We start from the raw sequence: 72,089 nt of genomic DNA, 5'->3' as shown, positions 1-72,089 counted from the left end.
TCAACTCTTTCCTCTTCAACCACTACCATCAACCCTTTCCTCTTCAACCACTACCATCAACTCTTTCCTCTGCAACCACTACCATCAACTCTTTTCTCTGCAACCACTAGTATCAACCCTTTCATCTTCAACCACTACCATCAACCCTTTCCTCTTCAACCACTACCATCAACTCTTTCCTCTGCAACCACTACCATCAACTCTTTCCTCTTCAACCACTACCACCAACCCTTTCCTCTTCAACCACTACCATCAACTCTTTCCTCTTCAACCACTACCATCAACCCTTTCCTCATCAACCACTACCATCAACTCTTTCCTCTTCAACCACTACCATCAATCCTTTCCTTTTCAACCACTACCTTCAATTATTTCTTCTTCAACCACTACCATCAACCCTTTCATCTTCAACCACTACCATCAACACTTTCCTCTTCAACCACTACCATCAACTCTTTCCTCTGCAACCACTACCATCAATTCTTTCCTCTTCAACCACTACCATCAACTCTTTCCTCTTCAACCACTACCATCAACTCTTTCACCTTCAACCACTACCTTCAATTATTTCCTCTTCAACCACTACCATCAACTCTTTCCTCTGTAACCACTACCATCAACTCTTTCCTCTTCAACCACTACCATCAACTCTTTCCTCTGCAACCACTACCATCAACTCTTTCCTCTTCAGCCACTACCATCAAGTCTTTCCTCTTCATCCACTACCATCAACTCTTTCCCCTGCAACCTTCAACCACTACCATCAACTCTTTCCTCTACAACCACTACCATCAACTCTTTCCTCTTCAACCACTACCATCAACGACTTCCTCTGCAACCACTACCATCAACGACTTCCTCTGCAACCACTACCATCAACGACTTCTTCTGCAACCACTTCAATTAACTTTTTTCGCTGCAACCACTACCATCAACTGTTTCTGCAGTAGATATTACCAACACGTTTCGTATGCTGTGCAGCTACAGTCCGTGACCGTGTGTGCTGTAACTACTGTGGTCAGCTACTGCAGCTACTATTGACAACATTTAGTTACATCTCCAACACTACCATGAGAGTGTTCTGTATGTCCATTATCTGCTAGTTGATGCTTGTGGTCGAGTATCGGCACACCCGTCGTTCAGTACTTTACCAAACTGTTTCTCTTCAACGGAGTTGACAACGAACTTCCGATTCTCTTTCAACACGTAATGTATGGCGCCATAAATTATCGCTCATGATTTACTGGGCTTGTCGTACATGTAACACGCATGCGCAATTACACATCATTTGCTTTGATAACACCTGCTGAACACCGCGGGCCGTGGATGGAAGAGGCCGAGCATGCGCATATCTTACGAAAGCCATGTTGTGCGTTTCCGGTCGATCCACTGACCGTGTCATTTTTTCCCTTGGGATGAAACGGTAACTTACTGCGGAAACACACCTCTTTGTGTGTGTTAGCGTGGGTTTGTAAGGAATAAAACACGTGTCCACAGGAACATGTGTTATCAACTTGATGATAATCGTATCCCTACCCTGCCTTTTGAGTTAGAAAAAACTCTTACGGGCAGCAACAGGCACGTTCGCAACTCCCCCGCTATAGCGAGTTTATCTGATGGTGTTGTTTATCAGCAAGTGTTCGAAAGCATGTTTAATGTCATTTTAGTGCGCATGCATTCAGGTGTATCAATTTCACTCAACCGGTAACATTTTAGCACTTCAGGAAGTTCTTTATAAACGTTCCTTTTTTGTTGACCCCCACCATCCATATTTTTTAAAAGTAAAGTTGATTTAAATTATTTTGTTCAAGAGGATAGCGTGGCATTTAATTCCTTCTTCTTATGAATGATACGATCCAGCGTGACACCCTCTGGCTTGATCTGACGCAAGGAGAAACAACATCGAGGCTGATCACGTCCAGAGATTAATGGACCCTCTAAGATCTTTCAGCATTTGGGATCTTTATACACTGTGTGATATTAATACTTTATATGGTATGCATATACTACATTATCTTTATACTTGATAAGGTCTTTATACTCTTTATGTTACTTATACTCTATATGATTTTTATACTCTATATGATTTGATACTCTATATGTTTTTTTATACTTTATATGAAGTTTATACTCTATATGATCTTTATACTTGATATGGTCTTTATACGCTATATTTTGGTTATACTCTATGTGATTTTTATGCTTTATAGGGTCTTTATACTCTTTATGATCTTTATATTTGATATGGCCTCTATACTCTATATGTTAGTGATACTCTATTTGATTTTTATACTTTATAGGGTCTTTATACTCTATATGATCTTTATACTCTATATAATCTTCGGGATGTTTATGCTCCATATCGTCTTTATATCCTATATGATGTTTATATCTTACGTGATGTTATACACTGTATCAACTATAGTCGTCGTTCAGTCAGTTCACATTGTCGGAGTCACTATTGTGTGAACTACTTTTGTGAAGCATAGTATATGGTTACAGTTTACAAGAGAAACGATTTAACAAACTGTATACCTTTCGAGAAAACCTCAACAATGATCTCAAGGGTGAGTCCTCAGCCCCCGGAGCAAGTACAGTGACAGTGGATGGGGAGACCTCCCACGTGCCTCGGCTAATGCTGCATCCATCGGTTGCCCATCAAAACACAAAGGCCCACTTTTTGCAGTTCAGAAGTCTAATGTGCATTGGTAATAAAACAGTGTGTAATACTGCGCGTTGTGGGGCGGAGGGCCCAGTCACAAGGAGGCTGAGGAAGACCCATAGGAGGCCAATTTGGGAGATGCAATTATTGCTAACAATGGATTATGCCTCGTCGTCCTGACTATACTAGTGGTGCTGGTTGTTGTAGTTGCCTCGCCCCTCGTAAAGCTTATGAACGATTATCTTTAATGGTACAAAATATTTCAGAAATTTGACAAAACCGTGTTCACATAAGCGAAGTGGTCTAGCCTTTAAAGATTTGTACTCAATTAGGACGCCCCCAGCTGGTAGCGCCTCGCCGCCACTGCCGAGAGTTGACATCTCCATAATAGCCCCCTGCAAGTGACAACGGGAAGACGACCACACATAGACCGCAGCCCTGTCGCAGCCCCACAGCAATATCCCCTCTCACCAGTTATTAATATGTCAGCTGATTGTTCTATTTTCCAACACCTTGCAAATATCCCATTAAGATGTTTCGCATTAGTAATAATTCGCGCCTGTACGGAGTTGATATCGGAGAGTCATTTGTTGTGAGACCGCACCGACTTACCAACGTCCCAACGCGATATACAATACATCTACCAATCTCATCAGCGCAGCCAAGCGTGCTTAAGGACCCAGGGAATGGGGACAAAACCGTGGCTGATCTGAAGTCTTGGGTCCCCTGGTCGGGATATTACTCGTAACAAATCGGTTATTTCTAGGAACAGGCGGATTTTGAACTGAATTTGTAAAGGAATGTCGGACACAGACAAGCGAATCTTCTTTATGAACAACTGAGGGTACCCCGCCACTCTCTTGTCACTCACTTCTGGTGGTGATCATCTCATCACGGTATAGTGAATACCTGTTGACTTAGTGGTCATCTCATCACGGTATAGTGAATACCTGTTGACTTAGTGGTCATCTCATCACGGTATAGTGAATACCTGTTAACTTTATTGTCATCATATCGCGGTATAGTGATTACCTGTTGACTTAGTGGTCATCTCATCACGGTATAGTGAATACCTGTTGACTTAGTGGTCATCTTATCACGGTATAGTGAATACCTGTTAACTTCATTGTCATCATATCGCGGTATAGTGATTACCTGTTGACTTAGTGGTCATCTCATCACGGTATAGTGAATACCTGTTGACTTAGTGGTCATCTCATCACGGTATAGTGAATACCTGTTAACTTTATTGTCATCATATCGCGGTATAGTGATTACCTGTTGACTTAGTGGTCATCTCATCACGGTATAGTGAATACCTGTTGACTTAGTGGTCATCTCATCACGGTATAGTGAATACCTGTTGACTTAGTGGTGATCTTATCACGGTATAGTGAATACCTGTTGACTTAGTGGTCATCTTATCACGGTATAGTGAATACCTGTTGACTTAGTGGTCATCTTATCACGGTACAGGGAATACCTGTTGACTTAGTGGTCATCTCATCACGGTATAGTGAATACCTGTTGACTTAGTGGTCATCTTATCACGGTATGGTGAATACCTGTTGACTTAGTGGTCATCATATGGCGGTATAGTGAATACCTGTTGACTTAGTTGTCATCGTATCACGGTATAGTGAATACCTGTTGACTTAGTGGTTATCTCATCACGGTATAGTAAATACATGTTGACTGAGTGGTCATCTTATCAGGGTATAGTGAATACCTGTTGACTTAGTGGTCATCTCATCACGGTATAGTGAATACCTGTTGACTTAGTGGTCATCTTATCACGGTATAGTGAATACCTGTTGACTTAGTGGTCATCTCATCACGGTATAGTGAATACCTGTTGACTTTATTGTCATCTTATCACGGTATAGTGAATACCTGTTGACTTTATTGTCATCATATCGCGGTATAGTGAATACCTGTTGACTTTATAGTCATCATATCGCGGTATAGTGAATACCTGTTGACTTAATAGTCATCATATCGCGGTATAGTGAATACCTGTTGACGTAAGGAAAGCCAACAGACCCGCGGATAACAAGGCTTAGTATGTTTTCTATGGTATGTGTTAATTGTATGGCGACCGCCTCCGTGGTCTAGTTGTAGAGCGTCTGCCCGGAGAGCGGAAGGTCGGGTTTCGATCCCTGGCCGCGTCACACCAAAATACGTTACGGTACTGATAATCGGCATTAGTCCGGAGTAGTGGAGTGAGTGAGTGAGTATGGTTTTACGCCGTTTTTAGCAATATTCAAGCAATATCAGGGCGGAGGACACCAGAAATGGGCTTCACACATTGTACCCATGTGGGTAATCGAACCCGGGTCTTCGGCGTGACGAGCAAACGCTTTAACCACTAGGTTACTCCACCGCTCCCCGGAGTAGGAGAAGCAACGACACACACGGACGCACACACGCACGCACACACGCACACACACGTCGCTATTTAATAATATAAAAATACATAACTAGACACGATGATAAACCTCATTTCAACTCGCCCCTCACCTGTATTTCAATGACTGTAACTCCAGGCTACTATATTGGCACTACTACTACCACTACTACTACCACTACTACTACCACTACTACTACCACTACTACTACCACTACTACTACTACTACTCCTACTCCTACTGCTACTACTGCTTCTGCTACTACTACTACTACTACTACTACTACAGCTATTACCACCACTCATGCAGTTACTTCTGCTACTAACATAAATACTACTGCTACTACGACTGTAAATGTGATCACTGACATTAACAACATATATCCCGATCTCCATGCTTGCACCGACAGCCACACACAAGATACAATCTCTACAGGGAGTGCCTACCGTCCATCCTACCACCTTCTGGTAGAAAGACGCCTTCTCACTTCAAAAGATATCTGTCATAATTTGTCGCACTTTGCCTCGCGTCAAGAAGAGAATACTATTTGATATCGCTTTTTGGAATATACAAAGCAGGCCCGCGAACACAGCCCGACTCGCTCCCCGAACTAGCCACACACTGGCATTCTGACATTGACAACGTTTTCTATGGAGGGAATTGGCACGTGAAACAGACATGTGAAATAGACCAGAATTATATTTGTACAGGAGAGGCGCACTCCCATCATCTGCACGGGACTGACCTCTGACCTCGATGTACTTTCCTTAAGAGGCGTGGCTGCTTGTTGCAGATAGGCGACGGGACAAGATATATTGTATCAAACATATTCATATCAAAGCAAGGAAGATTCAAAGTTAAAAATCATCTTACCCGCCGACGGGGTCCTGAAGAGTTACATGTGTAACCATATGGGACTTATATAGTCCTCGTCACTTGACATAGAATCACGGAACATCGCGATGTTTAATTTAAGAAGATAGTAGCGCGTGTGCTGACACTTATTTCAAGAGACGAGGACTACAGATGGTTGGATCTGTGAACGGACTCCTGTGTATTTTACCTGCAAGCTTATCCTATGCAGCCCTCACCACCTCCTACCTTTACACAGCAGATGAATTGGGTTTAACGCCGCTTTTAACGGTATTCCAGTTATATCACGGCGTGTCAGCTTAATGTGGGAGGAAAGTCCGAAGTGATGCAGGTTTCGGGCGTTTACCGCTTCGATGAAACCCAAGAGCACGGGTATGGTGCTGACAAACCTAGAAACATAATCGGGGCGAACCGGGAATTGAACTCACAATCATAGGTTTCTGGCATGCCCAAGGGACGCAACTCTACACAGCGAATCGCGGCGCCTTAGACAACTGGGCCACCCGTGCCCCCCACAGCAGATGAACGATATAGTTGTACACAGAAACAAAATGAATATACACGACCGCATTTTAACTATGAGGTGATTGATTATGAATTATCAATATACATTGGTCAAAATAATGTCCAATAGACATCCCGTTCTCTCTCCAATAACACAAACAGTTTCCAGTTACCACAAAGAACAGACGCAAGACAAATGTTTTAGTTGCATATTTCTCCCCTTTTTTATCTTTTATGATATTTTTAGCTAATCCATGAAACCACGGGTATAAAGGTGTTCCCCCTAATGACGTAAGTGAAGGTTCCTGCTTTGGTTGCCCTAGTAACCCTGTTGATGACTGCTTACATGGTAGTTAGACCAATGCCTAAAGACAAGTTTCAGTTGGAACTATATTGTCTGTTGTCATTGTCCGACTGACCAGCACTGATCTTTTGACGCAATATATTAATCGCACATTCCAAGAAAGGTTGCATTTTTAGGAACCATTTGAGACCATAGAATTCAGGAATAACATATGATAAAGAGGTTAGATCATTTATGAGCTTTTGGATGATAGCTATACTGTACTAGGAATAAACACAATAACATGTATTTAGCTCACCAATGTTCGCTTATTTCAACGTAAACGTTGACCTGATACGGGATAGAGTGGACGTTGACCTGATACGGGATAGAGTGGACGTTGACCTGATACGGGATAGAATTGACGTTGACCTGATACGGGATAGAATTGACGTTGACCTGATACGAGATAGAATTGACGTTGACTTGATACGAGATATAATTGACGTTGACCTGATACGAGATAGAGTAGACGTTGACCTGATACAGGATAGAGTAAACGTTGACTTGATACGAGATAGAAATGACGCTGACTTGATACGGGATAAAAATGACGTTGGCCTGATACAGGATAGAGTAGACGTTGACCTGATACAGGATAGAGTAGACGTTGACCTGATACAGGATAGAGTAGACGTTGACCTGATACAGGATAAAATTGACGTTGACCTGATACAGGTCTGGTCTATGTTTCTGTACAGTATTTAATACACTCGTTACATCTGGAACCTTGAGCTCATTTATTAAGTCACAGAGCATAATGTACGTAAGTAACAGAACATGATATACGGAGTCACAGAGCATAATGTACGTAAATAACAGAACATGATATACGGAGTCACAGAGCATAATGTACAGGTCACAGAGCATAATGTACGGGGTCACAGAGCATAATGTACGCAAGCCACAGAGCATAACGTACCTAAGCCACAGAGCCTAATGTGGGGGATTCACAGAGCATATGTACGGAGTCACAGATCATAATGTACGTAAGTAACAGAACATGATATACGGAGTCACATGGAATAATGTGCGTAAGTAACAGAACATGATATACGGAGTCACAGAGCATAACGTACGTAAGTAACAGAACATGATAAACGGAGTCACAGAGCATAATGTACAGGTCACAGAGCATAATGTACGGGGTCACAGAGCATAATGTACGGGGTCACAGAGCATAACGTACCTAAGCCACAGAGCCTAATGTGGGGGATTCACAGAGCATATGTACGGAGTCACAGATCATAATGTACGTAAGCCACACAACATTATGTAAGTAAGCCACTGAGCCTAGTGTGGAGGATTCACAGAGCATAATGTACGGGAAACAAACATGGTCATGTAGGAATCACCGATCCCATCCGCGACTCGGGAGTCACGACGTGACCGATGACTCTCCTCGATCAGCGATTTTCCGCGATGGGTGGACAAAGGGAGGTAACTGAATTAATTCTGTTGACGCGACCACGGGCAGCTGTCGTAAAGAAAGGACAAGACTCAGTGCTTATCAGATACGAGATCGACCCTCACAATTTCGGAACCTTTAATTGAGAAGTCGTGATTTCTGTTTGTATTTGCGTCATAAATACATGATCAATGACTATTCATAGATTACGTGAACATTGTTCTAGTTTGCGTTTCCCAGATGGTAACAATTGGTTTGACTGTCGTCTATTGAAACGTTTCACCAATGGTAACCTTTCCATCAAATCCATCACAGAGGAAAAGCCAATGTAATGTGACACGGCCGGACGGACACCTGTGTCCCGACCCTTGAGAATGTGTTTTAAGGTTTTCTTCCTGCAGTTTGCTCTGAATGTAGATGTCTAATTAGGAGATACATATCCTAAGCAGAAATCAGGTATCTACACCAATCAGACAGGTAAGTATTCAGACAAGCGAACACTCAGACAAATAGTATTCAGACAAGCGAACACTCAGCCAAGTAAGTAATCAGACAAACGAACACTAAGAGGAGTAAGCATTCAGACAAGCGAACACACAGACAAGTAAGTAATCAGACAAACGAACACTCAGTCAAGCGAACACTCAGGGGAGTAAGCATTCAGACAAACGAACACTTAGACAAGCGAACTCTCAAACAGGTAAGCATTCAGACAAGCGAACACTCAGACAAGTAAGTAATCAGACAAGCGAACACACACACAAGCGAACACTCAGGGGAGTAAGCATTCAGACAAACGAACACTTAGACAAGCGAACTCTCAAACAGGTAAGCATTCACACAAGCGAACACACAGACAAGTAAGTAATCAGACAAACGAACACTCAGACAAGTAAGTAATCAGACAAGCGATCACACACACAAGCAAACACTCAGGGGAGTAAGCATTCAGACAAACGAACACTTAGACAAGCGAACTCTCAGACAGGTGAGCATTCAGACAAGCGAACACTCAGACAAGTAAGTATTCAGACAAGCGAACACTCAGACAAGTAAGTATTTAGACAAGCGAATACTTCCACAAGCGGACACTCAGGCAAGCAGATATTCTGAGAAGCGAACAATCACACAAGTAAGTATTCAGATAAGCAAACACTCAGATGAGTAAGCATTCAGACAAGCGAACACTCAGACAAGCGAACACTCAGACAATTATGTATTCAGACACGCGAACACTCAGAAATGTAAACATTCAGACAAGCGAACACTCAGACAAGTAAGTAATCAGACAAACGAACACTCAGACAAGTAAGTATTCAGACAAGCGAACACGTCCACAAGGGGACACTCAGGCAAGCAGATATTCTGACAAGCGAACACAAGTAAGTTTTCAGACAAGTGAATACTCAAACAAGTAAGTATTCATACAAGCGAACACTCAGACAATTGAACATTCAGACAAGCAAACACTCAGACAAATAAGTATTCAGAAAAGCGAACACACAGACAAGCGAACACTCAGACGAGTAAGCTTTCAGAAAAACGAACACTGAGACAATTTAGCATTCATACAAGCGGACACTCAGACAAGTAATTATTCAGACAAGCGAAGACTCAGACGAGTAAGCTTTCAAAAAAGCGAACACTCAGACAATTAAGTATTCAGACAGGCGAACACTCCGATAAGTACAAGTAGACACACATACACACACACACGCACGCACGCACGCACTCACGCATGCACGCATGCACGCACGCACGCACGCACACAAAAATCTTGGACACGATGTTAAATCCGATTTGCAGATTGTTTTGCATGCAATTAAAATTATTAAAATGGCACTCTGGCAAGAAAGTATTCAGACAGGCGGATCGGATTTAACATCGTGTCCAAGATTTTTGTGTGCGTGCGTGCGTGCGTGCGTGCGTGAGTGTGTGATTGTGTGTCTACTTGTACTAGTCCGGACTGATGTCGATTTATAGTGCCAGCCCACTGAGATACCATTTAACATGAATACACCCCTTGACGGATGATGTACTCCCCAGCAACCCATCACAACATACCGGGGAGGCAGGAACACAATGCATGCATCTCAACACTCGCTGTACTATTGACACAATGCATACATCTCAACTATCGCTGTACTATTGACACAATGCATGCATCTCAACTATCGCTGTACTATTGACACAATGCATGCATCTCACCATTCGCTGTACTATTGACACAATGCATACATCTCAACTATCGCTGTACTATTGACACAATGCATACATCTCAACTATCGCTGTACTATTGACACAATGCATGCATCTCAACTATCGTTGTACTATTGACACAATGCATGCATCTCAACACTCGCTGTACTCTTGACACAATGCATGCATCTCAACACTCGCTGTACTATTGACACAATGCATACATCTCAACTATCGTTGTACTATTGACACAATGCATGCATCTCAACACTCGCTGTACTCTTGACACAATGCATGCATCTCAACACTCGCTGTACTATTGACACAATGCATACATCTCAACTATCGCTGTACTATTGACACAATGCATGCATCTCAACACTCGCTGTACTATTGACACAATGCATGCATCTCAACACTCGCTGTACTATTGACACAATGCATACATCTCAACTATCGCTGTACTATTGACACAATGCATGCATCTCAACTATCGCTGTACTCTTGACACAATGCATGCATCTCAACTATCGTTGTACTATTGACACAATGCATACATCTCACCATTCGCTGTACTATTGACACAATGCATGCATCTCAACTATCGCTGTACTATTGACACAATGCATGCATCTCAACACTCGCTGTACTATTGACACAATGCATGCATCTCAGCACTCGCTGTACTATTGACATATTGTACTTGAATTTGTCAAATCCTTGAGGTTATCGATGATCATTGGTTCACTTGGACCAAATGAGCAGCCATAAAAAATTTTGTACGTATCTTAACCAATGCAATCTCGTGTCATGAATCCTTGGTGGTGACACTTAAACATAATTACAACCACCTCAACATATAAAATAATCTGCATACAATCATCTGCATACAATCATTTGCAAGCAATCCTCTGCATACAATCATCTGCATGAAATCATTTGCATGCAACCATCTACATATAATCATCTGCATACAATCCTCTGCATACGATCATCCGCATGCAATCCTCTGCATACAATCATCTGTTTAAATCCTCTGCATACAATCCTCTGTATACAATCATCTACATACAATCATCTGTATACGATCATCTACATACGGTCATCTGCATACAATCATCTGCATACAATCATCTGCATACGATCATCTAAATACAATCATCTACACACAATATTCTGTATACGATCATCGACATACGATCATCTGCATACGATCATCTGTATACGATCATCTGCATACGATCATCTGCATACGATCATCTGCATACGATCATCTACATAAGATCATCTGCATACAATCCCCTGCATACAATCATCTGCATACAATCATCTACATACAATCCTCTGCATACGATCATATGCATGCAATCATCTGCATACAATCCTCTGCATACAATCCTCTGCGTACGATCATCTGCATGCAATCATCTGCATACAATATCTGCATAAATCCTCTGCATACAATCATCTGCATACAATCCTCTGCATACGATGATCTGCATGCAATCCTCTGCATACAATCATCTGCATAAATCCTCTGCATACAATCATCTGTATACAATCATCTACATACAATCATCTACATACAGTCATCTGCATACGATCATCTGCATACGATCCTCTGCATACAATCATCCAGATACAATCATCCAAATACAATCATCCAAATACAATCATCTACATACAATCATCTACATACAATCATCTACATACAATCATCTGCATACGATCACCTGCAGACGATCATCTACATACAATCATCTACATACTATCATCTACATACGATCATCTACATACAATCATCTGCATACAATCATCTACATACAATCCTCTGCATACGATCATCTGCATAAAATCATCTGCATAAAATCATCTGCATACTATCCTCTGCATACGATCATCTACATACAATCATCTGCCTACAATCACCCAAATACAATCATCTGCATACAATCACCCAAATACAACCATCTGCATACAATCATCTGCATACAATCATCTACATACAATCCTGTGCATACGATCATCTGCATGCAATCATCTGCATAAAATCATCTGCATACTATCCTCTGCATACGATCATCTACATACAATCATCTGCAAAGAATCATCTGCTTAAAATCATCTGCATACAATCATCTGTATACGATCATCTACATACAATCACCTACATTCAATCGTCTGCATACAATCATCTGAAAACAATCATCTCCAGACATTCATCTGAATGAGACCGGCTCTGTGGTCTAGTGGTAGAGCGTTCGCCCGGAGAGCGGAAGGTCCGGGGTTCGATCCCCGACCGCCTCATACCAAAAGACGTTAAAAGATGGTACTTGTTGTTACCCTGTCTGGCACTCGGCATTCAGGGGCTAAAACAAGGACTGATCGGCTCGGAGTCAGTATACTGTGCCGAGTTTGAAGCATTGGATGCAGATGTTTCTACCTTGGTGTTGTTTGTGTTTATGATGTTATTAACGTGTTTTCAGATGCCCATCTTATCGTTTCTTACAATCGATGCCGGAGAACGCTGCGCACTGCAATGCCAGGTTGAAAGTCTGTGGCCGAACTCCCAGCTACGAATGTTGGCTTCACATGCAATGTTTAAGTAAGTAATACGTGAACTACTTCACTCGACCCCGTCAGACAACGTTTCTATTACAAGTCTTGTATAGGAAATACACTCGTTAATGAAAACGGTATCTGACGGAACTCGTTTTGTAATCTATATATGTTTCACATTCTGGTACCAAGGGCGCCGCTGCACAAAGCGATCTTAGCGCTAAGACGATCTTGGTCCCATACTTTATCTGACCTGGCGCTAATAAGCACGTGAAGTCATCCCCTTCCTCATGCGTGTTTCAGTGAACATTTTGCCATGTCGAGAAAGTTTTATGTACTTTCAAATTGAGTATTCGATGTAGGAAATTCCCTTCGGAACCGATGGCCGTAGTAAATAAGCAGGAAGTGCGCGCAAATAGTTTCATTTTCGTGTTTCATCTGAGGCAGATGCCTCGATCATGCACAAACTGATGTCACAACACCAGTCTGGAAAGTCTAGGCTCCTCACAGCGATAACCCGTTAGCGGAGCTCTCTGCGGTATCGCTGCCACCTGCAGCTCCCCATTGTGTTTGGCGGCCACAAACATGCACGGAGCTGCAACTCTCTGCCTTGGTCTCGTCGCTATATGGCTGAAATAAAACCGATGCGACGCTAAATTTCAACTCACTCACACTCTTGTTTAAAACCACATGCGTTGATTCTGAAATCAGAGCACACTTGCCTAACTGCGGCCTTTCAGTGTGCTTTACATACTGTTATGCATAATTGTATAGATATGCTACAAAAACTGCATCAGTGAAGTGTCAGTACACATGTACGCATAAAAGTGACCGTATCATCAGGCTTGGGTACGTGGAGTCGTCAAGCCATGGACTCTCAATACAGATATCGTTAAGTGTCCATAGAAACATTGTCAATAAGCGATAAATACCCAAAAGAGAATTTTTTTCAAGTATTAGGATATTTTCTCACTGAAAGTTAACCATTTTATGATGTGTTTATTATTAACTCTTTCAACACCAGTCAACCAGAAGTGTTTACTGCTGGGACACCAAGTTCCCAGAGACTCTTGTGTGATAGATGAAGCCAACATTTATCAAAGAAAATATCTGCTTGTAAAATATATTTGCTACTACATGTTATACACCATTTGAAAGGTCTGATCCTATGGTTTATAGATATGAAAGTTATGTTTTTCACATTATTTAAAATAATGCATTTACAACTTAATTAAATTCGTTGTAAATAAAAAAGTAAGCTAACACGTTGTTTACATCCAGATTAAGGACCATGGAAGCGAAAACTTGACGATTATCGGCAAATATAAGATTTCATAAAATCCACTTACCTATTTCTGTTTTATTTTCATTGTTTACGTAATTGGAAAATCATTTTAAAAAGAATTATAAATAGTATCTGTCATCACCCATTACCCCATAACAGCAGCTGTCCGCTCAGTAATATGAAGAAATACCTCCGTTTTCGATACTTCGTATGAATAACACGTTCGTCGAAGAATGGCATATGACACATCGCTGGAATGCCTATTCCTTCATCTACACGCTCTAAACATCGCCTGGTTATTTTTCGTAGTTATAACAAGAGATTTCATTGGATTGAAATTGGTGTCTAATGATACTTTCTTGCCGAAATCTACTACAAGGTTCGTGATTGGTCAAATTTGAGCACGTGACCTAAGGCAGCCAATCAAATTACAGCTGTGATACCAAGTTCGTGTTTGATAATTTTCAGAAGTTGACGAAAGATTTTTGTTAAATCGTGTTATTCTGAACGTTTAAAGCAGGAAATCACGAAATATATTAAAAACATGGAACTTTGTGAATGTATCGTGCTAGGTTACGAGCTGTGACAAAGATTTTGCATGCATATATTTTTTGCATAAAACATCGTGTCCGAGCCGAGAATTCAAGGCGACGAAAGCCGAGATGTCATTTGACTTACATTACACGCAATCGCACGAAAAGATGGAAATACTAAATTTTATTTATTACTTTGTATAATATGTTTAAAGATTTCTTTAAAACGTTTTTATTTTGCTCTTTGACATGTTCGATGTGCACCCGTTGTCGAAAATTGTGTCCGAGAATTTTATTTTCAATAACATCGCGGGAAATAGTGAATAATTTTTTAATTTATCGATAAAAAATGATAAATTGAAATGGAATACGTATTTCAGACATTGTGAAATGTGATAGATTTAATAAATGAATGCTATTACAGGTAGGTCCATAAAAATATATACCATTTTGACGTGACTAAGGCTTGGCCGGTATACCGGCCTACCGTGTCTGGGGACTGAATGCTTCTTGGCCGGTATACCGGCCTACGGTGTTGAAAGAGTTAAAAAATGAAACAGGTCAAAACCATATATAATTTGTTGAATGGAAGATGTGTGTAAGATGTGCAGATTCATAACTCTGGGCATTTTCCCGGGGCAAGTGAGTTAACTGACTAAAAAAAGTCCAGTTTCCACCCTTGTCGAACTAGGCTGGTATTATGGAGTTAGATTTTGGCTGGACTAACGAATCTATGCATAGTCCAATCAAAATCGCGCACCGAAATCGAAATCCGGTTCGAAGAGTGTCATGCAGATTTCGGTCGACTGCAGGATTTACAAAGCATGTGCACCGCTCACTCGTTCTCAACAGATATTTTCTAAATATTTTCATGTTTTTAATCAAGATGCTCACGTGATTTGATGCACTTCGCGATGTAAGCCTCGTTTTATCACAATATAGATCTTGATTATCGATCAGACCGTCTTGACCGGGCGCAACAGTTTTGTTTGAAACCAATGCAAGTGATACGAGAGGTGGAATCTGATTGGTCAATAGGAGAGGCTTGGAAAGGACATAACTCGTAATAGCCACTGGTGGCGCTACGATCGAGCCCAGGAATTCCAGTCTAGTTCGGCAAGGGTGGAAACTGGACTTTTAAACTCAGTTAACTCCCTTGCCTCGGGAAGATGAACTCTGGGTTACAGTCGATGCTTTTCCGTTGTTAGTCTGCAGTCTGGTCCAGTCTGAACCAGTCTGATTAAACAAACAAACGTTAATTCACCTGGGAAATAGTAAATGGCATTACCAAAACATACACAAAAATAGAAATGTCACAGTATTTGGGGCAAATTACGAGAATATTGTACTAGCCGCTGGATTCTTGGTGCCAGAGATGATATTGGGAGGGGAACAAAGATGTTGCGCGCTCGAAACGAGCTGGAGATAAACCATAAAAAGGGAGATAACTCTGTAGATCCCAACCATAAAGCTAAGATTAATCAAAGAGTTGTTCGTTTGTTGTTTAACGCCGCACTCAGCAATATTCCAGCTACATGGCGGTGGTCAGTAAACAATCGAGTCTTGACCAGACAATCCAGTGATTAACATCATGAGCTTCTGTCCATGCAATTGGGACCGATGACATGCATCAACCAAGTCAGGGAGCCTGACCACCCGATCCCGCTAGTCTTACGACAAGCATAGTTGCCTTTTACGACAAGCATGGGTTGCTGAAGACCTTTTCTACCCCGGATCTTCAGAGATAAGATTTGATGCCAGTGAAGGACAGAAACATTTAAACTTACAAAGCGCCCATCACAATGAACATGTACCGGTGAGACAACATAGATAAACTATACACACGAGGATCTTGTATACACAAATTGCCACTTATGTGAGTATGTTATGCGTCATGTAGGACTATAGACAGAAGTGTATACGCCATAGATAACTTCAGGAGAATCAGATGTGCGACAGATGTTCTTCAGTGCAGAAACAACTTTAATAATTCTTGTGACCAGTGTCACTGTCATTTGTAACTGTCTGCTTGGACGAGATCACATTTTATCATATGGACACATTTTGTTGTGGTTGTCTCAAAGTTTGTACATATTAGCAGGATATACGTCACACAAAGCATGGTATAGCCGTCGCTCTCCACAAGAATATACCAAGAAGGGCATTGTATGTTGTTGAACCACTCTTCATCAAAAGTTGTTTGAACAAAGTTACAACATTCAAAGCCACAGTGAAGCTTTCAACAAGTGTTTTGGTAGATTTGCGGTGCACATTTCTGAATATGACGCATCAGAGACAAACATCATGTCCAGTTCAGTTCCCAATTTCGACTTGTACTATATGTTCCCACGTTTTCTTCAGCTATCGATTGACTTGCCTTTGCCTGTGTTTGTGACGGGTACCACCAGAGGGGCTCACCTTTTCGCAAAACCTGGCATCATTACTATTTGGTGATTCATAGACACGTGCTCATGATAACGTCGGAATTGTACAAACGACTCTGCTTTTAGCAGACATATTACGACTATGAAAAGGATTTTGTTTCTGTTATCCGCTTTTCATTAATTACAGGTCATTTATGATATGACATGAATAACTTTCAAATGTACTTTTCCATTATTGGAGGAGATTAGCAATGTCTATGGCAACAAAGGTGTTGTATACATCCTATATCACCATAGAAACAAGGGTGTTGTATACATCCTATATCACCATAGAAACAAGGGTGTTGTATACGTCCTATATCACCATAGAAACAAGGGTGTTGTATACATCCTATATAACCATAGAAACAAGGGTGCTGTATATATCCTATATAACCATAGAAACAAGGGTGTTGTATACTTCCTATATCACCATAGAAACAAGGGTGTTGTATACATCCTATATAACCAAAGAAACAAGGGTGTTGTATACATCCTATATAACCTTAGAAACAAGGGTGCTGTATATATCCTATATAACCATAGAAACAAGGGTGTTGTATACATCCTATATAACCTTAGAAACAAAGGTGTTGTATATATCCTATATAGCCATAGAAACAAGGGTGTTGTATACATCCTATATAACCATAGAAACAAAGGTGTTGTATACATCCTATATAACCATAGAAACAAGGGTGTTGTATACATCCTATATAACCATAGAAACAAGGGTGCTGTATATATCCTATATAACCATAGAAACAAGGGTGTTGTATACTTCCTATATAACCATAGAAACAAAGGTGCTGTATATATCCTATATAACCATAGAAACAAGGGTGTTGTATACTTCCTATATAACCATAGAAACAAAGGTGCTGTATATATCCTATATAACCTTAGAAACAAGGGTGCTGTATATATCCTATATAACCATAGAAACAAGGGTGTTGTATGTTTCCTATATAACCATAGAAACAAAGGTGCTGTATATATCCTATATAACCATAGAAACAAGGGTGTTGTATACTTCCTATATAACCATAGAAACAAAGGTGCTGTATATATCCTATATAACCTTAGAAACAAGGGTGCTGTATATATCCTATATAACCATAGAAACAAGGGTGTTGTATGTTTCCTATATAACCATAGAAACAAGGGTGCTGTATATATCCTATATAACCATAGAAACAAGGGTGTTGTATGTTTCCTATATAACCATAGAAACAAAGGTGCTGTATATATCCTATATAACCTTAGAAACAAGGGTGCTGTATATATCCTATATAACCATAGAAACAAGGGTGTTGTATGTTTCCTATATAACCATAGAAACAAAGGTGCTGTATATATCCTATATAACCATAGAAACAAGGGTGTTGTATACATCCAATATAACCATAGAAACAAAGATGTTGTATATATTCAATATAACCATAGAAACACTGGTGTTGTATATATCCTATATAACCATAGAAACAAAGGTGCTGTATATATCCTATATAACCTTAGAAACAAGGGTGCTGTATATATCCTATATAACCATAGAAACAAGGGTGTTGTATACTTCCTATATAACCATAGAAACAAAGGTGCTGTATATATCCTATATAACCTTAGAAACAAGGGTGCTGTATATATCCTATATAACCATAGAAACAAGGGTGTTGTATACATCCTATATAACCATAGAAACAAAGATGTTGTATATATTCAATATAACCATAGAAACACTTGTGTTGTATATATCCTATATAACTATAGAAGCAAAGGTGTTCTATACGTCCAAACAACGGCATGGCATACATCGTGTATAACGACAGAAGAAAGGGTCTTGAATACATCAAATATAATAATAGAAACAAGGGTGTTGTATACATCCTATATAACTGTAGAAATGGGTGTTGTATAAATATTATATAACTATAGAAACAAAGAACCTGTATACATCCTATATAACTATAGAAACAACGGTCTGGTATTCATCATATATTACTATAGAAAAATAGCGAGGAACACCGGGGATAACGGCTTTATCGCGTGAGACACCGAGACTGGATTTCAAGTAATGAACACGTGTGACACAACTGGAATACCCCATCAGTTAGTGGCAATTGAATTATAACCAACTTCATGACAGACAGGAATGCAGTCTGTTCACACACATATTTATCCTATGAGCCTATGACTTAAACACTAAAGCAATGTTAAGTAATGTATCTGAGAGCGGAACACGGGTTTTCCATCGAGTCAGGGCCCACGGTCGTGTACAGTGGCATGAATGTACGTGCAATTGCTGTGATGAATCTATTGTACGGTATTTGGGTCGCGGGATGGGTGACAACTTGAATTCATCAGTCTGTTGGGGGTAAAGCCAGTAATAGCACAAGTCGGGGGAAATAAAGGTCGTCAGCCCCGGGTTGACAGTTGTGATCTTTAGAAATCTCCAGGGTATGATATGGACAACCAGGGTGCTGGGCCTGTTATGTGGAATACGCAGTGTACATTTCAAATTATTTCCTTTAGTGTACCAACAGGTGCAAGTTGGGTAAAAAGGGTAGAAGTGTGCCTTGCAAGATCAAGATAATTCCCTTCCATCGTATCCTCCAAATCTATGCAGTGAATTCATTATATTAATCGGTATGATTCACATATATTCAACTAAGAAATCTGAAAAAGCAGCAATTCGCTTTATTAACGTGCGACTGGTAATACCGTTATGTAATACCGTTAGTTTTTCAGCCTTCGTATACATCCTATATAACCATAGAAACAAGGGTGTTGTATACATCCTATATAACCATAGAAACAAGGGTGTTGTATACATCCTATATAACCATAGAAACAAGGGTGTTGTATACTTCCTATATAACCATAGAAACAAGGGTGTTGTATACTTCCTATATAACCATAGAAACAAGGGTGTTGTATACTTCCTATATAACCATAGAAACAAGGGTGTTGTATACTTCCTATATAACCATAGAAACAAGGGTGTTGTATACTTCCTATATAACCATAGAAACAAGGGTGTTGTATACTTCCTATATAACCATAGAAACAAGGGTGTTGTAAACATCCTATATAACCATAGAAACAAGGGTGTTGTAAACATCCTATATAACCATAGAAACAAGGGTGTTGTATACATCCTATATAACCATAGAAACAAGGGTGTTGTATACTTCCTATATAGCCATAGAAACAAGGGTGTTGTATACATCCTATATAACCATTGTAACAAGGGTGTTGTATACATCCTATATAACCATAGAAACAAGGGTTTTGTATACATCCTATATAACTATAGAAACAAGGGTGTTGTATACATCCTATATAACCATAGAAACAAGGGTGTTGTATACTTCCTATATAACTATAGAAACAAGGGTGTTGTATACATCCTATATAACCATAGAAACAAGGGTGTTGTATACTTCCTATATAACCATAGAAACAAGGGTGTTGTATACATCCTGTATAACCATAGAAACAAGGGTGTTGTATACTTCCTATATAGCCATAGAAACAAGGGTGTTGTATACATCCTATATAACCATAGAAACAAGGGTGTTGTATACATCCTATATGACCATAGAAACAAGGGTTTTGTATACATCCTATATAACTATAGAAACAAGGGTTTTGTATACATCCTATATAACCATAGAAACAAGGGTGTTGTATACTTCCTATATAGCCATAGAAACAAGGGTGTTGTATACATCCTATATAACCATAGAAACAAGGGTTTTGTATACATCCTATATGACCATAGAAACAAGGGTGTTGTATACTTCCTATATAACCATAGAAACAAGGGTGTTGTATACATCCTATATAACCATAGAAACAAGGGTGTTGTATACATCCTATATAACCATAGAAACAAGGGTGTTGTATACATCCTATATAGCCATAGAAACAAGGGTGTTGTATACATCCTATATAACCATAGAAACAAGGGTGTTGTATACATCCTCTATAACCATAGAAACAAGATGTGTGTCATTTCAGATTGCATATGTATATTGGAACTTAGAAAGATGTTTTGTGATAAAGGCATCGATGCACACTACTTTCAATATTTACTTTATATCACCCCATGCTACATGTTGTCTTTAATACTATAGGTCTACACTGAAGAGACGCTGCTCCAGCAATGTATAGCATAGTGTCTCACGCTCAACACGACACACGCAACGTGACTAGTCCTACCAAATAATCTGCACACAGAGGATGCTTCACAATTTCTGTTAGTCTTTATGGGTTCAGTTAAAATAAAGAAATGCTGTTTGTTTAACTATAGTTTTCCGTCTTTCCGTCGGGGAACATAACGCAATGCGCATCAAACATATTTGAACAGCATTCAGCAAAACAACAATCGTCACCAAGACCATAAGATGATTAGCACGACGTGAAAAAAGAAAATGATAATATAATTCTCTACCCTGAATCTGATAGAACATGTCATTATTTAACTCTTCACAATGTAGCCTACCTCGGTGGACAGACGGTACGTCGTGGTGCGGGCTCCATCGTCGTACATCGCCGGAGTCTGGCACGGCGTGGCTTCATCACTTACTTCCCCTATCACTCCCCAGTTCGAAATGTCATCGTCACTTGATTCATAGACGTAATCCAACACAGTCGTGGTGCCTTGACGGGGAATGACAGGTGCCACCATGCTGCATGTGTGTGTGTGTGTGTGTGTGTGTGTGTGTGTGTGTGTGTGTGTGTGTGTGTGTGTGTGTGTTCGTGCGTGCGTGAGCGTGTGTGTATGTATGTGTGTGTGTATGTGCGTGAGCGTGTGAGTGTGTGTGTGTTCGTGCGTGCATGCGTGAGCGTGTGTGTGTGTATGTGTGTTCGTGCGTGCGTGAGCGTGTGTGTGTGTGTGTGTATGTGTGTGTATGTGCGTGTTCGTGCGTGCGTGAGCGTGTGTGTGTGTGTATGTGCGTGTTCGTGCGTGCGTGAGCGTGTGTGTGTGTATGTGTGTGTGTATGTGCGTGAGCGTGTGTGTGTGTGTTCGTGCGTGCGTGAGCGTGTGTGTACATGTACATATGCGTGTATGTGTATGTGTGTGATGTGCCTGAATGTGTGTGCCACCATGTTGCATGTGTGTGTGTGTGCGTGCGTGCGTGCGTGAGCGTGTGTGTGTACATGTACGTATGCGTGTATGTGTATGTGTGTATGTGTGTGATGTTCCAGTATGTGTGTGCCACCATGTTGCATGTGTATGTGTGTGTGTATTCGTGCGCGCGTGCGTGCGTGTGCATATGTACCTATGCGTGCATGTGTATGTGTGCGTGCGTATGTATGTGTGCATGTGTGTGTGATGTGTCTGTATGTGTGTGCCACCATGTTGCATGTGTGTGTGTGTTTGCGTGCGTGCGTGTGTGTGTACATGTACGTATGCGTGTATGTGTATGTGTGCGTGCGTGTGTATTTGTGTCTGTGCGTGCGTATGTATGTGTGTATGTGTGTGTGATGTGTCTGTATGTGTGCGTGCGTGGTGTGTCTGTATGGGTGCGTTTCTGTGTGGATATGTATATGCGTGTGTGTATGTGTATGTATGTCTATGTGTCAAAATAGATCAAAGATCAATAGAGAATGTTATTTTCACGTTTAGGATGTTTGGGCCACAAAACAGAGGTCAGGCACACTTCGAGTTTTCGAATGAGTTGTATCGGAACTGTTCACTTTGAGTGATCTGGTAGTGTATGCGCATTCATTAACGAACGCCTTCGGAAGCAATGTCACACAATCCTCTTCAAATGGGGACACTGATGGCACAACCGGGGCATCTAACGTAAGCCTAGATATCTGTCCAGATAGTTTAAACTGACATCATTTCACCACTCTTAACCATTTATGTTAAATCTGAAAGTCACGAAAGTGGTGGGTATTCTCATAGGGACCCTCGATCTATCGGTAGTCGTACATTGCATATGGGTATAGCAAGATTATATAATGTCTGTAGAAGCTCTATGCATTACTAATATAGAATGCAAAGTGATTGTAAAGGGTGTGTAAATGTCTCTCGCTTTTATGAGATTCATTCAGTTCTGCCTTGTAGTTGTAAAAGCGAATGACGTCTCGTGATTTTTTAATGAATGAAAAAAAGTAGTTCCGGTGTGACAGAGGTCACGGTTATCCGATCAAAACGAATAATACGAGGTCAACCTTGTACGACACACGTGTGACGTACGGATTTAGTATCTTACCACCTGTATCTTCACCACGTGGGAAATAATATGGTGTTTGTAACAACAGAGGGGAGGTGTACCCGCCATATCATATGACGTCACAGGGTGTTTGTATCAACAGAGCCCCACCTCCACACGCAGATTGAAACAGTAAGATCCCACCTAGAAGATGTCCTCATACCTGACCTGTACCACACGACCCAGTCCTAGCCCAGACCACCCGACACCAGCTCAACGAGGAAATCAAGACATCTCACATCAACAAGCTCAACTACAACGCCCACGCCAACACCATGTCGCAGAAGCCAGCCCCAGAACTACCAACAAGACTGTAGTTAGTTTGAGCAGCAAGACCCTCACATCTGCACAGGCCTCCCTCCTCGCCCAAGGCCTGAAGTATGTCCCAGTCAGCGCCAAGATCAACACAGACGCCTTCATCACCAGCATCGAGAGTGGACTCCAACAACTGGCCCCTAATGGCAACATGGACTACCTTAGCCATCAGAATATAGACACTATCAAGAAAAAAACAAGCCACGCCTAAACCACACCACCCAAGAAAGACATGCCATCATTGGACTTGGCAAGGATGAGACCATCACCATAGCGGAAGTTGACCAAAGCAAACAGCTGTCGTCATGAACACCCCAGACTTCCTGCAGGTCGTCAACAACACCCTCTCTGACACGACCACCTAGCTCACCATCAAGAAGGACCCCACTGCCAAACTAGAACGCCAACATGAAAAGACCCTAAAACACCTCCACCAGAACAGAGAGACAACTGATGGTTAGGTATGACGTTATCCACCTCTTCACCAACATCCATCTTCAAGGATTGACATCCTCCGCAACAAGCTACTTAATAGAATCAACGACCAAGACACCTAGACAAAGACAATCGACAGCATCATCAACCTTGCCTCCAGCTGCTTTGATACATCATACTTCACTGTCAACAACAAGATCTACAAGCAAATCCACGAACAACCTATGGGCTACCCTCTATGTCCACTCATCACTGAAATCTTAATGACATCCTTTGAAGAATCAGCCCTCCCCACCAACCCCTCTGCTATACCGAAAAGTAGACTACACATTCACCACCATAGACCTTCCGAACGACCCTACAGAGCTCCTCAAACATCGCAACACCCTGCACCATAGAATCCAGTTCACCATGGATACCGAAACCAACCAACACCTTCCTTTCGTAGTCCCTCCAAACTACAGATGGTGGACAAAGAACATCAGTGTACCGCAAGCCCCCCCACACACAGACCAGTACATCCACTACAACTCCTGCCACAATCCCAAGATAAAACAAGCTATCATCACTACCCTCACCCGACGTGCCAAATCCATTTGCCACCCTGATGTCCTCAGCAGTGAACTTGACCATCTCAAGGAAACCTTCACTTCCCTCAACAGCTATCCTGTCCTCCTCCATCCTGTCTCCAAAACCATCCGCAAGACCCTCAAGAACTCTAATCCCAGACCCAAACCAGCTCCATCGCCCATCAGAATCACCATACCCTGTCAAGGCCCTGTCACTGATCAGATTGCCCGCCTCATCAAGAACAAAGCCAACATAGATGTCACCTTCTCCAGCGGCAGGTCCATTAAGACCCATCTACAAGCCAATGGCAGAGGCACAAGTTGCGTAAGTCCCAACCCTCGAGGATGTATATACCAGATCCCCAGCAACTGCGGCCACCAGAACATTGGAGAAACCCTCAGACCCCTCAACACTTGACTCAAAGAACATCGGACTTCTGTTAACAAACAAGACCTGAAATCCGCTATTTCCGAACACATAGTGAAGAACCAAAACCATAACATCATGTGGGAAGCCACCAAAGTCCTGTCTACCAACAACATCAACTGGCAACAAAAGAAAACTACAAAAAACCATTGACATCAGGAGACACAGGCCAGCCATGGACCGTGACCAGGGAACCTTTCTGCTCTGTACTTGGGAATTATTGCTTTGATCTGTGTCGGTGCCTATTATCTAGCTGGCTTCCATGTGCCCAATGCTATTTCGATTCGTTGACCTATCGTTTAACCAAACCCCCGACCATTGCCCATTGCCTATTACTTATCTTTGATAACTTAAGTACTGGCTTCCATACTATCAGCGCTAATTACAGTAAAGTGTTGGCTTCCAGTGTCTATTGCTAGTCACCTATCAGCGTCTATCATCTGTTGGCTTCATTTGTTATTTCTACCCTTTGTTATTCTCCACCTTTTTTATCTTATTAATTATGTTGTCCTAACAGGTACATACATATACTCTCTGCCTCATGGCATTCATTCACCTGTTGAAGGAGTAAGCATTTACCTCGAAAGGTTGTGTTCCTCATAACAAAGAAGTTGACATCCACATATTCTATTCCTCGTGTGTATCACTTCGAAATGCCTTTCAAAGACCTAACAAAGAAAAGATTCCCCGCCATGTCGTATGACAGAGTAAAGACATTCCTGATATGTCGTGTGACGTAATCGTGTCTTTCTGACAAGGGAGTAGAGATATCCCCGCTATATCATGTAACGTCATCATGTGTTTCTGACTACAGAGTACAAACGTCCCCGCTATATCGTGTAACGTCATCGTGTCTTTCTGACATCAAAGTAGAGATATCCCCGCTATATCGTGTGACGTCATCGTGTTCTGACAACAGAGTAAAGACCTCCTCGCTATAATGTGTGACGTCATCGTGTGTTTCTGACAACAGAGTAAAGATATCCTCGCTATGTCGTGTGACGTCATCATGTTTCTGACAACAGAGTAAAGATCACCCGCTATATCGTGTGACGTGTGTCATGAACGTACGCTGGCTATATGACAGCCTGGTGTGCAATAAATCCACGTATCCCCTCTGTAGTGGATGGAAGTTGGGAAGTTGAGAGCGTGATGTCGCTGCATTAATTTACATAACGCTGTATTACAGGGCGGAGTTATGGCGGTTTAATTATGCTGTAGAAGGAAGTGAATATGTTCGAGAAAAGCAGTTAAATTGTAACAGTGTATGCTGCTGTTGCGTGTGTAGACCGGTGATGACAGTTTGCGTACGTCTACATAATTCGTGTAAAACACATCTACATCTTTAATACTTGGAAGAAGAGGTCCAGGGTGCCGTTGTACAAAACAACCTTAGCGCTAAGACTGTGTTAAGGCTGTGTTAAGGCGTGGTAGTTACGACCCCCTTAGCGCTAAGATCGCTTTGTACAACGGCACCCTGGTACTCAGACTTAGAAAGAAAGAATGGATTCAGCATTTTGGAACACGGAACGAATAACTAAAAGGACATACAGTGCATTTCATGATTCCAAATTCATTCTGGCACCACTATGTTCGTGACGCACCGTGTCACAAATGCTACAACAAATGCTATAGACTGTGACAGTCACGTCAAGTCTCCCACCTACCTGTGTTCAGTGCAGTTCGAGGTTGTCACGCTGACACCGAGCGTCCACATGGCCCTGCAAGTCTGTTGGCCGAGATATCGGTAGAGTTAGGGATGAAGTCTGTATTCATAACTCACAAAACACAGGTAAATGTCAGCCGGGGCGGCAGGTATCAATAACCAACCGTATTTCATGTCAACGCCACAGCTAGCGGCAACGTTGTCACGTTTGCCGGTGTCACATCACACCTGCTCCTCTGGTGAATTCGGTGACTGTTGTCTGTGGCTGAAACGGACATATAAAACCGGCTTTGTTGTCGTCTCCAGGAGACCCCGGGCCATCTGCCGGTGGGTGAGTCTGACAAGGCTCACCTCGCCGCCTGCAGCAAGTACAAGAATGTGTGTTCCGGTACATTTGTCGGTGGGAGAATGTGATACCTAACACCGGGTCACTATGTCGTCGATGTGTAGGTGTCGGGGAGTAATTACCACTATTACACTGTGCACGACATGCATTTGATACCGCTAAAACATGGAGGGGGAACATTAAGTGTGAGATCCCCGGATCAAGTTCACGTCAAGCACCCGCCACGTACTCGGGGTGCAGTGGTTGCATCGCTTGGTCATTGTCAGCTTGGGGTATTTTGTTCTCTGAAACAGTCAACGGTTAAAACAAGCCTTCTCTGCCTCCATCTCGTTCCGACATCACTCGGGCGTCTGAAACTATAGTTTGTTTGTTTGTTTGTTGCTTCACAGCGAGTTATCAACAGTGATAACTTGTATTCTGCAGAATGTTGGCATATTTACGCAAGTGATTATCAGTAGTCCACAGAATGTTGGCACATTTACGTAAGTGATTATCAGTAGTCCACAGAATGTTGGCACATTTACGCAAGTGATTATCAGTAGTCCACAGAATGTTGGCACATTTACGCAAGTGATTATCAGTAGTCTACAGAATGTTGGCACATTTACGTAAGTGAGTATCAGTAGTCCACAGAATGTTGGCGTATTTACGTAAGTGATTATCAGTAGTCCACAGAATGTTGGCACATTTACGCCAGTGATTATCAGTAGTCTATAGAATGTTGGCACATTTACGTAAGTGATTATCAGTAGTCTACATAATACAGGCAAATGTATACAACAGTGTCCTACAGAATCAACCGCCTCGGTGGTCTAGCGGAAGACTGAGTGAGTGAGTGAGTATGGTTTTACGCCGCTTTTAGCAATATTCCAGCAATATCACGGCGGGGGACACCAGAAATGGGCTTCATACATTGTACCCATCCAGTGGTAGAGCGTCATCCCAGACAGCGGAAGGTCCGCGGCTCGATCCCCGGCCGCGTCATACCAAAAGACGTTAAAAGATGATACTTGTTGTTACCCTGTCTGGCGCTCGGCATTCAGGGGCTTAAAGAAGGGCTGGTCGGCTCGGAGTCAGTATACTGTGTCTGACTGGGATATTCATGTCAAAACTGCGGCATGGTATCTCAGTGAGCTAGCACTATAAATCGGCATCAGTCCGGACAAGTACAAGCAGCCACACACACACACACACGCATGCACGTCGCTATAAAAACCGAATAATCTTGGACGCGACACTATATCCCATTTTACCTCAGATACAGAATGTTGCCACTTCTTTGCAACAGATAAACAGTATCCTGTCAGTATTGGCACTTTTACATCATTGAGACTATAGCTACTTCCCGACAGATACAAGATTGTGAGTACCCCTAGACCCGTGATGGGCCAACGCTACTGGATACAACAGTGCGATACAACACTGCGATACAACACTACAACAAGTACTTGTCATGTCGTTTCCGGTGTCCAAGGGAGCGCGAAATCATCAGTGGGTCATGGTTCGAATCCACCACGAAATTGCTTTTGTCTTTCGTTTCGGAAACACGGAATGTTGTTTGTGCCGCCTGAATCAACGTGTTAGACGGAGCGCCAGGCAGCGACAAAGACTGCAGTAAAGATGGGGACGGTTCAAGCCAGAGGCGAAGGCTAGCAGACAATGAACAACCGCCATTTCACAACGCTAACTCCGAGACATGGCTGAAATTTTACGCCATGTTAATTTTTTATGCCGCGCCGTCTGTAGTGGGGATTAAAGGATTTAGATGAGGCCCTGGCACAATGGGATGAACGCTCGGGTGGGTTACACAAAACAAACCAGATCCTGTTATGACCATGTAGAGCAGTATTGCGTGTCAAGTCACGCTCATCAATGACTAGCTTCAATACCACGACTGAGAGTTTTCACTGTTTGTCGAAAAAGAAAACCTACATCTCCGTTGTCAACAATGACTCAAATGTATCCAGCTTGACAATTGCGGGTTTTTTCTAAGATGGTCTACGTCGACGCTCATCGACATGAGTGACACGAGACGACGTTAACCTGAGAATGTCTGTCAACGAGGTGCTTTATGGTTTCCACATACCGCGGTATAACGGGACACATGCCTGAGTATGGTGTAAGAGGTATCAGAGGTGTCTCGTCACGATGAGGCAGTGCTGGGTGAAGACGTGCCGTGTTTGTCGGCGTCAGAGTAGTCCAGCAACATCAGCACGGGGACGACAATGATGACATTCACACAAGTGGGGAATCAACCACGGTGGTCTGCGCGACAAGCGAACCACACAGAAGGCGTGCAAAGGGCAAGATACAGTTGACTCATTCGTTACAAACATGCATTCGCAGTGGGTGAGTGAATTGTGTTTTACGCCGCCTTTGAACAGTATATTAGATATATTACGACGCGCACTTAACATTTGGAAGGTCTTAGACATTTACCGCTTGATGATGTTAAACAACCCTTCTTGGCACCAAGTATTGAACTGGGCGTGTAGACGAGTGAGAACCCGTCATATTCAACCCGTCATATTCAACTGGTCATGTCAAACTGGCCATGTTTAATAAGTCATGATCGACGGGTCATGTTAAACTCGTTTTTGTTCAACTTGTCAAACATCCTGTAGTATCCAGGATACTGTAGACACATACAGTGTAGTTCATGATTCTGTACACATATCCCGAGGAGTTCATGATTCTGTACACATATCCTGAAGAGTTCATGATTCTGTAAACATATCCTGAAGAGTTCATGATTCTGTACACACATCCTGAGGAGTTCATGATTCTGTACACATCTTGAGCAGCTCATAATTCTGTACGTACATCCTGTATAGTTCATGATTCTGTACGCACATCCCGTATAGTTCATGGTTCTGTACACACATCCTGAAGAGTTCATGATTCTGAACACATCCTGGATAGTTCATGATTCTGTACGTACATCCTGTATACTTCATGATTCTGTACACACATCCTGAGGAGTTCATGATTCTGTACACACATCCTGAGGAGTTCATGATTCTGTACGCACATCCTGAGATGTTCATTATTCTGTACACATACCCTGAAGAGTTCATGATTCTGTACACATATCCTGAGGAGTTCATGATTCTGTACACATATCCTGAGGAGCTCTTGATTCTGTACATACATCCTGTATAGTTCATGATTCTGTACGCACATCCTGTATAGTTCATGATTCTGTACGCACATCCTGTATAGTTCATGATTCTGTACGCACATCCTGTATAGTTCATGATTCTGTACACATATCCTTATAGTTCATGATTATGTACACATATTCTGTATAGTTCATGATTCTGTACACACATCCTGGAGAGTTCATGATTCTGTACACATATCCTGTATAGTTCATGATTCTGTACACATATTCTGAGGAAGTTATGATTCTGTGCGCACATCTTGTACAGTTCATGATTCTGGACACATATCCTGTACAGTTCATGATTCTGTACACACATCCTGAAGAGTTCATGATTCTGTACACACATCCTGGATCGTTCATGATTCTGTACACACATTCTGAAGAGTTCATGATTCTGTACAAATATCCTGAGGAGTTCATGATTCTGTAAACACACACACTGTATAGTTCATGATTCTGGACACATATCCTGTACAGTTCATGATTCTGGACACACATCCTGAAGAGTTCTTGATTCTGTACACACATCCTGGATCGTTCATGATTCTGTACACACATTCTGAAGAGTTCATGATTCTGTACAAATATCCTGAGTAGTTCATGATTCTGTAAACATATACTGAGGAGTTCATGATTCTGTACATACATCCTGTATAGTTCATGATTCTGTACGCACATCCTGTACAGTTCATGATTCTGGACACACATCCTGAAGAGTTCTTGATTCTGTACACACATCCTGGATCGTTCATGATTCTGTACACATATCCTGAGGAGTTCATGATTCTGGACACACATTCTGAAGAGTTCATGATTCTGTACAAATATCCTGAGGAGTTCATGATTCTGTAAACATATCCTGAGGAGTTCAAGATTCTGTACACAAATCCTGGGGAGTTCATGATTCTGTAAACATATCCTGAGGAGTTCAAGATTCTGTACACAAATCCTGGGGAGTTCATGATTCTGTACACATATCCTGAGGAGTTCATGATTCTGTAAACATATCCTGAGGAGTTCATGATTCTGTACGCATATCCTGAGGGGTTCATGATTCTGTACACATATCATACATAGTTCATGATTCTGTACACATATCCTGTACAGTTCATGATTCTGTACAAACATCCTGTATAGTTCATGATTCTGTACACACATCCTGTATAGTTCATGATTCTGCACATACATCCTAATAGTTCATGATTCTGTACATACATCCTGTACAGTTCATAATTCTGTACACATATCCTGTATAGTTCATGATTCTGTACGCATATCCTAAGGAGTTCATGATTCTGTGCACATAGCATGTATAGTTCATGATTCTGTACACACATCCTGTATAGTTCATGATTCTGTACGCACATCCTTTATAGTTTATGATTCTCTACATACACCCTGTATAGTTCATGATTCTGTACGCACATCCTGAGCAGTCCATTATTCTGTAAACATATCCTGTACAGTTCATGATTCTGTACACATATCCTGTACAGTTCATGATTCTGTACACATATCCTGTATAGTTCATGATTCTGTACGCATATCCTGTACAGTTCATGATTCTGTACGCATATCATGTACAGTTCATGATTTTGTACACATATCCTGAGGAGTTCATGATTTTGTACGCATATCCTGTACAGTTCATGATTCTGTACGCATATCCTGTACAGTTCATGATTCTGTACGCATATCCTGTACAGTTCATGATTTTGTACACATATCCTGTACAGTTCATGATTTGTGAACACATCCTGTAGAGTTCATGATTTTGTACACATATCCTGAGGAGTTCATGATTCTGTACACATATCCTGAGGAGTTCATGATTCCGTACGCACATCCTGTAGAGTTTATGATTTTGTACACATATCCTGTATAGTTCATGATTCTGTGCGCACATCCTGTATAGTTCATGATTCTGTACGCATATCCTGAGATGTTCATGATTCTGTACTCACATCCTGTACAGTTCATGATTCTATACACACATCCTGGAGAGTTCTTGCTTATGTACACATATAGTGTATAGTTCATGATTCTGTACACACATCCTGTATAGTTCATGATTCTGTACACACATCCTGTACAGTTCATGATTCTGTACACACATCCTGTATAGTTCATGATTCTGTACGCACATCCTGTATAGTTCATGATTCTGTACACACATCCTGTATAGCTCATGATTCTGTACACACATCCTGTACAGTTTATGATTCTGTACACACATCCTGTATAGTTCATCATTCTGTACGCACATCCTGTATAGTTCATGATTATGTACACACATAGTGTATAGTTCATGATTCTGTACACACATCCTGTATAGCTCATGATTCTCTACACATATCCTGGAGAGTTCATGATTCTGTACACATAACCTGTATAGTTCATGATTCTGTTCACATAACCTGTACAGTTCGTGATTCTGTACACACATCCTGAGGAGTTCATGATTCTGTACACATATCCTGAAGAGTTCATGATTCTGTACACACATCCTGAAGAGTTCATGATTCTGTACACACATCCTGAAGAGTTCATGATTTTATACACACATCCTGTATAGTTCATGATTCTGTACACATAACCTGTATAGTTCATGATTCTGTACACATAACCTGTGCAGTTCGTGATTCTGTACACACATCCTGTACAGTTCATGATTCTGTACACACATCCTGAAGAGTTCATGATTCTGTACACACATCCTGAGGAGTTCATGATTCTGTACACATATCCTGAAGAGTTCATGATTCTGTACACACATCCTGAAGAGTTCATGATTCTGTACACACATCCTGAGGAGTTCATGATTCTGTACACATATCCTGAAGAGTTCAGGATTCTGTACACACATCCTGAGGAGTTCATGATTCTGTACACACATCCTGAAGAGTTCATGATTCTGTGCACACATCCTGTATAGTTCATGATTCTGTACACATATCCTGTACAGTTCGTGATTCTGTACACACATCCTGAAGAGTTCATGATTCTGTACACACATCCTGAAGAGTTCATGATTCTGTACGCACATCCTGTATAATTCATGATTCTGTACACACAACCTGTATAGTTCGTGATTCTGTACCCACATCCTGAAGAGTTCATGATTCTGTACACACATCCTGAGGAGTTCATGATTCTGTGCGCACATCCTGTATAGTTCATGATTCTGTCCAAATATCCTGTACAATTCGTGATTCTGTACACACATCATGTAGATTTCATGATTCTGTACACACATGCTATAGACTTCGCGATTTTGTACGCAGGTGTGATGGATTCGCGACCTGAATTTCTGTATGCAAACGCGAGCGTTTTTCACAACTAACGGAGGTAATGGACACTGTGTTGGGTAGCCCCAAGGAAACAACCTGGAGTATTCTAGAGACGAGATTATATCTCAATATGTAAAGTAGCAAACAGAAAAAACGAAATGATTGAACAACATTGCCAAAATAATGGTAGAATTAATTTCACCACACATTCAACTGATGGACATCACGTTAATGAGGGTTCTGGATAATTTGGTGTCTTTGTCTCTGTTTTGTGGGCCAAACACTGTGGTGCAAGGGAAAGAGGGAAGTCCTGTTGACAGGTTTGGTTTGGTTTGGGTTTGTTTGTTGTTTAACGCCCCACTCAGCAATATTCCGGCTATATGACGGTAGTCGTTTAACGCCGCACTCAGCAATATTCCGGCTATATGACGGTAGTCGTTTAACGCCGCACTCAGCAATATTCCGGCTATATGACGGTGGTCGTTTAACGCCCCACTCAGCAATATTCCGGCTATATGACGGTGGTCGTTTAACGCCGCACTCAGCAATATTCCGGCTATATGACGGTGGTCGTTTAACGCCGCACTCAGCAATATTCCGGCTATATGACGGTGGTCGTTTAACGCCCCACTCAGCAATATTCCGGCTATATGACGGTGGTCGTTTAACGCCGCACTCAGCAATATTCCGGCTATATGACGGTGGTCCTTTAACGCCGCACTCAGCAATATTCCGGCTATATGACGGTGGTCGTTTAACGCCGCACTCAGCAATATTCCGGCTATATGACGGTGGATCATGTTGACAGGATTTGTGACAATTATTGATGTTACAGTAACGATGTTGAGAATCGTGTACTCGGGGCTTGTGTATATGTAATACTTTTACTGGCATGTTATCAAACGTAAATGTCATTAAACGCCTTATTTGCTTTAACAACAAGTATATCAATACATTTTGTCCATGTATATTAGAAAATTAAAATACCTAAATAATTGCAGAATGTTGTGACCTCGATACGATAACCACCCAAACATTATTTTTCATTACATCGTAGAGGTCCATCTCTTCTAAAAACCAAAATTTATCTTGGCAAGATTTATTTGAAGACCCCATAAATTACAAAAAATTATCTAATGCATCAATCTTTCTTTGTAATCCAATCACAGCGTCATCAGTTAAACTCAAATCATCAGCATAAACATCACAACAATTACAAAACTTTTGACCTGCAGAACATCCTCTGAGGCCACTGTTTCCTGACATAGACCGAAGTTCTCACATAAACATTGAGAACAAACACGGACAGAGCAAACATCCTTGTCATACACCACTTAATGACTCATTGGTTGGTAGGTTGTTGTTTAACGCCCTGCCAAACCATAAAAAGGGAGATAACTCTAGAGATCCCAACCATAAAGCTTAGATTAATCAAAGAGTTTGTTGTTGGTTTGTTGTTTAACGCAGCACTCAGCAATATTCCAGCTATATAGCGGTGGTCAGTAAATAATAGAGTCTGGACCAGACAATCCAGTGATTGACATCACGAGCATCGACCCATGCAGTTGGAATACGATCCCGTTAGTTGGCTCAGTACTCGGTACTCGGAGATGGAGGCCCACACATTATACCCAGTACGTAGTCTGTTCGCAATTATAGACCTATCTCGCATTCAAACAAACTTCAATTGTTTCTATTTTGTGGGAAGTTCCCTGTTCTGTGATATCCACTGCCATTTTAAGCAAAGCAATATTACTGAAAATAACCTCTGAAAATTAGAAACATCGTAAATCTCGACATTTTTTGCACACTACGAAATCACCATTCACAGTCGCGGCAATATTTGAGTATGTTTTGAAATAAAAATATCGGATATTTACTCGGAGAATTGAATTTCAAAAAAAGCATTTTAGTGATCATGGGTCAAAGGTCATTCTGAAACGCCGGCGATAACCCTAGAATCGTTAATGTTGGGGAAAATACGCAAACACGAACGCCGAAGTGAACTTTCAGCCAAATTGGACAATGTTTAGAAAATCACGTTTCACGTATGCAGGTTATAAGGCGCCTATTACATTGCCTGTATTTCAAAATCTGCTGCGATACATACATCCCTGAATTTCTCACACATTTTAAATACATGGCCTTCGTCACAAATACAAACTGTCTGGGTGAACTCAACCAAAATAAATTAGGTGTGAAAACTATGCGCGCTGTGCTCGGAAAACTGCAAAACAAAGCAAAATGCAGATTTTACGCTGTGTGGCATTTTCTTCTATTTTATATTGATGAGAGATCCATTCAACTATGTATCAACAATGTATCGTTGAATACATTGGCTCAATGTTGTTAGAATATGCATGGGAAGAGTATCGTGGCAATAATTAGGGAATCAACAATAGATAGACTACATAATTTGGTAAATTCAACAGAAATCGTCAAAGTTTTCATCCTGCGTGATATCACGCAAAACGACAACAGTCTATATCGGCATTTATGACTATTTCTCTTGGTTACAATGAAAAACATAGAAAGAAATGACAGTTCGTAGATTGGCAGAATGTTTCTGATGACTTACATGGGATAATTGTGTTTGTTCGGTCCCTGAATCACCGAAAGTCCCCTCGTACAACCTCGCATACTGACGTCAGTGGGGACACCCCATTTTTGTACAAGTCGATCACAAGTTGTGATGTCTCTCTCCTACCCAGAGTTCCTTGCGGTCAGCAGTCAGCATAGTACCTCTGCCACAGGCCAGCGCCATGTGACGATTCGTCACATCTCACACAGTCCATTGCATATGGGTTTTTTTCAGGTGTTTGATTTTTTTAGAAGGATATGCTTCTAAATAAACATCTGTCATAGATTGGTTAACTTTCATTGAGAAAATATCAGAGAACGTAATACACTACTTACAATTGCAGAGTTATCCTTTGTTTACATTGGTTGTACGGCTCTACGTGCTGTCATTGAAGCCATACGGAGAGCTAGCGACACGATCACTTTGATGTTTAAATATGTATTGTCATGCACCCCACTGTCGTAGTTGTAGTAGCATATCTATATAATGTTGCTAAACAATATGTTAAGCGCAACGAAAGGCTTGCATTAGACCTGTCTCTCCTGATTTCAGAATAAGCGCGCTTGTTTACAAACAAGAGAAAAGTCCGTAGCCTGTGGCAGTGGTGTCATGCTGAGTCGCCACTGCGTCGGAGTATAGTTGTGATGTCATACGTCAACATTATTGGTTATGATTGGTCATTCCTTTCAGGGGAAAGTCGGTGAAACAATTATGTTGTTTCTGATGCATTCCAGTGTCATCGGTTACATGACTCGCCTAAAAGGTGCGTCACAGTAAAAATGGCATCCCTTAAACTTCACAATACGATAATATATACTCTTCCAAAAAAAGAACATGACTACACAAAACTAAACAAAATATTCGGTATATGAATAAAATAAATATTGGATATATGTTATTCGAAAATGTTGGTGGCCTGATATTCGACAAACGGTGCGTCAAAACGCAGCCATTGTAGATTTGCAATGTATAAAACGGCATTGTTAAAAAATGTCATGGAGCAAAACAGTAAAGCAAAATGCACGTGCAAGTTATGGCATTCGTAGCTCGTTGTAGTGGCTATAAAAATGCAAGCATAAGCCAATAATCTGTCATTTAATTGTCAACATTTTTCAAGTTCGAAAATGTCGAGACAGCGCTGCCGATCGGAACACCGCCATAGGACGTATACAAACAGGGGAATCGCAGCATTCTGTTGCACGCCACTTTAACGTCCATCACAGCACCATTTGCCGCCTTTTTGACCGATACACACAGTTCAATTCCACTGCAGACCGTCCGAGAACCGGCTGACCAAGAGTTACCACCCCTGCACAGGATCGCTACATTCGACTGTTCCACCTACGTCATCGCAATGCCACAGCTACGGAGACTGTCAGGAACCATCTTCGCGAGGCTGGAATCCGACCCAGGAGACCAGTTGTCGTCCCGGTTTTGAAACAAATCCACCGACAGCGAAGCTTGCGTTGGTGCCATACCTTACAGCCTTGGAATTTGAGAAAGAGGAGACGAGTGTGGTTAAGCGATGAATCACGATTTCTACTTCCCCGGCGAGATGAAACGTGTTTATCGTCGTCGAAATGATCGTTTGGCCCCACATTGTGTACGTGAATTCGACAAATTCGGTGGCGGTAGAGTCATAGTGTGGAGGGCTATATCCTACACCACGAGATCTGACTTGGTTGTGGTTCAGGGAAATTTGACATGAATTAAATTCTTCAACCTCACCTTCTTCCAAACATTGACCGCCAGAAGGAGCTGTTTCAACGGGATAACGCTCCACCGCACACAGCTCGTGTCACGATAGACTACCTTCATACTGCCAACATCAACGGCTTGCCCTGGCCGTCGATATCTCCATATCTCAACCCAATCGAAAACCTCTGGGATGAACTCAATCGACGTGTGCGTCAACGTCAGGGCACGCCGCAGACACACCCACAACTGGCCAACGCGTTACAAGCAGAATGGCGACAGAATTCGTACACTTATCCAGTCAATGCCGAGGAGATGCAGAGCCGTCATTGCTGCCCGGGGCGGTCACACGAGATACTGAGTTCAGCGCAACCTTGTGGCCTTATGTGACATGACAATAAATAGTTTTCAATGCCTTTGTACAACGACAACATGTGACTATCGAGCTCCAAAGTTTCATATTTGCATCTATGATATTATATTAATTATATCAATTTTATTATGTACAATAAATTTACTAAAAATCTACCTGTGCGTTTCTTTTTTTTTAAGAGTGTATATATTAATGAATATGAATTCAACTATACATCCACAGCCGCGGCTAGCTTGGTTTCAGGGACGACATGGGATAAAAAATGAAGAGAATTAACTGGTACTGGAGAAAGACGGGTGTTACTTTGGTGATTATAGTAAACACAGTGTGGTAACCATTTACCGCTTGAATATGAAAAGTCAGTTTTCCAATAAAAAAAGAACGCAACATTACCGCGAGGATGTAATCTGGACTCAAAACAGATCTTGATTCCCTCACTGGCAAACTCGAGCAATATCTTCTCACGGATCTACCCTCTGCACAGCGGCTGTACGTCTCCACCTCCACGAGCGCTTCAAATGTTAAAGTCTTAAATAGCATGAACTTATAAAAATACCTTACTGTTAGAAATTAAGCTCCATGTTTTATAATGACTCTCACTATATCTCACTATATGGAAAAACTAAATGTTTTGATTATAACAGGAATGATTGTGTACATATTACGTTGTCTTCAACATGGGAAATGTGGACAAAGTTTTAAACCTATTTCTTAAAGAACCATTGTGACATATCAATCAACCATAGGTCTCCATCCTCTGCACTTCAGAAGGCGCTGTTTTCACATTTAATCCGTCATTTTTTATATAAAAAGAACATTTTCCTGATATTAAGAAGTCAAATTATCGGTACAATGTCCAGCATGTGTTGATATCACCTATTTCCTTAAAACATCCAAACATCAATTATTGAAAAAAATATTTATGAAAATTAAAAGCCTCAGTAAAGCTTTCAAAACGTTTTATGGCACACACGTGGAGGACACTTCCAAATTTGACGCATCAGTGACAAACAAGATGTCCGGCGTAATTCCCTATTTTGACTTGTACCATATATTCACGTGTTTTTTCGGGTGAACGATCGACTTGCCTTTGCATGTGTTTGTTACGGGTACCACCGCTAGGGAAGGCTGCGCTCACCTTTTCGTGAACACCTGGTTTCATCACAATGTGATAGTGATTCATAAACACGTGCTCGTGATAATTATAGTCGGAATCGTACAATCATCATCATCATCATCATCATCATACGAGGGGTTACGGGAGAGTTGCGGGGGAGTTACGGGAGTTATGGGGAGTTACAGGGGAGTGGCAGTGAAGTTACGGGATGTTACGGGGGAGTTACGGGTTTTACAGGAGAGTTGCGGAGGAGTTGCGGGGGATTTACATGGGGCTACGGGATAGTTGCGGAGGACTTGCGGGGGAGTTACGGGGAAGTTGCAGGGGTTGCGGGAGAGTTGCGGAGGAGTTACGTGGGGCTACGGGGGAGTTGCAGCTAGGGAGGTTACGGGGGAGTTGGTGGGTGGAGGGGGGGGGGGGGGGGGGGTAGTAACAGGGTAGGGGGTCCGGGGGAGTTAAGAGGGAGTTGCGTGGAAGTTACTCTAACCCGCAAATATTGAATGTCAACGGGTGATGTTAATATATACTGGGCCCTCCCTAAAATTGAATCTTCTCAGCTATTACATTTCACCCTTGGGGGTCTTTGTAACAAACAAAATAAAAGCAAACTCTGACTGAGAACAACGACATATCAGAGAATTCATGATCGTGGACGACGCCAGTGTACAAGGTCAGATGAAGGTCAGTATTACTGTTGTGCCGCGAAATACGGGAGTTTATAATTAACTATGTTGAGCTCTACTTCTGACTCTACACAGGCTAAATATCATTACGTGTTAAGACTAAATAGCTGACATACGCTCACGGGTTCTCTCTCTCTCTCTCTCTCTCTCTCTCTCTCTCTCTCTCTCTCTCTCTCTCTCTCTCTCTCTCTCTCTCTCTCTCTCTCTCTCTCTCATTAACTAACATAGACCTGCAAATTGATGTCTATAGTAGCCATGTATGTTAACTGTTTGGATCAATGAATTTGGGATATAACAGTTTCAGATATTGCAAATTGGATTTATTGTTATCAAGACACACTATTTATTGTTATCAAGACACACTATATATATAGAATATAGATATAACTTAAGTCAACTTCAGTGTATACATGACCAGAATTTTTAATACATGTATCTAAATATGTTTTGCCAGGGCTATCGTAAGAAAATTCCAAATCGGACATTTTGTACTTATCTCTTAATTGAGACCTACAGTGGGTACCCGGGTAGGGTCGGGTAGTTATCAAGACACACTATTTACTTAATCAATCTTTACTGATCACAATACGAACTATTTTGGAATGCGGACTAAACACCGAGCACTGCCCACGTACCTTGGCCCGTGAAGCAAACATCATCTCTGATGGAGAATAAGGATGAACACATTGCTCACTACCCACACACAGTAGTATTACACAACTAGTCTCTTGTGAAGATTCCGGATAGAATACGTCTTCAGCAACCCATGCTTGCCGTAAAAGGCGACTATGCTTGTCTTAAAAGGCGACTAACGGGATCGGGTGGTCAGGCTCGCTGACTTGGTTGATGCATGTCATCGATCCAAATTGCGTGGATCGATGCTCATGAAATTAATCACAGGATTGTCTGGTCCAGACTCGATTATTTACAGACCGCCGTCATATAGCTGGAATATTGCTGAGTGCGGCGTTAAACAACAAACCAACCAACCAACCATAAAAGCATTACTTTGTACATTTTATATATTCCGTTTACAAAACGAGAATAGGTGATGACATGTGAAACAATACTGTACAACTTAAAACAATGTCTAAATACTCGATCCAATATAATTTCAGAGTCTTGAATATTTCCAGTGAGGTATTCGTTGTTTTCATAATATCACGCCTTCCGAAGTTGTCAGTGTTTCATTAAATTATATTAAAAAGCAAATCTATGTTTTATCTTCTATAGTTACTTTACAGTTATCTCGCTAGTTTTAACAGCTGTCCCTTTATCAAACGTAACACAATTTCCCAAACACTTGAGTTCACGTTGACCTAGTAAATTGCCAGTAAAGACCATCAACACTAGCGCGATGCATTTATCTCCCTTAGCCATACACGGACAATCTGTAACCATACAGATTGTTGAGTCTCGAATCATACAGGTTTTGTTTCCGCGGTCTGCCTTCGACAAGGATAAATCTGACCAATCAGCGATCCGGTCTTAACAGGCGAAAGGCTGTTTGCTAATACCACGTGACCTACCTAGCCTGGCTTCAAGTAATATGGAGGATGGTTGCGAGCGGTCTCGAACACACATTTCTGCACTATTTCCTGAAATATTGGCCATGGTATTCAGTTATTTGGACACAAGAGATAAAGGACGGGTAGCTCAGGTATGTACCACTTGGCGAGACGCTGCTTATAACCGCATGGTTTGGCGAAAAGTTGAAGCGAAGCTACATCTTCGCCGTGCAAACCCTTCTTTGTTTCCAAGCCTTGTGAAGCGTGGCATACATCGAGTCCAAGTTCTCAGTTTGAGGCGAAGTCTCCGAGATGTCGTGCTTGGAATACCTGGTCTAGAAAGTTTAAATCTCAGTGGTTGTTACAATATAACTGATTTCGGACTGAGCCATGCGTTCGCACAAGAACTAGCGTCCCTGACAGTGCTCAACTTAAGCCTATGCAAACAAGTGACCGACTCAAGCTTGGGAAGAATAACTCAATTTTTGAAAAACTTGGAAGTGCTTGAACTGGGTGGGTGTTGTAATGTGAGCAACACAGGACTTCTGCTCGTGGCAGTCAGTTTACGAAAACTGAAAAGTTTGAATTTACGAAGCTGTCGCCACATATCTGATCAGGGTATAGGATATCTTGCTGGACTGTGTCACAAGTCAGCATGTGGGAACCCCGAGCTGGAACACCTGGGCCTTCAGGACTGCCAGAAACTGACTGATCAAGCTTTGAAACATGTGAGTCTCGGCTTGACAACTCTCAAGACTATTAACCTTTCATTCTGTGGCAGTGTGACAGACACAGGTATTAAATACCTGTCAAAAATGCTCAGTTTGAGAGAACTTAACCTCCGAAGTTGTGACAATATAAGTGATAATGGATTAGGCTATTTGTCTGAAGGTGGGTCAAGAATAACATCGTTGGATGTGAGTTTTTGTGACAAAGTTGGCGACCAGGGACTATATTTCCTCTCCCAAGGACAGCTAAGTTTGCGGAATTTGAGCCTAAGTGCTTGCAATATCAGTGACGATGGAATCAACCGTCTTGTTAACACATTGCAAGAATTAAAAACACTGAATATTGGACAGTGTGTGAAAATTACAGATAGGGGACTCAGTTTAATTGGTGCAAAAATGCGCAATTTGCGATCTATAGACCTGTATGGCTGTACACGTATCACGACTGTTGGTCTAGAGAAGATCATGCAGCTACCCAGTTTGGACACCCTCAATCTAGGTCTGTGGCACAAGAGGTGATGACCTGTGTCAAGATGCCATGACCTTTGACATTGCTAGCCCCAGGCTATGACTGCCTGTTCTGTAGACAGGGTACTGAAGGAATGCCGGGAATGTCACATGGTGACAGGTGAGATGTGTGGTGCCCCTGATGTCTGGATATTATCATTTGCCTATATCAGAAGCTCTTTAATCAAATGTGGAAATGATAAGATGCCGATGTTTCAAACATTGTACCTGAACCTAATCAAAACAAGAAGTTTTCAAATGGTCAGAAATATGTGACAAAAAGACATTGTGATGAACGACACCTTACGGTGCTAGAATCAATGAGGTGGCCTCACTAGAAAGTGCTAAAGACAATTTGCTCACGTGTCCCTGTACTCCCGAGGATGTAAAATGTTTGCTGATCGTGGAGTGACACTCTTCCAAAGATGTATGAACAGAAATATATATATATATATGATTTTGTAATGAAATAATTTCAAAACTATATGTGTGTCATTGATTTGTTTCATCTTCGTGTTCATGAAAACCTGTGCCATTTTTCATGAATACCTGTGCTATGCGGGTTTAATCAGTGTTCATGAAAACCTGTGCTACACAGTCATCATTAGAAATTTTGCAAAACTGCCCAATATTTAAGGTATCATTAGGACTAGTAGAAAATTCTGAAAATTTTCTCTTTTTAAGGGTTTTGCTATATGTTATCAATATAGGGAGGCGACTGCTTGTCGTAAGAAGCAACTAACAAGATCGGGTGGTCAGGCTTGCTGACTTGGTTGATGCATGTCATCGTATCCCAAGTGCGTGGATCAATACTCATAATGTCAATCACTGGATTGTCTGGTCCATACTCAGCTATTTACAGACCAACGTCATATAGCTGGAATATTGCTGAGTGTGGCTTTAAACAATAAACAAACAAAAATGTAATCGTTGTTAATCAATACATGAGCCATGCAGGTGTAACTATTGTTAATGAATATCAGGGGTAGAAACTAACAGTTTTAGTCAACTAGTCCTTATAATGTTAACAAATGGCAAAACCCCTTAAGAATGGCAAGTTTTCCACTAGTCCTAATGATACCTCAACTACTGGACAGGTACAGACTACAGGACTAGTGCCAATTTCTAACACTGAATACATGTGTCATGTGGGTGTAGTCATTGAATACCCATGTCATGCGGGTGTCATCGCTGTCAATGAATACCTGTGCCATGCGGGTGTCATTGTTGTCAATGAATACCTGTGCCATGTGGGTGTCAGCATTGTCAATGAATACCTGTGCCACAAGGATGTAATCATTGTTAAGGAATACCTGTGCCATGTGGGTTTAATCGTTGTTAAGGAATACATGTGCAACATGGGTGTAAAAGTTGTTAAGGAATACATGTGCCACATGGGTGTAATCATTGTTAAGGAATACCTGTGCCACATTGGTGTGATCGTTGTTAAGGGATACCTGTGCCACATGGTTGTAATCGTTAAGGAATACCTGTGCCACATTGGTGTCGGCATTGTCAATGAATACCTGTGCCACAAGGTTGTAATCATTGTTAAGGAATACCTGTGCCATGTGGGTTTAATCGTTGTTAAGGAATACATGGGCCACATCAGTGTAATCATTGTTAAGGAATACATGTGCCACATGGATGTAATCGTTGTTAAGGAATACCTGTGCCACACGGGTGTAATCGTTGTTAAGGAATACCTGTGCCACATGGGTGTAATCGTTGTTAAGGAATACCTGTGCCACATGGGTGTAATTGTTGTTAATGAATATCTGTGCCACATGGGTGCAATCATTGTTCAGGAATAACTGTGTCACATGGGCAATGATGGGTGTATTGTTTATTTATTCATGTGCCACACTGGTTTTGATAACGTTGTTAATGAATACATGTGCCATGCAGGTGTCATTGTTGTCAATGAATATCGGTGCCATGACGGTGTCATCGCTGTCAATGAATACCTGTGCCATGCGGGTGTCATTGTTGTCAATGAATACCTGTGCCATGCGGGTGTCATCGCTGTCAATGAATACCGGTGCCATGCGGGTGTCATCGCTGTCAATGAATACCTGTGCCATGCAGGTGTCATTGTTGTCAATGAATACCTGTGCCATGCGGGTGTCATTGTTGTCAATGAATACCTGTGCCATGCGGGTGTCAGCATTGTCAATGAATACCTGTGCCATGCGGGTGTCAATGTTGTCAATGAATACCTGTGCCATGCGGGTGTCAGCATTGTCAATGAATACCTGTGCCATGCAGGTGTCAGCACTGTCAATGAATACCTGTGCTATGCGGGTGTCATTGTTGTCAATGAATACCTGTGCCATGCGGGTGTCAGCATTGTCAATGAATACCTGTGCCACAAGGGTGTAATCATTGTTAAGGAATACCTGTGCCATGTGGGTTTAATCGTTGTTAATGAATACATGTGCCACATGGGTGTAATCATTGTTAAGGAATACCTGTGCCACATTTGTGTGATCCTTGTTAAGGGATACCTGTGCCACATTTGTGTGATCCTTGTTAAGGGATACCTGTGCCATGTGGGTTTAATCGTTGTCAATGAATACCTGTGCCACAAGGGTGTAATCATTGTTAAGGAATACCTGTGCCATGTGGGTTTAATCGTTGTTAAGGAAAACATGGGCCACATGGGTGTAATCGTTGTTAAGGAATACATGTGCCACATGGATGTAATCGTTAAGGAATACCTGTGCCACATGGGTGTGATCGTTGTTAAGGAATACCTGTGCCACATGGGTGTAATCGTTGTTAAGGAATACCTGTGCCACATGGGTGTGATCGTTGTTAAGGAATACCTTTGCCACATGGCTGTATTCGTTGTTAAGGAATACCTGTGCCACATTGCTGTAATCATCGTTCATGAATTTAATACCTGAGCCATGCAGGTGAAATCATTGTTCAGGAATAACTGTCACACGGGTGTATTGTTTATTAATTCATGTGCCACACTGGTTTTAATGACGTAAGTTATGTTGTTAATGAATACCGGTGCAATGCGGGTGTCATCGCTGTCAATGAATACCGGTGCCATGCGGGTGTCATTGTTGTCAATGAATACCGGTTCCATGAGGGTGTCATCGTTGTCAATGAATACCTGTGCCATGCGGGTATCATCGCTGTCAATGAATACCTGTGTCATGCGAGTGTCATCGTTGTCAATGAATACCTGTGTCATGCGGGTGTCAGCACTGTCAATGAATACCTGTGTCATGCGAGTGTCATTGTTGTCAATGAATACCTGTGCCATGCGGGTATCATCGCTGTCAATGAATACCTGTGTCATGCGAGTATCATCGTTGTCAATGAATACCTGTATCATGCGAGTGTCATTGTTGTCAATGAATACCTGTGTCATGTGAGTGAAATCATTTTTCACGAATATATTGAATACATGTGCCCTGTGAGGGAAATACTTTTTCATGAATGCGTATGCCATGCGGGTGAAATCATTTTTCATGAATATATGTGTCACATCAATGAAATCATTGTTTTTATTAATACCTGTGCCATGCAAGTGTTATCGTTAATGAATACCTGTGCCACATGTGTGTAATCATTGAGGAGTACCTGTGCCACATGGGTTTAATCATTGAGGAATACCTGTGCCACATGGGTTTAATCATTGAGGAATACCTGTTCCACATCCTGTTCCACATCATACCCTTGGCACATGGGTTTAATCATTGTTAAGGAATACCTGTGCCACATGGGTGTAATCATTGTTAAGGAATACCTGTGCCACATGGGTGTAATCATTGTTAAGGAATACCTGTGCCACATTGGTGTAATGATTGTTAAGGAATACCTGTGCCACATGGGTGTAATCATTGTTAAGGAATGCCTGTGCCACATGGGTGTAATCGTTGTTAAGGAATACCTGTGCCACATGGGTGTAATCGTTGTTAAGGAATACCTGTGCCACATGGGTGTAATCGTTGTTAAGGAATACCTGTGCCACATGGGTGTAATCGTTGTTAATGAATACCTGTGCCACATGGGTGTAATCGTTAAAATTCCTTTGTCACATTGGTGTGATCGTTGTTAAGGAATACCTGTGCCACATGGGTGTCATCGTTAAAATACCTTTGTCACATGGGTGTAATCGTTGTTAAGGAATACCTGGGCCACGTGGGTGTAATTGTTGTTAAGGAATACATGTGCCACATGGGTGTAATTGTTGTTAAGGAATACCTGTGCCACATGGGTGTAATCGTTGTTAAGGAATACCTGTGCCACATGGGTGTTATCGTTGTTCATGAATTGAATACCTGCGCCATGCAGGTGAAATCATTGTTCAGGAATAACTGTGTCACACAGGTGTATTGTTTATTAATTCATATGCCACACTGGTTTTGACGTTGTTAATGAATACATGTGCCATGCGGTTGTAACCCTTGTTAATGAATACCTATGCAACACGGGTGTAGTCTTTGAAGAAGACATGTGCCATACAGATGTAATTGTTGTTCATGAACAGTGTCCGAAATAACTGCCTCCCCACCTGCCTGTCGCCTTTCGCTGGTAACATTTCTGTTGGTCTGTGGGGAAATTTCTTCACCTGTCCGACTGTCTGGCGGATAATTTTAAGACTACTTATGTATTATACTATTAAGTTTTATCATAACTCCTTGTAGATTCTCAAGTTTGCATTATTTCAAATGAACCAAGAGATGATTTGACATGTGGGTGTCATTGTTATCAATGAATACCTGTGCCATGCGGGTGTTATCGTTGTCAATGAATACCTGTGCCATGTGGGTGTAATTGTTCATGAATACCTGTGCCATGTAGGTGTAATCGTTCATGAATACCTGTGCCATGTGGGTGTCATTGTTGTCGATGAATACCTGTGCCATGTGGGTATAATCGTTCATGAATACATGTGCCATGTGGGTGTTATCGTTGTCAATGAATACTTGTGCCATGTGGGTGTAATCGTTCATCAATACCTGTGCCATGTGGGTGTAATTGTTCATGAATACCTGTGCCATGTAGGTGTAATCGTTCATGAATACCTGTGCCATGTGGGTGTTATCGTTGTCAATGAATACCTGTGCCATGTGGGTGTAATCGTTCATCAATACCTGTGCCATGTGGGTGTAATTGTTCATGAATACCTGTGCCATGTAGGTGTAATCGTTCATGAATACCTGTGCCATGTGGGTGTCATTGTTGTCGATGAATACCTGTGCCATGTGGGTATAATCGTTCATGAATACCTGTGCCATGTGGGTGTAATTGTTCATGAATACCTGTGCCATGTGGGTGTAATCGTTCATGAATACCTGTGCCATGTGGGTGTTATCGTTGTCAATGAATACCTGTGTCATGTGGGTGTAATCGTTCATCAATACCTGTGCCATGCTGGTGTAATTGTTCATGAATACCTGTGCCATGTGGGTGTCATTGTTGTCGATGAATACCTGTGCCATGTGGGTATAATCGTTCATGAATACCTGTGCCATGTGGGTGTTATCGTTGTCAATGAATACCTGTGCCATGTGGGTGTCATTGTTGTCAATGAATACCTTTGCCACATGGGTGTAATCATTGTAAGGATTACCTGTGCCACATTGGTTTAATCGTGCCATGTGGGTGTAATCCTTAAGGAATGCCTGTGCCACATTGGTGTGATGTTGTTAAGGAATACCTGTGCCATGTGGGTGTCATTGTTGTCAATGAATACCTGTGCCATGTGGGTGTCATCGTTGTCAACAAGTACCTGTGCCATGCGGGTGTCATTGCTGTCAATGTGCCATGTGAGTTGTCTTATCAAAGAAGAGGTCCAAACAAAAGTACAAAGTTTGATTTGCAGAAATACAAGGGAAGGGAAACTAATGTCCTGCTTGTATTGAAGTGTGTATTGAAGATATGTATTGACACATGACCTTACACATGTATTGATACATGACCTCACACATGTATTGATACATGACCTCTCACATGTATCGATACGTGACCTCCATGATATCTATTGATACATGACCTTACACATGTATTGATGCATGACCTTACACATGTATTGATACATGACCTCTCACATGTATCGATACGTGACCTCCATGATATCTATTGATACATGACCTTACACATATATTGATACATGACCTTACACAAGTATTGATACATGACCTTACACATGTATTGATACATGGCCTCTCACATGTATTGATACGTGACCTCACATGATATGTATTGATACATGACCTTACACATGTATTAATACATGACCTCACATGATATGTATTGATACCTGACCTTACACATGTATTGACACATGACCTTACACATGTATTGATACATGACCTCACATGTTATGTATTGATACATGACCTTACATATGTATTGATGCATGACCTTACACATGTATTGATACATGACCTCTCACATGTATCGATACGTGACCTCCATGATATCTATTGATACATGACCTTACACATAGATTGATACATGACCTTAGTCATGTATTGATACATGACCTTACACATGTATTGATACATGGCCTCTCACATGTATTGATACGTGACCTCACATGATATGTATTGATACATGACCTTACACATGTATTGATACATGACCTTACACATGTATTGATACATGACCTCACATGATATGTATTGATACCTGACCTTACACATGTATTGACACATGACCTTACACATGTATTGATACATGACCTCACATGATATGTATTGATACCTGACCTTACACATGTATTGACACATGACCTTACACATGTATTGATACATGACCTCACATGATATGTATTGATACCTGACCATACACATGTATTGACACATGACCTTACACATGTATTGATACATGACCTCACATGATATGTATTGATACCTGACCTTACACATGTATTGACACATGACCTTACACATGTATTGATACATGACCTCACATGATATGTATTGATACCTGACCTTACACATGTATTGATATATTACCATACACGTGTATTGATACATGACCCAGAGCTCCAGATAAGCTGCGTATCTGCGTAAAATACGCATCAGAAATGTAGAAATACACAGTAAAATAAAATCCAAGCGTATCAAATACGCAAAGAACATTACAGATACGCTACAAAAGTAAAACTTGTGCGTATCATCAAAATATTGTGAAGTAACCCTGCGTATTCGATTAGTACACAGCAACTTATTTTGAAATTATAACTGGGCATTCCGTCAACCTTGCCAAACTCCACGATGACAGTTACATCATGATCATTTCCCATCACACTTTCTTGTGGAAGTATTGTGGTATTTTGGAGTCCTATAAATCTCTCGAACCCACACGACACCAGTTTGCAGGGACTTGATGAATAGTGTTTTTAAATATTTAACTTAAATACCCACACGTGTAAAAACTGGTGGGTAACAGAAATTTGAATACCCAGATAGAATTACTGATACCCAATGATTTTAAAATGCATGGGTAAAATGCTGTTGACCTATTCTACCCTGGATCTTCACAGGTCGTCATCGTATCACAGTTGTGTAGATCAATGCGCATGATGTCAGTCTCTGGAATGTCTGGCCCAGCCTTGATTATTTACAGAATGACATCATATAGTGTGAATATTGCTGAGTGCATCGCATGATATGTACTGATGTGGACCCTCGTGTGATGTGTACTAATACGTGACCTCCCATGTGTACTGATACATGACCTCTCATGATATGTACTGAATGACCACACATGACGAGGTCAGCGTTAGAAACTGGCACTAGTCCTGTAGTCCTTGAAAACTGGACAATAGGTAAGGTATCATAGGACTAGTAGAAATTTGGTGTTTTTAAGGGTTTTGCAATATGTCACGATAACGGCAAGTGGACTAACCTGTTAGATTCTTCTGCTGGCGGTGTACTAATTCACAGACCCTTAGTCTCGCTTCTCATCATGGGTGAAGTCAGAATGGTGCAGGATAATTTATGTTAGAACTTAAGCAGGTTCCTGGTGTCCTTGAAGTTTTCTGCTGTCATAACTGAATCTAGTGACCTGCTTGTTTATTTGTTTTTTGTTTAATGCCACACTCAGCAATATTCCAACTATAGGATGGTGGTCTTTAAATATTCTAGTCTGAACCAGATTATCTTGTGATTGACATCAACCTGCACATCTGGGATACGATGACACGCATAAACGAAGTCATCAGGTCTGACCATCAGATCCCATTAGAACACTCTTACCGCAAACATAGGTTCTATCTAGTTGGTACATAGTTGCCTTGAGAGTGACATACATGACTGAATCCATCTAGCTGGTACATAGCTGCCTTGAGAGTGACATACATGACTGGCTCTGTATAGATGATACATAGTTGCCTTGAGAGTGACATACATGACTGGCTCTGTATAGATGATACAAAGCTGCCTTGACAGTGACATACATGACTGGCGCTGTATAGATGATACATAGCTGCCTTGACAGTGACATACATGACTGGCGCTGTATAGATGATACATAGCTGCCTTGAGAGTGACATACATGACTGGCTCTGTGTAGATGATACATAGCTCCCTTGAGAGTGACATATATGACTGGCTCTGTATAGATGATACATAGCTGCCTTGAGAGTGACGTACATGACTGGCTCTGTGTAGATGATACATAGCTGCCTTGAGAGTGTGACATACATGACTGGATCCATCTAGATGATACATAGCTGTCTTGAGAGTGTGACATACATGACTGGCTCTATCTAGATGATACATAGCTGCCTTGAGAGTGATATACATGACTGGCTGTGTATAGATGATACATAGCTGCCTTGAGAGTGACATACATGACTGGCTCTATCTAGATGATACATAGCTGCCTTGAGAGTGATATACATGACTGGCTCTGTATAGATGATACATAGCTGCCTTGAGAGTGACATACATGACTGGCTCCATCTAGATGATACATAGCTGCCTTGAGAGTGACATACATGACTGGCTCTGTATAGATGATACATAGCTGCCTTGAGAGTGACATACATGACTGGCTCTATCTAGATGATACATAGCTGCCTTGAGAGTTTGACATACATGACTGGCTCTATCTAGATGATACATAGCTGCCTTGAGAGTTTGACATACATGACTGGCTCTGTATAGATGATATATAGCTGCCTTGAGAGTGACATACATGACTGGCTCTGTATAGATGATACATAGCTGCCTTGAGAGTGACATACATGACTGGCTCTATCTAGATGATACATAGCTCCCTTGAGAGTGACATACATGACTGGCTCTATCTAGATGATACATAGCTGCCTTGAGAGTGATATACATGACTGGCTCTGTATAGATCATACATAGCTGCCTTGAGAGTGACATACATGACTGGCTCTATCTAGATGATACATAGCTGCCTTGAGAGTGATATACATGACTGGCTCTGTATAGATGATACATAGCTGCCTTGACAGTGACATACATGACTGGCTCCATCTAGATGATACATAGCTGCCTTGAGAGTGACATACATGACTGGCTCTGTATAGATGATACATAGCTGCCTTGAGAGTGACATACATGACTGGCTCCATCTAGATGATACATAGCTGCCTTGAGAGTGACATACATGACTGGCTCTGTGTAGATGGTACATAGCTGCCTTGAGAGTGACATACATGACTGGCTCTGTATAGATGATACATAGCTGCCTTGAAAGTGACATACATGACTGGCTCTATCTAGATGATACATAGCTGCCTTGAGAGTGACATACATGACTGGCTCTGTATAGATGATACATAGCTGCCTTGAGAGTGACATACATGACTGGCTCTGTGTAGATGATACATAGCTGCCTTGAGAGTGACATACATGACTGGCTCTGTATAGATGATACATAGCTGCCTTGAGAGTGACATACATGACTGGCTCTATCTAGATGATACATAGCTGCCTTGAGAGTGACATACATGACTGGCTCTATCAAATGATATATAGCTGCCTTGAGAGTGACATACATGACTGGCTCTATCTAGATGATACATAGCTGCCTTGAGAGTGATATACATGACTGGCTCTGTATAGATGATACATAGCTGCCTTGAGAGTGACATACATGACTGGCTCTATCTAGATGATACATAGCTGCCTTGAGAGTGACATACATGACTGGCTGTGTATAGATGATACATAGCTGCCTTGAGAGTGACATACATGACTGGCTCTATCTAGATGATACATAGCTGCCTTGAGAGTGATATACATGACTGGCTCTGTATAGATGATACATAGCTACCTTGAGAGTGACATACATGACTGGCTCCATCTAGATGATACATAGCTGCCCTGAGAGTGACATACATGACTGGCTCTGTATAGATGATACATAGCTGCCTTGAGAGTGACATACATGACTGGCTCTATCTAGATGATACATAGCTGCCTTGAGATTGACATACATGACTGGCTCTGTATAGATGATACATAGCTGCCTTGAGAGTGACATACATGACTGGCTCTGTGTAGATGATACATAGCTGCCTTGAGAGTGACATACATGACTGGCTCTGTATAGATGATACATAGCTGCCTTGAGAGTGACATACATGACTGGCTCTATCTAGATGATACATAGCTCCCTTGAGATTGACATACATGACTGGCTCTGTATAGATGATACATAGCTGCCTTGAGAGTGACATACATGACTGGCTCTATCTAGATGATACATAGCTCCCTTGAGAGTGACATACATGACTGGCTCTGTATAGATGATACATAGCTGCCTTGAGAGTGACATACATGACTGGCTCTGTGTAGATGATACATAGCTGCCTTGAGAGTGACATACATGACTGGCTCTGTATAGATGATACATAGCTGCCTTGAGAGGGTGACATACATGACTGACTCTATCTAATTGGTACATAGCTGCCTTGAGAGTGACATACATGACTGGCTCTATCTAGTTGGTACATAGCTGTCTTGAGAGTGTGATATACATGACTGGCTCTATCTAGATGGTACATAGCTGTCTTTAGAGTGTGACATACATGACTGGCTCTATCTAGTTGGTACATAGCTGCCTTGAGAGTGACATACATGACTGGCTCTATCTAGATGATACATAGCTGCCTTGAGAGTGACGTACATGACTGGCTCTGTGTAGATGATACATAGCTGCCTTGAGAGTTTGACATACATGACTGGATCCATCTAGATGATACATAGCTGTCTTGAGAGTGTGACATACATGACTGGCTCTATCTAGATGATACATAGCTGCCTTGAGAGTGATATACATGACTGGCTCTGTATAGATGATACATAGCTGCCTTGAGAGTGACATACATGACTGGCTCTATCTAGATGATACATAGCTGCCTTGAGAGTGACATACATGACTGGCTGTGTATAGATGATACATAGCTGCCTTGAGAGTGACATACATGACTGGCTCTATCTAGATGATACATCGCTGCCTTGAGAGTGATATACATGACTGGCTCTGTATAGATGATACATAGCTGCCTTGAGAGTGACATACATGACTGGCTCCATCTAGATGATACATAGCTGCCCTGAGAGTGACATACATGACTGGCTCTGTATAGATGATACATAGCTGCCTTGAGAGTGACATACATGACTGGCTCTATCTAGATGATACATAGCTGCCTTGAGATTGACATACATGACTGGCTCTGTATAGATGATACATAGCTGCCTTGAGAGTGACATACATGACTGGCTCCATCTAGATGATACATAGCTGCCTTGAGAGTGACATACATGACTGGCTCTGTATAGATGATACATAGCTGCCTTGAGAGTGACATACATGACTGGCTCTATCTAGATGATACATAGCTCCCTTGAGATTGACATACATGACTGGCTCTGTATAGATGATACATAGCTGCCTTGAGAGTGACATACATGACTGGCTCTATCTAGATGATACATAGCTCCCTTGAGAGTGACATACATGACTGGCTCTGTATAGATGATACATAGCTGCCTTGAGAGTGACATACATGACTGGCTCTGTGTAGATGATACATAGCTGCCTTGAGAGTGACATACATGACTGGCTCTGTATAGATGATACATAGCTGCCTTGAGAGGGTGACATACATGACTGACTCTATCTAATTGGTACATAGCTGCCTTGAGAGTGACATACATGACTGGCTCTATCTAGTTGGTACATAGCTGTCTTGAGAGTGTGATATACATGACTGGCTCTATCTAGATGGTACATAGCTGTCTTTAGAGTGTGACATACATGACTGGCTCTATCTAGTTGGTACATAGCTGCCTTGAGAGTGACATACATGACTGGCTCTATCTAGATGATACATAGCTGCCTTGAGAGTGACGTACATGACTGGCTCTGTGTAGATGATACATAGCTGCCTTGAGAGTGTGACATACATGACTGGATCCATCTAGATGATACATAGCTGTCTTGAGAGTGTGACATACATGATTGGCTCTATCTAGATGATACATAGCTGCCTTGAGAGTGATATACATGACTGGCTCTGTATAGATGATACATAGCTGCCTTGAGAGTTTGACATACATGCCTGGCTCTATCTAGATGATACATAGCTGCCTTGAGAGTGACATACATGACTGGCTGTGTATAGATGATACATAGCTGCCTTGAGAGTGACATACATGACTGGCTCTATCTAGATGATACATCGCTGCCTTGAGAGTGATATACATGACTGGCTCTGTATAGATGATACATAGCTGCCTTGAGAGTGACATACATGACTGGCTCCATCTAGATGATACATAGCTGCCTTGAGAGTGACATACATGACTGGCTCTGTATAGATGATACATAGCTGCCTTGAGAGTGACATACATGACTGGCTCTATCTAGATGATACATAGCTGCCTTGAGAGTATGACATACATGACTGGCTCTGTATAGATGATACATAGCTGCCTTGAGAGTGACATACATGACTGGCTCTATCTAGATGATACATAGCTCCCTTGAGAGTGACATACATGACTGGCTCTGTATAGATGATACATAGCTGCCTTGAGAGTGACATACATGACTGGCTCTATCTAGATGATACATAGCTGCCTTGAGAGTGATATACATGACTGGCTCTGTATAGATGATACATAGCTGCCTTGAGAGTGACATACATGACTGGCTGTGTATAGATGATACATAGCTGCCTTGAGAGTGACATACATGACTGGCTCTGTATAGATGATACATAGCTGCCTTGAGAGTGACATACATGACTGGCTCTATCTAGTTGGTACATAGTTGTCTTGAGAGTGACAAACATGACTGGCTCTGTATAGATGATACATAGCTGCCTTGAGAGTGACATACATGACTGGCTCTATCTAGATGATACATAGCTGCCTTGAGAGTGATATACATGACTGGCTCTGTATAGATGATACATAGCTGCCTTGAGAGTGACATACATGACTGGCTCCATCTAGATGATACATAGCTGCCTTGAGAGTGACATACATGACTGGCTCTGTATAGATGATACATAGCTGCCTTGAGAGTGACATACATGACTGGCTCTATCTAGATGATACATAGCTCCCATGAGATTGACATACATGACTGGCTCTGTGTAGATGGTACATAGCTGCCTTGAGAGTGACATACATGACTGGCTCTGTATAGATGATACATAGCTGCCTTGAAAGTGACATACATGACTGGCTCTATCTAGATGATACATCGCTGCCTTGAGAGTGATATACATGACTGGCTCTGTATAGATGATACATAGCTGCCTTGAGAGTGACATACATGACTGGCTCCATCTAGATGATACATAGCTGCCTTGAGAGTGACATACATGACTGGCTCTGTATAGATGATACATAGCTGCCTTGAGAGTGACATACATGACTGGCTCTATCTAGATGATACATAGCTGCCTTGAGAGTATGACATACATGACTGGCTCTGTATAGATGATACATAGCTGCCTTGAGAGTGACATACATGACTGGCTCCATCTAGATGATACATAGCTGCCTTGAGAGTGACATACATGACTGGCTCTGTATAGATGATACATAGCTGCCTTGAGAGTGACATACATGACTGGCTCTATCTAGATGATACATAGCTGCCTTGAGAGTATGACATACATGACTGGCTCTGTATAGATGATACATAGCTGCCTTGAGAGTGACATACATGACTGGCTCTATCTAGATGATACATAGCTCCCTTGAGAGTGACATACATGACTGGCTCTGTATAGATGATACATAGCTGCCTTGAGAGTGACATACATGACTGGCTCTATCTAGATGATACATAGCTGCCTTGAGAGTGATATACATGACTGGCTCTGTATAGATCATACATAGCTGCCTTGAGAGTGACATACATGACTTGCTGTGTATAGATGATACATAGCTGCCTTGAGAGTGACATACATGACTGGCTCTGTATAGATGATACATAGCTGCCTTGAGAGTGACATACATGACTGGCTCTATCTAGTTGGTACATAGTTGTCTTGAGAGTGACAAACATGACTGGCTCTGTATAGATGATACATAGCTGCCTTGAGAGTGACATACATGACTGGCTCTATCTAGATGATACATAGCTGCCTTGAGAGTGATATACATGACTGGCTCTGTATAGATGATACATAGCTGCCTTGAGAGTGACATACATGACTGGCTCCATCTAGATGATACATAGCTGCCTTGAGAGTGACATACATGACTGGCTCTGTATAGATGATACATAGCTGCCTTGAGAGTGACATACATGACTGGCTCTATCTAGATGATACATAGCTCCCTTGAGATTGACATACATGACTGGCTCTGTGTAGATGGTACATAGCTGCCTTGAGAGTGACATACATGACTGGCTCTGTATAGATGATACATAGCTGCCTTGAAAGTGACATACATGACTGGCTCTATCTAGATGATACATAGCTGCCTTGAGAGTGACATACATGACTGGCTCTATCTAGATGATACATAGCTGCCTTGAGAGTGACATACATGACTGGCTCTGTGTAGATGATACATAGCTGCCTTGAGAGTGACATACATGACTGGCTCTGTATAGATGATACATAGCTGCCTTGAGAGTGACATACATGACTGGCTCTATCTAGTTGGTACATAGTTGTCTTGAGAGTGACAAACATGACTGGCTCTGTATAGATGATACATAGCTGCCTTGAGAGTGACATACATGACTGGCTCTATCTAGATGATACATAGCTGCCTTGAGAGTGACATACATTACTGGCTCTGTATAGATGATACATAGCTGCCTTGAGAAAGACATACATGACTGGCTCCATCTAGATGATACATAGCTGCCTTGAGAGTGACATACATGACTGGCTCTGTGTAGATGATACATAGCTGCCTTGAGAGTGACATACATGACTGGCTCTGTATAGATGATACATAGCTGCCTTGAGAGTGACATACATGACTGGCTCTATCTAGTTGGTACATAGTTGTCTTGAGTGTGACAAACATGACTTGCTCTGTATAGATGATACATAGCTGCCTTGAGAGTGACATACATGACTAGCTCTATCTAGATGATACATAGCTGCCTTGAGAGTGACATACATGACTGGCTCTGTATAGATGATACATAGCTGCCTTGAGAATGACATACATGACTGGCTCCATCTAGATGATACATAGCTGCCTTGAGAGTGACATACATGACTGGCTCTGTATAGATGATACATAGCTGCCTTGAGAGTGACATACATGACTGGCTCTATCTAGATGACACATAGCTGCCTTGAGAGTATGACATACATGACTGGCTCTGTATAGATGATACATAGCTGCCTTGAGAGTGACATACATGACTGGCTCTATCTAGATGATACATAGCTCCCTTGAGAGTGACATACATGACTGGCTCTGTATAGATGATACATAGCTGCCTTGAGAGTGACATACATGACTGACTCTATCTAGATGATACATAGCTCCCTTGAGAGTGACATATATGACTGGCTCTGTATAGATGATACATAGCTGCCTTGAGAGTGACATACATGACTGGCTCTATCTAGATGATACATAGCTGCCTTGAGAGTGATATACATGACTGGCTGTGTATAGATGATACATAGCTGCCTTGAGATTGATATACATGACTGGCTGTGTATAGATGATACATAGCTGCCTTGAGAGTGACATACATGACTGGCTCTATCTAGATGATACATAGCTGCCTTGAGAGTATGACATACATGACTGGCTCTGTATAGATGATACATAGCTGCCTTGAGAGTGACATACATGACTGGCTCTATCTAGATGATACATAGCTCCCTTGAGGGTGACATACATGACTGGCTCTGTATAGATGATACATAGCTGCCTTGAGAGTGACATACATGACTGGCTCCATCTAGATGATACATAGCTGCCTTGAGAGTGACATACATGACTGGCTCTGTGTAGATGATACATAGCTGCCTTGAGAGTGACATACATGACTGGCTCTGTATAGATGATACATAGCTGCCTTGAGAGTGACATACATGACTGGCTCTATCTAGTTGGTACATAGTTGTCTTGAGTGTGACAAACATGACTTGCTCTGTATAGATGATACATAGCTGCCTTGAGAGTGACATACATGACTGGCTCTATCTAGATGATACATAGCTGCCTTGAGAGTGACATACATGACTGGCTCTGTATAGATGATACATAGCTGCCTTGAGAATGACATACATGACTGGCTCCATCTAGATGATACATAGCTGCCTTGAGAGTGACATACATGACTGGCTCTGTATAGATGATACATAGCTGCCTTGAGAGTGACATACATGACTGGCTCTATCTAGATGACACATAGCTGCCTTGAGAGTATGACATACATGACTGGCTCTGTATAGATGATACATAGCTGCCTTGAGAGTGACATACATGACTGGTTCTATCTAGATGATACATAGCTCCCTTGAGAGTGACATACATGACTGGCTCTGTATAGATGATACATAGCTGCCTTGAGAGTGACATACATGACTGGCTCTATCTAGATGATACATAGCTCCCTTGAGAGTGACATATATGACTGGCTCTGTATAGATGATACATAGCTGCCTTGAGAGTGACATACATGACTGGCTCTATCTAGATGATACATAGCTGCCTTGAGAGTGATATACATGACTGGCTCTGTATAGATGATACATAGCTGCCTTGAGATTGATATACATGACTGGCTCTGTATAGATGATACATAGCTGCCTTGAGAGTGACATACATGACTGGCTCTATCTAGATGATACATAGCTCCCTTGAGGGTGACATACATGACTGGCTCTGTGTAGATGGTACATAGCTGCCTTGAGAGTGACATACATGACTGGCTCTGTATAGATGATACATAGCTGCCTTGAAAGTGACATACATGACTGGCTCTATCTAGATGATACATAGCTGCCTTGAGAGTGACATACATGACTGGCTCTGTATAGATGATACATAGCTGCCTTGAGAGTGACATACATGACTGGCTCTGTGTAGATGATACATAGCTGCCTTGAGAGTGACATACATGACTGGCTCTGTGTAGATGATACAAAGCTCCCTTGAGAGTGACATACATGACTGGCTCTGTATAGATGATACATAGCTGCCTTGAGAGTGACATACATGACTGGCTCTATCTAGCTGGTACATAGCTGCCTTGAGAGTGACATACATGACTGGCTCTATCTAGATGATACATAGCTGCCTTGAGAGTGACATACATGACTGGCTCTATCTAGCTGGTACATAGCTGCCTTGAGAGTGACATACATGACTGGCTCTATCTAGATGATACATAGCTGCCTTGAGAGTGACATACATGACTGGCTCTGTATAGATGATACATAGCTGCCTTGAGAGTGACATACATGACTGGCTCTATCTAGATCATACATAGCTGCCTTGAGATTGACATACATGACTGGCCCTGTATAGATGATACATAGCTGCCTTGAGAGTGACATACATGACTGGCTCTGTATAGATGATACATAGCTGCCTTGAGAGTGACATACATGACTGGCTCTGTATAGATGATACATAGCTGCCTTGACAGTGATATACATGACTGGCTCTGTATAGATGGTACATAGCTGCCTTGAGAGTGTGACATACATGACTGGCTCTGAATAGATGATATATAGCTGCCTTGAGAGTGATATACATGACTGGCTCTGTATAGATGATACATAGCTGCCTTGAGAGTGACATACATGACTGGCCCTGTATAGATGATACATATCTGCCTTGAGAGTGACATACATGACTGGCTCTATCTAGATGGTACACATCTGCCTCGAGAGTGACACACTGACTGACTCAGTCACTGACTTTATAGTTGGTACACAGCTGCCTTGAGAGTGGTAAATGTACTAGTGACAGCAAATATACCCTCAGTAAAGTCACCTGCATTAGAACATAAACGCTGACTAAATGCACCAACTGCATCAGTAAATACCCCCGACACTAAAATACTTTCAGTAAATACACCTGCTACAGTAAATACACCTGCTACAGTAAATACACCTGCTACAGTAATTACACCTCCATCAGTTAATATACTTGTGACAGTAAAGATACTCTCAGTAATACACTTCATCAGTCAATATGCCAGTGACATTACACATACTTGTGACAGTAAATATACCTTCAGTATTTATACCTGCATCTTGTTTTGTGTTTTGTTCACGAGGAACCAACCTATTCCAACACAAATATCGAAATTGAAACTGTATACGTTTAGTTTAAAAAAAAAATACCATAAGAATTGATGAAATCGTACTTCCTAAAAAAGAGGTAAACGAGAAATGGAAGGCCCTGTCTAACCTATAGATCTAACCGACTTTTTACAAAATGGCGTGTTCACTGTCAACAGTACTCGGAATTTTACGAGGGAACTTTCGTCGATTCAGGGATCGTATATACATACATGTGACATGTAAGTAATCAGAAACATTCTGACAATCTGTTTACTGTTATTTGTTGTTATATCTTTCATAGAAAGCAACGGAAATAGTCAGAAATTCCGATAAATACCGTTGTCGTTGTGCGTGATTTGGCGTCAGTCATGGCGTCACACAAGACGGTAACTTTGACAATTTCTGTTAAAAATATCAAATCATTCCAATGTATGTTTTTAAATTCCCTAATTCTTCCTACGATTTATTTCCCATGCATATTGTGAAAATGTTGAGCCAATATCTTGAACAAATAGACGAATTGATAGCTCATAATAGGAGAAAATGCTACACTGTGTAAAATCTGCATTTTGCTTTCTTTACATTTCAAACAAGTGCAGGTTTTCGAGCACAGCGTTCGTTTTCACACCTAACGTATTTTTTTATATTTCATCTAGGCACTTTTGTATTGGTGACGAAGACCATTAGTCATTTGATTCTAAAATGTATGAGGAATTCAAGGATGTGTGTATGGCAGCTAAGTTTGAATATACGTGATGTTACAGGCGCCTCATAACCGGTGTACGTGAAACGTGATTTTGCAAACACTATCCAATATGACGGAAAGTTCACTTCGGCGTTCGTGTTTGCGTATTTTCCAAAACATTCGAAACGATTCTAGAGTTATCGGAGATCTTTTGGAATGATCATTGGTGATTTCATAAAAGACAGATACCCGTGATATGCTAGTTTTGAAATTCATTTCTATGAGTAAATATCCGAAATTTAGATTTCAAAACATGCAGTAAATAACGCAGTGACATACGACATTTAGGGTGGCGACATTTACGATGTACCTAATTTTCAGAGGTCAGTTTCAGTACTTTGGCTTTGGCTCAGTACTTTGTCGCCTAGATTCAACATTGTGGCCTCCCTTCAACATTGTAGCCTCCATTCAACATTGTAGCCTCCATTCATCATTGTAGCCTCCCTTCAACATTGTAGCCTCCATTCATCATTGTAGCCTCCATTCAACATTGTAGCCTCCAATCAAAAGTGTCGCCTCCATTCAACATTGTAGCCTGCATTCATCATTGTCGCCTCCATTCAACATTGTCGCCTCCATTCAACATTGTAGCCTCCATTCAACATTGTAGCCTCCATTCATCATTGTAGCCTCCATTCAACATTAAGGGCGGTCGGGTAGCCTAGTGGTTAAAGCGTTTGCTCGTCACGCCGAGGACCCGGATTCGATTCCCGACATGGGTACAATGTGTGAAGCCCATTTCTGGTGTCCCCCGCCGTTATATTGCTTACATATTGCTCAAACCGGCGTAAATCCTTACTCACTCACTCACTCAACATTGTAGCCTCCATTCATCATTTTCGCCTCCATTCAACATTGTAGCCTTCATTCACCATCGTAGCCTACATTCAACATTATAGCCTACAGTCAACATTGTAGCCTCTATTCAACATTTTAGCCTCCATTCAACAATGTCACCTCCATTCAACATTGTAGCCTCCCTTCATCATTGTAGCCTCCCTTCGTCATTGTAGCCTCCATTCATCATTGTCGGTTCCATTTAACAGTGTGGCCTCCATTCAACATTGTAGACTCCATTCAGTATTGTAGCCTCTATTCAACATTGTATCTCTATTCAACATTGTAGCCTCCATTCAACATTGTCGCCTCCATTCATCTTTATAGCCTCCATTCATCATTGTAGCCTCCATTCAACAGTGTCACCTGTATTCATCACTGTGGCCTCCATTCAACATTGTAGCCTCCATTCATCATTGTAGCTTCCATTCAACAGTGTCACCTCTATTCATCATTGTGGCCCCCATTCGACATTGTGGCCTCCACTCAACATTGTAACCTCCATTCATCATTGCCGCCTCCATTCAACATTGTAGTCTCCCTTCATCATTATTGCCTCCATTCAACATTGTAGTCTCCATTCAACATTGTAGCCTCCATTCAACATTGTAGCCTTCACTCAACAGTGTCGTCTCCATTCAACATTGTCGCCTAGATTCAATATTTTCGCCTCGATTCAACATTGTAGCCTCCATTCAACATTGTAGCCTCCAATCAACATTGTAGCCTTCACTCAACAGTGTCGTCTCCATTCAACATTGTCGCCTAGATTCAATATTTTCGCCTCGATTCAACATTGTAGCCTCCATTCAACAGTGTAGCCTCCATTCAACATTGTAGCCTCCATTCATCATTGTATCCTACATTCATCATTGTAGCCTCCATTCAACATTGTCACCTCCATTCAACAGTGACGCCTCGTAGCCGTAGGCCATATATGGCGTTGTATCTCATTTGTGTAAATCGATGCTTTTGATATCAGTCACTAGATTGTCTGATCCATATTCGATTATTCACAGATCGTCATGTACCTGGAATATTGCTGAGTGTGGTCATAAACAACAACAACAACAACAACAACCAAACGAACAAAAACAAACAAACGAGCTATTGGTGTGTTAAATAGCACCAGAAAACTGATTGAAACCTAAGAACTTTCCTTTGAGTAATACGCGCGGGGGTAGTCCTGATGCTTCCTGGTGTTCTAATTGGTATTTGTAGACACCACGAAGCATACCGAGTTTTGGCGATATAGAACGATGTAATCCGATTGTGCGCCTATATAAGTCGTACTTTCATCTGTCAAGTCAGTCCTTTCGAGCAATCAATATTTCACTGGTTCCTGTCCACACTTGATTGATGCGATACATCCGGGAGCTTCACGTGGAGATATATTGGATGACATTTTTTGTCTTTATTCCAACACGTCGGGCGACATGCATGTGTATCGCTCCGAAAAATGGCGGGCACACTGGTTCCTGCAGCGGGCGTACAAACACCAAAAGGTGACGTTTATTGTCTGTACTTGATGTTTTGTTGCAAACCACAGTTAAAGCAGTCATTCTCTCGTATTTAAAAACTCTGTACTCTAGACTGTTGTGTGAACGCCCGCATTCAACCAAAGCTGTACAGTAAACTGTTGTATCTTATCCCACATTCAACCAAAGCTGTACAGTAAACTGTTGTATCTTATCCCACATTCAACCAAAGCTGTACAGTAAACTGTTGTATCTTATCCCACATTCAACCAAAGCTGTACAGTAAACTGTTGTATCTTATCCCACATTCAACCAAAGCTGTACAGTAAACTGTTGTATCTTATCCCACATTCAACCAAAGCTGTACAGTAAACTGTTGTATCTTATCCAACATTCAACCAAAGTTGTACAGTAAACTGTTGTATCTTATCCAACATTCAACCAAAGCTGTACAGTAAACTGTTGTATCTTATCCCACATTCAACCAAAGCTGTACAGTAAACTGTTCTATCTAAGCCCGCAATCAACCATTCGTGGGTGAGTATCTATCCAGATCGTGGATTAGTATCTAGTCGGGTCGCGGGTGAGTGTCTAGTCAGATCATGGTGAGTATCTAGCCAGGTTATGGATGAACATCTAATCAGGTCCTAGATGAGTATCTAGCCAGGCCGTGGGTGAGTATCTAATCAGGCTGTGGATGAACATCTAGCCAGGCCGTGGGTGAGTATCTAATCAGGCTGTGGATGAACATCTAGCCAGGTCGTGGGTGAGTATCTAATCAGGTCCTAGATGAGTATCTTGCCAGGTCGTGGGTGAGTATCTAATCAGGTCGCAGGTAAGCATCTAGTCAGGTCTTGGGTGAGTATCCAATCGGTAAAACGTGAACTTTATCATATTTAATTTACCTGATACCGTGACAAATGTTATATTTGGGATAACATTTTCTTAGTAAAGTACAGAGTCTACTGCTTTGTTGGTTTGAGTCCCATCGGGAATTCGAACCCACACTGCCAGAGTGAGGCACCTAATCGCCAGCACACAAAGTCTGATTACCGTTCTAAATATTTGAGAAAGCACATTTTCTTATTTTTCAATAATATGTTCCAACTAACTGATTCAAGTAGAGTTATTTTTTACGATGCTTCTACATCTGTATGGTATTGACTTCGTTGCTGTACTTCTTTTCTTGCATGTTTCTGAATGACTCGAGCCAGCACCAAGTGAGTGAATGGAACACTGTGAAGGCAGTAGAGGAATTCCAACATTGGTAAAACGCAGAACAGATTAAGAGCTTTCTCTCCCTGTCTCGTGCAGCTGTGACACACCTTATACACGAGCCACGCCCCCGATGCACCAGCCACGCCCCTGTAACAGAGACATCGCCGACGGTGGAGGTCTGAGGGGAATGTGGAGCATGTACACTGCTGGTTGTGTGTTCTAGTTTACCTTGCCGTACAGATCTTACATCAAAGCTCCACTTCCTCTCCATCTCTGTACCGCGGTATTTCATGATGCGGGAGTTTGGTGTCGGCGCGCGTGCAATCTACGGAGACAAGACCTTCCCGGAACAACGTGCATCGCACGTGCCGTGGACTCGCCTGGGTAATGGTTGTCCCGGTGTGTTATTCTGGATGAAAGCATGGCGTGGGTTCTCCCTACATGCCTCCAAAACACGGGAAGGAGCGAGATAACAATCCGAGCCTACAAACTCTAAATATTGCCTTTGAGGTTGTGTGAAGAGAGGTGATGAGACAAGAGAATCTCGGGGTTGGGCGACCTGGGAATCTTCGGACCGCTGCGACTAGAGGGGGAGGCATTAATGTTTGGATTCTGCACATGAGCTGAATTGGGGAAATAACCCGTAGACTTCTGTTATCACATTATGACATATGTAGTTCATATAACGCACTGAATATCTCAGCAGTGGCATTTCGTGTCGGGTTGCGGGAGAGCCGGATAAACAGAACCGTTCCTTGCGTGGGCAAAGCGGCGACATCTTTACTAGCGGGTTCAGCCCTCTGACCCTACACCCGGGATTCACAAGTAGTTGGTTCACCCTCATGACACCTATATCCTTAAAGCTAAAACTTGGTTCAACCTAATGAGTGAGTATGGTTTTACGCCGCTTTTAGCAATATTTCAGCAATATCATGGCGGGGGACACCAGAAATGGTCTTCGGCTCGACGAGCGAACCTCCAGACCGTCCCACCGCCCCGGTTCAAAGCAGTGACACTAATCCTTATAGCTTGTCGTTGTTTCAACCTAATGACATTAATATCCTTATCCCTAGACTTGGTTGGTGAAATTCATCGTATCCCAATGGATCGATGCTCATGATGTCAATCACTGGATTTTCTGGTCCAGATTTGATTATTTACAGACCTTCGTTATATGGCTGGAATATTTCAGAGTGCGGCGTTAAACAACAAACAAACAAACAAAACCTTATGACACCTGAAACCTTACACCTTGTAGTTGGTTGAACTTAATGACTCGCTCCTTACTTTTAGAGAGTGGTGTCTTATATTGCACGCAATGACCTCTCGTGCACACCTCTAGCGGGTTCAACGAGTTCACGTCCAGAAGGTTCTTCATCTGAAGGGTTTGCACATGGAGCGCGTTCATCGCGGGAGTTTGATTCAAATGCGCCCGGGCGCGATACTTCTACAGTTAGAGATGAGGCCACCGGACACTGCGACAAACACAATGTGAAGAGACAGAGTGATTGCCAACCCTTGTACAGAAGGTGGATATGTGAATCACGCTGCTTGAACGTCACCTCATTCAGATCAGTGCACAGATCACCGCAACCATAACGTATGCTCGTTAGGACCACAATCACACATCAAGGCATATCAGAACACATAATAACAGCATGGCTGCCAAAACCCACATACATGATAGAAGACTGTTGACTTAGCCCCCCGATACAGAACTCGCATTTCTATGAACCTCTTCGGCGCTTCACCTACTTGACCTTCGCCCTTTGTATCTCGTGTTGTCTCGTGGGTCACGTGACTTCGCGAAATGAAAATAGCTCTAAATGTTGTGACACTAAATCTGTTTAGATGAGGGACGTCATGTCGAGGAAAGATTCTGAGAATTCTGGGAGAGAGAGGAGACCGCGATTTGTGGTCGAGCTGGGCGGGGAACACTGTTATTCATCGCTGTGGGAGTAAATACTTCCACGTGATGCCTGTGCTTGATCGGAGAAACGTGTTGCATCCATGGCGGGCAGAGCTATTGTTGAGGAGAATGGCAGTGGGGATTATTGCCGAACTCTGTCATACCATATTAAAGACATACCTCATAAACTTACGAATCGGCCACAATCGACTTACGCATGTTGGAGAGACTCGTTTGAACTTCGTTTGCTGGAACCGAGAATATGGCTAAACAAGGCGAACAGAACGTCAGGTGAAGAGTTATCTCCCCTAACCGCAATTACATGAGAAATCTAATTTAGTGAGTGAGTTGGGTTTAACGCCGCTTTTAACAGTTTCCAGTTATATCGCGGCGTGTCAACTGAAGGTGGGATTGGAGCCCGAAGTGATGTAGGTCTGAGACGTTTACCGCTTCGGTGAAACCCACGAGCACAGGTATAGTGCTGACAAACCTAGGAACATAATTTTGGCGAACCGGGATTCGAATCCACAATCATAGGTTTCTGGCGTGCCCAAGGGACGCAACGCTGCACAGCGAATCGTTGCGCGTTAGACGACTGGGCCACCCGTGCCCCCGTGAAATCTAAAGATGTGTTGTGTGACAATGACACTGTTCACATCATTCTACCATTGTGTTTGAAGTGATGTCAACATACTCGCTCGCTCTGTCACTCACTCACTCATCCATCCATTCACTCAGTCACTCCTACAGCTGTATCATAGCTTTGGTTCAGTGTTCTGTACGCATACAGAAAAAACAGAATTTAATATCCGTTTTTGTCAAAGTCGTTAATCCGGTTCGTGATTTTCGTGATTTAGAAGCGTTTCACAAGATCACCCCAACTTTTTGTTTTGTCAGTCGTTTACAAACCCGCCCGCCCTGAACGACGCAACTTGAGCCGATCAACGTGGACCCGCTAATGTAATCACCAAATACCTCGCACCTGACACTCGACAAACAGGTGCTGTATGACGTGTGGCGTGCAGCCATTGTCATGTTGGCTTGGCACGACAGTGACGTGAGACGGGACCGGCAACTTCATGTCTGCCAGAGCACCTCGGTGAAACTTGCGACACTGCGTGGTGGTACGTGGTCTGTCATTGTGCGCATGTCATACTGGACATGTTCCGGTTAGGAATCTGGTAAAGTTGTCTAAGCCGCACTGTGTCGACCTCCACGTCACTTCCACCACGTCACTCCTACCACGTCACTCCTACCACGTCACCTCTACGTGGATATGCTTAAAGGAATGTTATACTGTAAAGTAAAGTGTTCGTAAAATGAATAAAAAATAGGGTTTTTGGTCTCTCATATTGTTCGTGGTTTGATTGGTATTTTTATAATCATCTTTTAACGGCCATTCTGGTTTATTTTGTCACGTCACCCCTACCTGGAACCTCTATGAAGTCACCCCGCGTCACCTCTACCACGTCACTTCCACCACGTCACCTCAACGGGTGCAGGCTAAAACGGCACCTCAGCAAAACGTCACCGATTTCCCTGGCGAAAACGGCATCGCATTTGGCGAAAAGGGGGCGAAAACGACACCTCAACCGAGAACCTCTACCACTTCACCTCTACCACGCCGCCTCTACCATGTATCGCTGCTATGAAATTTTATCACGATCATTTGCAGACCATTTTGACGTCACAATCAAATGACATCACTAATGACTCTGAAGCTGTTAGCAGTATTGTTTACACTTAGGACACTGCTTATTGCTGTCTACAAACTGAAAAAGTTGGAAAAATGATGTTGGATGATAAATTAAATATATCAACACTGGTTGATATATTTGATATCAGAAGACAAGCCTCGGGGCTGTTCCACTTTTATCAACGAGTGGTGATATATTTGATATCCAAAGACAAGCCTCGGAGTTGCTCCACTTTTATCAACGAGTGTTGATATATTTGATATCCAAAGACAAGCCTCGGAATTGTTCTACTTTTATCTATTTGATATCAAAAGACACTCGGATGAGATTCTCTGTATTACAGTGCTGAGTGACATCGACATCAAAATTTCACTATTTGATTGGTTTAATAACCCCAATAAAACCAAGTTCAAACACTTAGCTTGTCTTCCCGCGTGGCACGGACATTGCCACCAGCAAGGATGTCGGAAAAACAAAGATTACTTTATGCATCGTAAAACTGCATCAATCCGAAAACATTTCCTAGATTTACATGTGATGATCTAGACATTGAGTTGTGCGCACAATATCAGTATGTAGGTCCATGGATCAACGAGAGCTGTGTTTGTTAAGAACATGTGAGATGGGTCTAGATTGGCTCAAAGAGCCCTCGGTGTTGTGGCCAAATGTAACACCGTTGGTGTGTTCAATCATGTAGGGTTCACTGACTTGTGCGACAGCTCTGTCCAACCTGTAGTAAACCACAGCGCAGGAGTCTAGGGTTCAAATGTGAAAGAAGTCTTCAAACATTCTTACACATGAAATCAATTTCAATATGACTAAAACAGACACCCATACACACGTGTCCATAACGCTAGCCATGCATCAAGTAACAGACATAGGTTAACGGTTATTACAAGTATGTTTCTCACAGGGATTCAATACAACAGACGCTAGATTCACATACCCTTTATCAGATCGGAACGGATGCTGCGGAGGCTCGGCAGATTCCGCCATCAGCAGGTGAAACGATCGGTTAATTCCGTTAGTCGAACGATACGCTGATTTGAAGCTTCTTACGAGTGAAATAATCCAGAAGCCGAAACGTTGCCACCGTCAACACACAACACCACACGGCAATGAACGTCTAACGCCAACTCACGGCTCCAACTGCCCCCAATGGAACGTACGCGGTCACCGCACCGCTAGTGTCAATCGCTCCCTATCACACAACTCGGCAAAGTTCACGTTCATGTGTTCGGATAAATTCAGTGTCTGTACACCGTTTCATGGGGCACTGTATTAGGTTGTTTAAAGAAACAATGTTTTTGTGGCCATGAATGGGAACGTGTGACCTACATAAAGCAAATAAGCCTTCTGTTTTGTTGATCTTGACAATCCTGACCAGATCAGAAGGTATGGCTTTCATAGACCCGGGGGTTGACCTACGTGTGAGACGATTCCCAGTTAAAATCTCTCTTTAATGACTCGTTTATGTGTCATTAGCGACAACTATCTCGGGGAGAACCAGTCAATGAAATATCGAGAACACGATACACCCCATCTGATGACAGGGGATTGGGTTACCGGGAGGGAATTACAGTCTTGACACGTGATGGTTAAATACGGGGGCAGGACGGTTGAAGGGAGAGCGCTTCAGTGTTTTTCTATTGCAGGGCACTCCAGTCTTGACAAGTGGTCGCCACGCTGTGGTCACAGTAGGGCACTCCAGCCTTGACAAGTGGTCGCCACGCTGTGGTCACAGTAGGGCACTCCAGTCTTGACAAGTGGTCGCCACGCTGTGGTCACAGTAGGGCACTCCAGTCTTGACAAGTGGTCGCCACGCTGTGGTCACAGTAGGGCACTCCAGCCTTGACAAGTGGTCACCACGCTGTGGTCACTGCAAGGCATTCTTATCTTGACAAGGGGTCACTGGATGGCACTCATGTCTTGACAAGTGGTCACCACGCTGTGGTCACTTCAGGGCATTCTTGTCTTGACAAGTGGTCACCACGCTGTGGTCACTTCAGGGCATTCTCTGTCTTGACAAGTGGTCACCACGCTGTGGTCACTGTAGGGCACTCTTGTCTTGACAAGTGGTCACCACGCTGTGGTCACTGCAGGGCATTCTTGTCTTGACAAGTGGTCACCACGCTGTGGTCACTTCAGGGCATTCTTGTCTTGACAAGTGGTCACCACGCTGTGGTCACTTCAGGGCATTCTTGTCTTGACAAGTGGTCACCACGCTGTGGTCACTTCAGGGCATTCTTGTCTTGACAAGTGGTCACCACGCTGTGGTCACTGTAGGGCACTCTTGTCTTGACAAGTGGTCACCAGGATGTGGTCACTGTAGGGCATTCTTGTCTTGACAAGTGGTCACCACGCTGTGGTCACTACAGGGCACTCCTGTCGTGCGAAACTAATGCATATGACATTTTTCATGTGATGATGTGATGTGGCATATATAGTTATCATGTGATGCTGCTGTGTGGAGGGTGGGATATATAGTTATCATGTGGTGACATCAGTGTGGAGGGTGCGGCGTTAAACACACAAACAAACAAACTATTTGCTTCGACAGTTAAGATTAACTCATGGTTTATGGTATTAGGTTTCATTTCGCTGAAACAAGC

At 42.1% G+C, this 72,089-nt stretch overlaps 3 protein-coding genes across 3 annotated transcripts; 2 read left to right on the top strand and 1 right to left on the bottom strand.

The window, feature by feature from the left end:
• Window positions 1–24,588: 24,588 nt before the first annotated feature.
• LOC139446651 (uncharacterized) lies at window positions 24,589–25,164 on the top strand. The gene has a single exon (XM_071227924.1). The coding sequence runs from the start codon at window positions 24,589–24,591 to the stop codon at window positions 25,162–25,164; it is 576 nt and encodes a 191-aa protein (XP_071084025.1).
• Window positions 25,165–41,629: 16,465 nt separating this feature from the next.
• Window positions 41,630–43,287, top strand: LOC139445409 (F-box/LRR-repeat protein 14-like). Its single transcript, XM_071226549.1, has one exon. The coding sequence runs from the start codon at window positions 41,640–41,642 to the stop codon at window positions 42,843–42,845; it is 1,206 nt and encodes a 401-aa protein (XP_071082650.1). The 5' UTR covers window positions 41,630–41,639; the 3' UTR covers window positions 42,846–43,287.
• A 1,396-nt stretch (window positions 43,288–44,683) lies between these two features.
• LOC139446650 (KH domain-containing protein 3-like) lies at window positions 44,684–46,113 on the bottom strand. Its single transcript, XM_071227923.1, has 2 exons — window positions 45,853–46,113; window positions 44,684–45,196 (listed from the first exon to the last, which is right to left on the bottom strand). Exons 1-2 carry the CDS (start codon window positions 46,111–46,113, stop codon window positions 44,684–44,686), a joined length of 774 nt encoding a protein of 257 aa, XP_071084024.1.
• Window positions 46,114–72,089: the final 25,976 nt, after the last annotated feature.

Source organism: Haliotis cracherodii, unplaced genomic scaffold (genome assembly GCF_022045235.1).
Source record: "Haliotis cracherodii isolate W230 unplaced genomic scaffold, xgHalCrac1.p SCAF_6, whole genome shotgun sequence".
In the NCBI taxonomy this organism is placed as follows: Eukaryota; Metazoa; Mollusca; class Gastropoda; order Lepetellida; family Haliotidae; genus Haliotis; species Haliotis cracherodii.
This window is presented reverse-complemented; position numbering and strand designations above follow the sequence as displayed.

Excerpts from the sequence above, each read along its gene's own strand:
- LOC139446650 (XM_071227923.1), bottom strand. The coding sequence starts at position 46,113 with ATGGCACAGGTATTCATTGACAACAATGACACTCGCATGACACAGGTA. Across the intron at positions 45,197-45,852 it reads ATGACACCCGCATTGCACCG|GTATTCATTGACAATGCTGA; the intron begins GTATTCATTAAC and ends CTTGTGGCACAG.
- LOC139445409 (XM_071226549.1), top strand. The coding sequence starts at position 41,640 with ATGGAGGATGGTTGCGAGCGGTCTCGAACACACATTTCTGCACTATTT.
- LOC139446651 (XM_071227924.1), top strand. The coding sequence starts at position 24,589 with ATGGATACCGAAACCAACCAACACCTTCCTTTCGTAGTCCCTCCAAAC.